We start from the raw sequence: 72,089 nt of genomic DNA, 5'->3' as shown, positions 1-72,089 counted from the left end.
CTTAATGATGTGTTCTGAGAAATGTGTCATTAGATGATTTCATCATTATGTGAACATCAGAGTGTACTTACATAAGCCTAGATGGTATATATATATATATATATATATATATATATATATATATATATATATATTTTTTTTTTTTTTAATATGGAAAACCAACTGTCCCAGAACCATTTCTGAATATCAATCATCTCCCCTACTTGACCTGCAATGTCAGTATCAAGTGCCATGTATCAGGTTTCTGCATATGCTCCACAATAATCTTATGGGACCATTAACATACATGCAATTTGCCATTGACTGAAATGTCATTATGTGGCACATAACTGCATTTTATTGAGGATTTTCACATCTATGCTTATGAGGGATGTTGGCCTGGGTTTTCATTTCTTATGTTATTTTAGTCTGACATTGGAATCAGGGTAATGCTGGCTCTGTAAAATGAATTTGGGAATATTCCCTCTTCCATTTTTGGGAAAAGTTTAAGAAGAATTGAGATTAGTTCTTTAAATATTTGGTGAAGCCTGTGAAGCCATCTGGTTCTGGGCTTTTGTTTGTTGGAAGATTTTTGATCATTGATTCAATCTCCTTGTTTGTTATTAGTTTATTCAGGCTTTCTAATTCTTCTTGATTCAGTCTTAGTGATTTGTACATTTCTAGGAATTAATTCATTAAGTCTAGGTTATCTAACTCCTTGGTTGGCATATAATTGTCCATAATAGTTCCTTATGACACTTTTTATTTCTGCATCATCAATCAATGTCTGCTTTTACATTTCTGATTTTATTTGAGTCTTCTCTTTTTCTTATTATTAGTTTAGCTTAGGGTTTGTTGATTATCTTTTCAAAAAAGAACTCTTGCCCAGTGTGGTGGCTCACACTCATAATCCCAGCATGTGGGGAGGCCAAGGCAGGAGGATCTCTTGAAGCCAGGTGTGCCAGATCAACCTGGGCAACATAGTAAGACCCCATCTCTACAAAAATTTAAAAAATTAGCTGAGTGCATGCCTGTACTTGGAAGGCTCAGATGGAAGGATCACTTGAGCCCAGGAGTTTGAGGTTGCAGTGAGTTATAATCACACCACTGCACTCCACCTTGGGCAACAGAGCAAGATTCTGTCTCTCAAAAAAAAAAAAAAAAAAAAACTTTTGGTTTTATTGAATTTTTTCTGTTGTTTTCTGTTCTCTATTCTATTCTTTATTATTTCCCACTTTCTGATAACTTTGAGTTTAGTTCGTTCTTATTTTTCTTTTTTCTTGAAGTATAAAACTAGGTTTTTAAACTTATACCTTTCTTCTTCTTTAATGTAGGCATTTAAATCTATACAATGAAAGAACTACCCTCTGAGTACTGCTTTCTCTGCATTCCATAAGTTTTGGTAAGTCATATTTTTATTTTTATTTGTCTCAAGATATTTTTAACATTCCCTTTTGATTTCCTCTTTTAGTCAATTATTGTTTAAGAGTATGTTGTTTAGCTTTCATGTGTTTGTGAATTTTTCTGTTTTTTTTTTCTGTTATTGATTTTTAATGTCTTTCCACTATAGTCTGAGAAGATATTTGGTATGATTTAGATTTTCTTAAAATTTTTAAGGTTTATTTTATGATTTAACATGTGATCTATCCTGGAGAATGTTCCCTAAGTGCTTAAGAAGAATATATATTCTGCTGCTCTTGGGTGGAAAGTTTCGTATATAATTGTTAAGTCCATTTGGTCTGCAGTGTTGTTCAATTCAGGTATTTCCTCATTGATTTTTGGTCTGGATGATCTTTCCATTATAGAGAGTGGGGTATTGAAGTCTCCAACAATTATTGTATTGGTGTCAATTTCTCTCTTCACATTTGTCAATATTTGGTTTATGTATTCAAGTGCTCTAATATTGGATGCACATATACATTTATAATTGTTATATATTCCTGTTGAATTTATTAACCTTTATCATTACATAATAACCTTCTTTGACTTTAGTGATAATTTTTGATTCAAAGTTTATTTTGTCTGAGATAAATGTAGCCACCCTGTACTCTTTTGTTTGTGGTTTGCATGAAATGTCTTTTTTCCACTTTACTTTCAGTCCATATTTGTCCTTATAACTAAAATGGGTCTCTTGAGGACAGGATATTCCTGGATGTTGTTGTTGTTGTTCTTTTAAATCCATTCAGCCACAGCCACTCTATGCCTTTTGATTGGTAAGTTTAATCCATTTACATTTAAAGTGATTATTGGTAGGTAAAGATTTACTATTGCCATTTTCACTTGTTTTCTGTTTTGCAGCCCTTTCCCGCTTCTCTTCCTTTTTTCTTTTCTTCTTTTGTTATTTGATGATTTTTTTATGGTGATTTGGTTTGATTTATTTCCCTTTATCTTTTGTGTATCTACTATAGGTATTTCCATTGTGGTTACCATGAAGCTTGTATAAATATTCTCACCTAGAGCCATTTTCATTCTTGGATAGCTGAGTAATTGTCTTTGTGGGAGAGTATGAAGGATGGGTACTCCTACTCTGCCATTTTACTTATGTCACTCCTCACATGTATTATCTTTTCTTTCTTACTTTTTAGAGACAGGGTAACACCTGTCCAGAGTGCAGTGGTATGATCATAGCTCACTGTCTTCTTGAACTCTTGGGCTCAAGTCCCGTCTCAGCCTCCCAGGTAGCTAGGGCTATACGCATGACCACCAACTCTGGATAATTTTTTAAATTTTTTGTTTTATAGAGATGTGATCTCACTATGTTGCCAGACTGGTCTTGAACTTCTGACCTCAAGTGATCCCTCTGCCTTAGCTTCCCAAAGTGCTACAATTATAGGCACAAGCCACTGAACCTGGCTTATTCCTTAAAACAGACAGATCTCCATTCTTTTAATGAGGAAGCTGAAGTTACTGCCCCTAAGTAAATGATAGAGTTAGTCTTAGTCTCAGGTTTCTGGAACTCTTGAGTTCTAGTTCTTTTTTTTTTTTTTTTTTTTTTTTTTTTTTTTTTTTTTTTTTTGAGACAGAGTCTCACTGTGTTGCCCAGGCTAGAGTGAGTGCCATGGCGTCAGCCTCGCTCACAGCAACCTCAATCTCCTGAGCTCAAGCAATCCTACTGCCTCAGCCTCCCAAGTAGCTGGGACTACAGGCATGCGCCACCATGCCTGGCTAATTTTTTGTATATATATTTTTAGTTGGCCAATTAATTTCTTTCTATTTTTAGTAGAGACAGAGTCTCACTCAGGCTGGTTTTGAACTTCTGACCTTGAGCAATCCTCCCACCTCGGCCTCCCAGAGTTCTAGGATTACAGGCGTGAGCCACCACGCCTGGCCTGAGTTCTAGCTCTTAATTGCAATGCTTTGTGGCATTTTTAATTCTATTTTAAAACTAACTAACCAAAATACATACATTAAAGAAAATAAGTAGAAAAATAAAAACTTGCTCTAGCATCAGCCATTTCTTACTATGGCTGAGCCTGTGAGGTTCCTTCAGTGGGGAGGGATCTGAAGAGCTTTATACCCCTCTTTCTCAGGGTGCTTTGGTCTACATGCATTTTAGATGTATTTTAAGAGAAGTCATATAACTGAAATGACCAGGGGCAATATCAATGACTTATTAGTTAACCTGAATCTCTGACTTAGAATCTACTGCTCATCTCTTGATGCAATGAAAGATAACACATTTTTCTATATTTCCATTTGTCTTCTTTTAATGATAACCACATCGAAATGTAGAATTGAATTTTGTTTCTTGTTTCCTTCTCCATGTGCAGCCATACACATTTCACTAATGATACTATGGAATCTATTTGAAATCTGTAGCTTCATCACATAAAGAAAATGTTTTCTGGAACCATAAGAATAGAAGTTATTGCTCCTTTCTTGCTTTCAGCCACCACTTCCACTCCATTCCCCACATAACAGCCAGAGTAATCTTCAAAGGTGAATCGGCTTGTGCCTCTCCTCAGCATTACACCCTACAATCTGCCATTGCACCAAAGTACAAGATCAGCTCTTCACTGTGCCAAGATGGCCCTGCATGACCTGCCTCTGACCATCCTTTCTAAACTCACCTTGCACCACCATCTCCCTGGATTACTATCCTCCAGCCACGATGCTCTTGGCATTCCCTTGACTGGGATTGCTTTTCTTCGAAGTCTTTGTTAATGCCTTCCATGCTTTAGTTCTTTTATTTCACCTACACAGAAAGGCTTTCATAATTATCATATCTAAAGAAGATCACTCTTTTCCAGTTTCATTAGTGGATTATTCCCTATCTCAGTTTTTATTTATTTTCAATCTAACATATATCAGAATCTAGCATATATCACAATGGTTATTTGTCTGTTTATTTGCTTTTGTCAGTACCACTCAAATAGAATGTAAAATTAATGAGGGGAAATTCTCTCTCATGCTCCTTGGTATCTCTACAGTGCCTAGAATAGAACTTGACACATGTAAGGAGACTTCAAAAAGTTCATAGAAAAATGGGATTGAAATATAAAAATAAAAATATATAAATTTTATTTCTTAACATAGTCTTCATCAAGTTCAAGACACTTTTTTAAGTGATGATATCAGCCATTTAGTTTATCCCTAAAGAACTGAGGGTCTTGGGAATTTAACCATGTCTTTTTTTTTTTTTTTTTTACATTATTAACTAAAGAAAAATGGAGGCTCTTCACAGATTTCTTTAAGATTAGGAAACAAAGAAGTCAAAGAAACCAAATCAGGACTGTAAGGTGGATGCCTATTGATTTCTTATTGAAGCTCTCACAAAAATTCCCTTGTTTGATGAGAGAAATGAGCAAGGGCATCATTGTGGTGAAGAAGGACTCTCTGAAGCTTTCCTGGGAATTTTTCTACTAAAGCTTTGGCTAACTTTCTCAAAAACCCTCATAATAAGCAGATGCTATCATTCTTTGATCCTCCAGAAAGTCAACAAACAAAATGACTTGAGCCAAAAAAACTGTTGCCATGACCTTTACTCTTGACTGGTCTACTTTTGCTTTGAGTGGACCCCTTCTCCCTCTTGGTAGCCATTGCTTTGATTGTGCTTTGTCTTCGGGATCATACTGGTAAGGCCGTGTGTTATCTCCTGTTACAATTCTTCAAAGAAATGCTTCAGGATCTTGATCTTACTTATTTAAAATTTCCATTGAAAGCTCTGCTCTTATCTTCACCTTATCTGGGCACAACAGTTTTGGCACCCATTGAGTGGAAAGTTTGCTCAATTTAATTTGTAGGCAGAATTGTGTAAGCTGACCCAGTTGAGATGTCTATGGTGTTGGCTATCATTTCTGCTGTTAATCATTGGTCCTCTTTAAGTAGGGTATGAACAAGATTATTTTTTTTCCTCACAAATTGATGTGGATGGTCTACTGCTACAGGCTTCATCTTCAACATATCTTTGTTTCCTCCCTTCTTAAAGTGAGTTAACCATTTTTAAACTGCTAATTTCTTTAAAGCATTGTTTCCATAAACTTTTTGCAAAGTATCAATGATTTCACCATCCTTCCACTCAGGCTTCACCATAAATGTGAAGTTTATTCTTGCTTCAATTTCAGCAGACTTCATGTTGCTCTGATAAGGGCTCTTTTCAAACTAATTGTCTTACCCTTCTTAGTGTCTCAAACTAGATTCTGTTAAGACATGTTATAACAAGTTAGTACAAGTTTATTTTGGTGCAAAAAAAATTAAAATCCATGCATAGTTTCCTCGTAATATAAATTTTCTATGAACTTTTTGAAGTCCTCTCATAAAAGGCAATAAATAAATGTGTTGAAAGCATGAATAAATGATATTCTCTTAATTTAATTCTTTAGATATATTTAAAACTTATTGGATTTTGTTAAAATATTATTCCCTTTGGAATTCACTGAATCTAGAATGTCAAATGTATCCATAGGAAATTTAGAAGTAGTTTAATAGTTACTATCATTAGTTTCCTGTATCACAGGCTATAGAATAGTGTTGGTCCAGTCACTGAACAAAATAAATATACTTTAGCATATATATTTATTATGAGTTAAAAATTAGAGAATGTAATGTAATAACTTCAGAAATTTCTGTTTGTTGGTTGGCAAAAAAATTTCCTGAGAGATTGAGAATATGTGCTAAGATTTGTGACATGTGATTTATCTTTATCTGTAGCAAAATCTAAATTAAAAAGTTATACTCAAGTCAAACCATATTAAATTTATAAAATAAATCATTATGATTTATATTTTCCATGTGAATGCTTACATTTCTGGTTTTTTTCTCCTCTCCTTGTGAAAAGAACAATGAAAAGAACTACAGAGCAAGTAGTAATGACCAATGCTTTCTAGTTTACCACTGCCAAAGAGAGATCTTCCTTAATTTCCTTAAATAATGCAACCTTAAAAAAATTAGCGTAAACTACAATAATACAATATTTCATCAACGTGAAAGTATGAAGAAATGGTTGTTCCTGAATCAGAACTGATGGACTCATTTTTTCTTTTGATTCAGTTTTGGGATCGTGCCACTTTTGAATTATTCCAAGGGGAAAGTATGTGCAATATCAGACACACCAGGCTGCCATTTGTTTCTCTCATCACCCCGTCCTGTCCCAGTCTAGGCGGTGCTGCTGGTTGCAATCTGAGTGCTGAACCCTGATCAACAATGCCCATTACTCATTCTCTCAATCAAACATCAACATGGGAAGTTTGTGACTTAGGCCAAAGATAAAAAGATCTGACCAGCTGTTCCTCTCAGGCTCAGTTCTGATCCCTGTGTGAAAAAAAAAAAGAATACCTTAGAATAATTGTGAGTCTGAATACGATGGTTGCCAAACAAAAAAATCTAGCCGTGTTTATTTTGGAAGAGCCATGTGCAATCAGTCTGGCTGTTAGCGAGGTATTCGTATGTGTGGCTCTGTCCAACGGGGGCAGCTAGGTTCATCCCTCTCATTTGAATGGCGACTTCTCTGCGTGGATTGTTTGTCTTCTCTACCCTGGAGCCTTCTGAAAAGAAGAATGTCTTTAACTTTAATAATAAATGATTGCCTCTCTGCGTGAAACTAAAAACCAAAAATCTGGTCAGAATAGCCACCCTTGAGGATTCAAGTTCTGACAGTACAGAGGGATAAACTGTCCTGAGGGTTAATGTCAATAGAACCTAGGAGTTTATTGAGGGATTAGCGAGGGGGGCGGCAGGATAGATCTTCTTCAAGCAGGGCAGGATACTCTTGGTCTCTGCATCATGTTTATTCCCACCTGACCCACCACTTTCCCACTGGCTCTTATCTGTTCTACTTATGTATCAATCTACTTAGATTGAAATTTTCTTGGCCCTGAAGTATGGATATGCTCTCCAATTTTTCCAAGTTGTTGAAATTTATAAATATTAACTAACAACGATTTGTGCTTTGGTCTAAAGAGTAAGACATGAAGTTTCTTCATTGTCCTGAAGAAAACTTCTCTGGCTGCTCCAAGCATTGCAATTCAATTTTATATGTCATGCAAGTGCTTTTCAATCTGTTATGTTCCTTTTTCGATAGGATGTTCTGAAAAATTAAAACTAGAGAGACTACCTCTAGCTTCTATTAAGTAATACTGTGTTTCAAGATTAAAATATTTAATATATTGGATCTTACTAAGGAATTCATTTAGTATTGGGTTCTAAATTCCTCAAAGTCTTTTGAATTCATTTGATACTTCTGATGTACAAAGAGAAACACATTTTACTACAGCAAATTCAGATAAGAAACTATAATTCCAAAGATCTCAATTCTGGTTACATCCTGAATTAGTCCAGGCAAATATTTACTCTAGTGTGTAACAAAACACATTTGCTTTAGACATCAATATTTATATTGATCTCTTTCAACGCACTTAGTATTAAGGGATTTCATATCATTGGGTATTCGTATTGCATTGTGCTTTTAAAGGTCACAAAAAGAGAATAATGTATCTTTTTCTTGGGAAGATGTTGAGCTAGCATTTCAGAGAGGAAATATTAAAATATTTTTATTAAAAACATTCCTTTGCTAAAACAAGGTAAACAGTTTATGTACCAGAGTACCCAGAAGCAGATAGCTCAGTGTGGCTATTCACTCTCAAATTGGAAATTCCCTTTCCGAATTTTATGTTCTATGTAAATGAGCGTAAATTACAAAGAGGCTCACCATCTTGTATACCATAATCACATTTTTCTTCTACTGAAGATAAAATGTATGTTTTGTATAATGATGAGCTACTCCTCATCATTTAGAGGCAAAGTCAAAAGTGTCCAAATAAATTTTTCTGAAGACAACAGATACAAACTAATTATATCTTATTCTTAAGGCTAAGAGGCAATGCTAAGACACTATTGTTGAGATTTTTTTAAAAGCAATGTCTTATGGTTTAATTGGTAGAATTTGTTTCTTAGTGGAACTGCAGTCCCCAACACCTGGGCCAAGGCCTCGTACCGGTCCGTGTCCTCCTAGGAAATGGGCCACACAACATAGCCTGAGCTCTGCACCACCCCACGACACCCCAGCCCCCCACCCCTGGTCCATGGAAAAATTGTCTTCTACGAAACTGGTCCCTGGAGCCAAAAAGGTTGGGGATCACTATAGTAGAGCATAAAATAATCATTCTTCTTAGGATCAATGGAGAAAATAGAAATATTTAGTAGCATTTCCTACTAAACTTTGCAGGGAGCAAAAGAAAGCAGGTTTAATAGAGAACTGGTCTTAAAGACAGTAACTTTTCAGCATGAAATATTGTATAAATACTACACAGTCTACATAACTGTTGATATAAACAATTTAAATTCATCAGATATAGAAGAAGGCAAGGGAAGTTGAACCAAAGGGAATAATGTATGAAAAGCGACAGAAGTGAGAAAGAATATAGTATGCTATGGGGAGAATGAAGGATGCTCTGTAGCCAAAACAGACAGTGGATAAATTTGGGAAGAAAGGCTTGGATAAGGCTGAAAAGTAGGTAAACTGGTCTCTGAAAACCCTGGAATTCCATTTAGAGGAGTTTGAATTTCACCTATAAGAACTTGTTCATGGCTAGTTTTGGATTTACCCTATTAAGGAAGAGGAGGGAGGGGACAGAGAGCATGAAAAGGAAGGGGACCAAAGGCAGAAGGTCCCAAGTCCTGTGCCATGTTGACATAGAGAAACTTTCCCTCTCAGCTACAGAAATGGTGCCCTGGCTGAGCTGGAGTAGAGATTATGGAGCTCTGAGGACCCAGCAGATCTTCACACTCCTGCCTGAAGCCTGATTGGACTGCATCACTCAATAAGTTATGTGTGATTCCATCTGCTATAGATAGGAAAGAAAGTGATAGAAGAATTCTGATGGCAACTGCATGATAGAAGCTATATAAAGTCCAGGGTCTGTACAGTCTTTCAAGTATATTTGAGCATACCCAGATGGCTGACTAGGAGCATCTCAAGCATGCCTCATTCACTGAGAAGAACCAAAATAGTGTGCAGACAATCTGCACTATCCAAGAGGGAACACAGAAGTTCAAAAGAAAAAATGACAGGAAACTGTAAAAACTAGGAGGGAGAAGGAAAACAGGCAGCCTGTGTGGCCAGAACTCCCCAATATGGGAGAGAGTAAGGGAGTGTAGTTCTGAAGTCCATTTTTCCACCGGGGAATTATAAAGTACAGGCCATGGGAGAGCACACTGATGTTCCCGGGTCCTGAATACAACTTAGGAAATGGCCAGGAGACTGAATGAAGTGGCTACAGCAAGACACCACTGTGTCTCTTTCTTCTTGATTCAATCTTGGTCGATTGTATATTTCTGGGAATTTACCCATTTCCCCTAGGTTTTCCAGTTTGTGAGCATATAGTTGTTCATAATAGTCTGTGATGATTGTTTGTATTTCTGTGGTGTCAGCTATAATGTCTCCTTTTAAATTTCTGACTTTATTTATTTGAGTATTCTTTCTTCCTTGTTAATCTAGCTAGTGGTTGATCTTTTTAAAGAACCAACTTTTAGTTTCATTGATCCTTTATGTTGCTTTTTGGTCTTTATTTCATTTAATCCTACTTAGATCTTTATTATTTATTTTTTTCTGCTAATTTGGGTTTTGTCTCTTGTTGCTTTTCTAAATCTTGGAGGTGTATTGTTAGATTTTTAATTTGTAATTTTTCTACTTTTTTTGATGACAAATTCTACCAAACTTGCAAAGAATAATACATCAATTCTCCTTAAATTAATCCAAAAAATTAAGAGGAGAAAAGTCTTCCTAACTCATTCTGTGAGGTATTACCCTGATACCAAAACCAAATGAGGATGGAAGAAGTAGGAAAAACTACAAGCCAATACCCCTAATGAACACAGATGCAAAAATCCTCAAGAAAATACTAGCCTACTGAACCCAACAGCACATCTAAAAGATAATACATCTTGATTAAGTAGGTTTTATACCAGAGATGCAAGGATGGTTCAAGATACACAAATCAATAAATGTCATGGCCAGATGTGGTAACTCACACCTGTAATCCTAGCCCTTTGGGAGGCCAAACTGGAGGGTTACTTGAGTCCAAGAGTTCAAGACCAGCATGAGCAACATAGTGAGACCCTATCTCTACAAAAATAAAAAAAATTGCCAGGCATCTAGTCCCAGCTACTCAAAAGTCTAAGCCACGAGAATCGCTTGAGCCCAGGTGTTTGAGATTGTAGTGAGGTATGATAACACCATTGCAGTCTAACCTGGACAAACAGAGTGAGACCCTGTCCCTCTCCTCCCCAAAATGTGATACATCCCATAAATAGAAAGAAGGACAAAAACTATATTATCATCTCAATAGATGCAGAAAAAGTATTGTAAAATTCAGTCCTCCTTCATAATAAAACCCTCAACAAACTAGGCATATAAGGAACATAATTTAAAATAATAAAAGCCAAAAGCCATATATGACAAATCCACAGCTAACATCATACTAAATGGGTCAAAGTTGAAAACATTTCCTCTAAGAACTGGAGCAAGACAAGGATGTCCACTTTCATCACTCCTATTCAACATGGGAGTACTGGAAGACCTCACCAGAGTAATCAGGCAATAGAAAGAAAGAAAATGTATATGAATGGAAAAAAGGAAGTGAAATTATCCCTTTTTTCTGATGACCTGACCTTATATCTAGAAAAATTGAAAAAGTCCGTGGAAAAAAACTCTTAGATTTGATAAACGAATTCAGTAAAGTTCCAAAAAGTGGGCAAAGGATATGTATAGACACTTTCAAAAGAAGACATGCATATGACAAATAGGTATATGAGAAAATGCTCAATGTTACTAATCATCAAAGAAATGCAAATTAAAACCACAATGAGATATCATCATACACTAGTCAGAATGGCTTTTATTTAAAAGACAAGAATAATAGATGTTGGCAAAGATGCAGAGAAAAGAGAACTCTTATACACTGTTGGTGGGAATGTAAATTAATACAACCTCTTTGGAAAATAGTATGGAGACATCTCAAAGAACTGAAAATAGAACTACCATTTGATCCAGCAAGCCTACTACTGGGTATCTACTCAAAGGAAAATAAATCAATATATCAAAAAGATACCTGCACTTGAATGTTTATCACAGTACTATTCACAATAGCAAAGAAATAGAATCAATCTAATTGTCCATTAATGGAGGAATGGATAAAGAAAATGTCGTATATTTACACAATGGAATACTATTTAGACATGAAAAAGAATGAAATCATGCCTTTTGCAGCAACATGGATGGAATTAGCTGTCATTATCTTAAGTGAAGCAAGCCAGGGATAGAAAGTCAAATATCACATGTTCTCATGGAAGTAGAGAATGGAATGATAGACAATGGAGACTCAGAAGGGGGTGAGGAGGTGATAAGAAATTAGTTAATGGACATAATGTATGTTATTCAGGTGTTGGAAACCCTAAAAGTCCTGACTTGCCCACTGCACAATCTATGCATGTAACAAAATTGCACATGTACCACATACATTTGTACAAATTAAAAAGTATTTGCTCATGAAATCATATGCCAAAGAAGTTTTAAGCTTTGTAGCAATTCCATGATTTTTTATTTCTTATTACAGAACTGAGTTTCAGTTAACTTTGTGAGATTAATGCATCTTGTGCATAACTGGTCACATATGGTTTAAAACGTTTACTTTGACTCCCTTTTTGGGAAGGCTCAACTGGTGATTAGGTCAAGCAGCTCAAAGAGTCACAAGAAAGGGTGAATACTGTGGGTATTAATTTTTATCCTATGTAAGCAGGATATGTTCTTCATTTAAGTGGTGTCTGAGGGTTAGCACCTGTGCTTTGCTTCTGTGCAGCATGTACAGAAGGTACTGTTTATGGCCAACAAGGAACAAGGATCATTTAGGGTAGCTGATTGTCCAGAGAGAAATTACACAAAATGAACAAGGCCAGATAAAGGTGCTAACTTTGCTAAGTGCTAATTATATTGGCCTATGTTGTCATAAGTGCCTTACATATATTACTTCGTTTAAACCTCACAAGACTCTATAGGGGCACTATTCTCTTCATTTCACAAGTGAAGTGCCTGGGGTCAATGAAAAATTTAGGCAAATGGCCACCTACATGCTTCTGAAAGGTCAAGATAAAACAAAATTCCACTTGTTAATTTTATAAGGAAATACCATCATTAAATTTTTCAAAATGAGACTTGAGCATCTCAATGTGAATCTCAGAAAAAAAAAATCATAAAGCATAATGTATTTTTCTCCATTTAAGATGCTATTAGTGCATTTTAAAAGAAGAATTTGCATTTGAAATAAAATAGTTTGAATTTATGGACCCTGATGATCAAATCTTACCATATTGATTTGGGGGTTTTCATCTTTGAATTCATGCTACCACTCTTAAATAACGTGACTATCTTAGACTGATACATTTCAGTGAGAGACACCAGTTGGGACAGGGCCTCAGGCTGCTCTCCTACAAATTTGCCATGAAGAAGAGCCAGAATTTAAGACCTGATTCAAATGGCCCAGCTGTCACTGGTGATGACGCACTCAGGAGTTAGGACTATCATGTTCCTATAGAATATGGCTAGTCAAGCTGTGGAAAAAATTGTCAGGGAGGAAAGCAAAAGTTATGTTATTTATGACAGTTAAGTATATTAATTAAAAATTTTAATTTTTTAGCAATTTTCATGTGTCTATCCCAGAACTTGTTTTATAAAAATGAAAATGTAGTAGAAAATACATGTCTCTATAATATATAAGCTATTTCAGTGAAATAATATAATCACTTCAAATCCCAGCTTATGCTTAGATATCAGATGTGAATAAGTAGGCAGATTTCTATTTTTTTCTTGAGGCAATAGAAACACCCAATGGTATTGACTGGCAGAAGATTTGAGTTAGTTATATTACCTGGTATGTTGCAAAATAAAATGCTAAATCCTAAGTAAAATAGGTTTAAATGTTATCACCTTAGATCTTTTAAGTTCTTAATTTTAACATATTACATTAATAGAAACTTCATATTCAGATACTCCTTTCCTACCTATTATTCACCCAAATATTTTCTTTTTTGGTTACTCTGTTCTTTCTCCCCACCCTTAGATGTGAATACTCATTTTTGGAGAAAAATCATACAAATTGCCCAATGCATCAACATTCCAATAATGGTACTGGGAGAAATACTATCAGTATGCTAGGAGATAATTTGTAGTTAATTATTGCTTGTTCTTTTTTCTGGCATTATTTATCTCAGTGTACACTTACCAGTTTTCCTTTTAAGCCAACTCCAGAAATCTCAAAGTCTTGGACGCAATTTAGAATTACCTCTTTGCTGATAGGGAATTCTGAAATTTATAGGCAAACATGCTAGAGTAAATCAATGAAGATGCAGAAGACTAATTTGAAAGTGAGGTTTTTGAAAAATGTATTTGCAGATAAATTCAGATGAGATTCCTGAAAAAAACTGCTATTGTCTAAAATTACATAACTTGATATAAATTATCTTGAAATTCAAATTTTTATTAACTTCTTATGAGAAAGCACAATGAAAACACCAATCATCATTCTTAAGGCCACATCTAAAGCTATTAAATATTTCACTTTGCAAATTCGACCTAACATTTATTTGAAATTATGTGCCATTGTGCACATTCTCCAATTACAAATAGTCATTTACAAAAAAAGCTCCTCTATGCATAAACAATAACAATATGATGAATTCCTAGATTGTTCTTGGCATAAAGAAGTTATTAAATACCTTATCTATGTTACTATTATATCAAATGACATGACATTTATTTACCAATCATCTATCCACAGGTACCAGCGAAAGAGATATTCTAACAATTAAATGGACTGGAACAAGATTATGGTTTAATCACACAATAATTATATGCTTAATAAGAAATACACAATGCTCCATTAACCACAAACTGCTGCACCATCCTATTGCAACAGAGTAGAAAACTGGCCCAGGCATCCCAACTCTGTAGTCTTTCTGATCAAGCAGTGACATATTTGAGCTCAGAGTTTAAGGGCATTTGTTTGCAGTGTTTTCCGAACTGCTTTGGTTCATGATTCCGCACTGCTATTGTGTGGATCAAACAATCCCCGGTCACAAAAATAGCCTAGGGAATGACTCCCCTGGCGCCCAGGTTTTGAGTGTGGTCAGTCATTCCACACGCCTTAGGGATGAGCTATCTTTGCCATGATGAGCGATTTCCTTTCAAGTTTTGTAATCCCCAAATACAAAATACTATTATCCATAAAAGTCAAAATAATTAAGGAAATATACATATTTGAAATCTTGCTTAAATAACATTAAAGTTAGATTTATCTTTCCTCACTGTCTTTTTTTAAAAAATATATTACTGACTTAGAACAGAATAAATTTTACAATATAGTTTTAGAATTGTAAGTATCTATTACACTCACTTCTTCTATGTGAGCTATAACCAGACATTTAAAATTTTTCTTTTGCCACACACTGGATATGCCAGTTTTATTCTCCTTTTGCATGCATGGTTCATTACATTATAAAAACAACAGGAGGGGGAGAAAAAATAAAAAGCCATTCTGTAAACCTTTTCCTCTTCCTTTTCTTCCAATCTCTCTCATTATGTCTCGGTAAGTGAAATCATGGGTTGCAAGCAATATGACTCATTTTATGTTAGAACTCTTGCAATACTCCTGCATATTCTCGACTTTTCATGAGCAGAAATACAGCGCATGGAGCGTGGCCAAATCAGTTCCAGTCTCCCGCTCTGCATGAACCTGGGGTCCAGACATCTCCCAGATCCCTGGCGCTGAGATCCAGCCCTCGGCTTCCTGCAGACCAAAGGGGCGCGCTTAGGCTGGGAAATGCCGCCCGGCGCGATTCCCGGGAGTGGGCAATGGGCAATCGCTTTACAGATAACGGAGCTGGAGAGCCTGCCCTCCCGGCCTCTTTTTTCCCCATCCTTTGCTCCCAAGATTTTACGTGTAGCCTGTAAGAGAGTCAAACCTGGGTCAGGCAAACAAACCTGTTCTTTCCAGCCCCCGTAACCCGATCGCTGGAGCGAAACAGACTCGCAGACCGCGGCCAGACAGCCAGCCTGCGCTGAAAGCAACTTGCCAGTGAGGCTGCTAGCAAGAGCCGCCGGGATGCAGATTTTAGTTGGTGGCTAAGCACTGCTACAGCACCCCATCCCACCAAGAAAATGCATGGAGCAGGGAGGGAGGATCGGGCGAAAGCCGCCTGTATTTCTGCACGTCGGCGCCCTTCAGAAAGCCCTGCAGCTTTGGGAGACGGGAGGGAGACATGGAAGGGCCAAAAGTCACCGTTCCAGGGAGAGGGAAAGGAGGGGGTGGGTGTCCCTTCTCCCACCTCCACCCCCCTCGCCCCAACAGCTGTCCAGCTCTTGGAATTCATTGGCTTCCCCCACCCCGCCTCCCAAATACCACCCCAATCCAGTTTAGCCCCCCGCCCCACCCTCGCTGACCTAATAAGGCCATGCAGTGCGCTGGGGGGACCTATATAAAAGGCGCGGGCTCGCGGGGACTCTGCGCCACGCTGGGGAAGAGAAGGCAGGAGCCGTCCAGCGCCGAGACAGACGACCATGGCCAAGGAGTGGGGCTATGCGGATGACAATGGTGAGTGCGGCCGCCCCCAGGACGGTGCCAGAGGAGCCCCTGGCATTGCACGGAAAGTAGGCACCTCTGGGGGCTGCAGCGGAAAATGTGGGCGCAGGGGTAGGATGAGAACTAACACTGACTGAGCAGTTTTAAAGTGCCAAGCGCTGCTGGTCCTTCGTACCTTCGTTTCGTTTAGTGCTCCCTAGCATGCAGTTATTCCCCTTGGAGGAACCTGAAGCGCAGAGAAGTTCTGTAACCTGCCTCAGTTGTTGCTTCTGACGGAGAAGTCAGACAACCCGGGGTCCAGGTTTGATTGGCGCTTAGAGAGTGGTCTGTGATACTGAGCAGGCACTTTACTTGAGCTTGGTGTTGGTATAAAGAATCCCTGCCTAACCCATGGGAAAAGGAATATGAGTGTGCTGTGAAAACCACAAAGTGATGCACAAATGTATGTGGTCAATGTTATTTTATTTCAACTGTATGATAGAAGGTGGCACTGGTAAAAAAAAAAATGTGATCGAGTCCATTTCAAAAGAAGCCTTTGAGTAAGGAGAGCTAATGCACTGAGTTAAATATAGTCTATAGGTAGGCTAGTAACACAGCTATGAACAGGTCTTAAAAACTGTCTCGTGTTGCTCAACCTGAAACCCACGACTTTTCTGTCTAGGCTCTGTGTATTTTGCTGGTTCCATCAATTAGAAAGAGGCCTTGGGTCGTGCCACCAAATAAATGAATTTCTCAACTTTATTAACTAGGTCCTGACCACTGGCATGAACTTTACCCATATGCCAAAGGGGACAAACAGTCACCCATTGAGCTGCATACTAAAGACATCCAGCACGACCCTTCTCTGCAGCCATGGACAGCATCTTATGACGGGGGCTCTGCCAAGACCATCCTGAACAATGGGAAAACCTGCAGAGTTGTGTTTGATGATACTTATGACAGGTCAAGTAAGTATGACACACAGGTAGAGACACATGGATGTTTTCAAACTCCATATTGGCAAAATGTGATTTACAGAATTAATGAGAAGAGGGAGAGCTTCAGCCTGAAAATGGAGATGGTGTTTGGGTTAGCTTTACTTGTGAAGAATTATATTTGTGCATTGAAGAGGAATGTCTCACCCTCCAAACTTGGTCACTTTGTTGCTGCAAAATGGCCCCATGCCCAAGCTAAAAGTTGGCAAGCTCCATACTGAAATAGAGCTTGATAGGATAGGGATGATAATAAATCCAAATGAGTATTCTTCAGACTCTGATGGCTCACAGCTGAGAGTTCTTAGGCTTCTTGACTGTGATCAGGAGAGCAAGGCTTCCACCCTGAAGTTTGTAAATTCCATTCTACAAAGCAAGACATATACCAAAAAACCAAAATAGGCACTTTATTCGCCTGGTGCCTGGGAGGAGGCCAATCCAAGGGAGAGAATAGGGCCATTGTATGAGTCCAGATGACTTGCCTTCAATGCTTTGGTGGGGTTCTGATTAATCCTTTTGGTGAATGTTTTTGAAGTATCTGAAAATATCTTCTTGAGTAGTATTTGTGTTTCTTTGTGAAACTGGAAAATCACATGTTAAAAAAAATCTCTTTATTTCACCTACACTAGTAAACAAATCAGTGAAAAATAAAAGAAGGCTAATTAAAAATAATATATCGCACTATCAACAAGGTAAGAAAGAATACTCCTTTAATATTTTGGCATTTGATGTACAACAATACAATTTCTTATAACCACTTTTCTAATAAAAAAATTAATATTATTCTCATTGATATACATAAATGAACATTCTTAATGATATAATAATATGTATTAATAGAGTCACAACCTACTAGGAGGTTCCAAGTGATAGAAATTTACATTTTCTTAAATGATGATTTCATGTTGTTATATTTTCCTTTTTTCCCCTTCTTCTTTCTTCAAGTTCCATTTTGAAGTCAGCACAATGAAATTAAACAGTGTCTATTAGGTTGAACCACATGGTAATACCATTTTTATGAATAAAATAGTTAGTATTGGCAATTCCATATGGTTCGTTATAATAAATTGGATTCATATGTCCAGATAATAACTGTTCTGAGTGGTTTGGACAGGAAATATGCAATGAACCAAACTTCTTCATTCCTATATGACCAAGCTCATACAGGCCTAGAATTATCACTTTAGGTGTACATTAAGGCTTCCCCTGTGCCACGTAGTATGGCCAATCCTTTCTAAAATAGCTAAGCTCTGATTTTTATTTTGATCTAGCTTATATTGCTAAATTTTGATTTTAGGGTTTTTACATAGTTTCCAATATCCTTTGTAAGACAGTTGAACATCTAAATCACTCTCCAAGAGGAATGAATTGAAACCAGATTAAGTGACAGGTTGAGATATTTATACAGCAAGCCCAAATAAATGGGAGCAAGGGTGGGGGAAGCAAAAATAAAAATTAAAAACCCCAGATTAATGCTACTGAGAATTACCTAGTTTAGCTTCCCATATTGATCGATTTTTTTTTTCCTGGGAAAGTTCTGAAGTTTCCATTTCACCTCATTTGAATAGATGTGATCTAAATTAGACATGGATGAAAGTTCTTGCTTGTTGTCTCAAAGAAAAGTGTAGTCGGAAGTAAGACATGGAGAAGGACTTCACATTTGCTCAGTGAGCAGGCACTGTGATGAAAAATTTAAGGTACTTAATCTCAGTTAATCCTCACAGCAGCTCCGAAAGTTTGGTATTATTATCACCTTCTTAGAGATGCGAAAACGGGTTCAGAGTAGTTTAGCAACTTGCCTGAGATCACACAACCAGTATGGGGTAACGCCAAGATTGGAACCTTAATCTGTCTGGCTCTCAGTCCTCCAGTGCTTTCCACTTTGCTACACCACTGACCTGTTCTCTGGGTGGATGCCTCCTTAGTGTCCAACTGTTGTTATAATTTTATTTTCCTAAATGTCAAACGTGACATTTCAAAAACAATACAAGCCAACAAAATATGAAAGAAAAGAAGATCATGTATTTTGATACATCCCAAAACTTCATTTTGTGTGGAGTCTAGTGGGTCATCAAGCCTTGGCTTTAGGAGCCCTCCTTTAAAATAGGGCTTTGTAGAAGAAGTGTGAGTTCACTGTCGACCTAACTTTTCCGAATCGCAGTGCTGAGAGGTGGTCCTCTCTCTGGACCCTACCGACTTCGCCAGTTTCATCTCCACTGGGGCTCCTCGGATGATCACGGCTCTGAGCACACCGTGGATGGAGTCAAGTACGCAGCGGAGGTAGGAAGAAGGGCTGTCGTCCCCTCTGGGTCTCACGCAGTGAAAACTGAAAAATTAAAAATAACAACTGCAGCAACAAAACATCATCCACTGCTTCAGGACTGTAGTCGTGAAAAGAGCTGTAGAAGCTTAAGCACGAACTGAAGCTGCTAAACATTCTAGGCTAGACAGTTATGAGGGTATAGGTGAGTTAGCATCATGCATGAAGGTTTCCAAGGTTATATTAAGAAATTGGATAGCTGCTTAATATAAAAAAAAGCCAGGGTCCTTAATGGAACTGGAAAGAAAAAAGATAGCTAACACGCATTAAATGCTTATGTGAATTAACCCATTTAATCCTCTCAGCAACCCTATGAAATAGGTTACAGATGAGGAAACAGAGACACAGAAAAGTCATATAAGAAAGTCACACAGCTGATGTGTGTGACTTATGCAGATTGGCTTCAAAGTTCATCATCTTATCCAGTACCCTATGCTGCCTCTTTTATAAGAATATAGTGCTTTAAAAATAGCATTTAGAAATTATGACCAATGCTCATGTTCCAATCTCTTAAAGGTGTGCATATATATTAATATATGCATATGTGTGTATAAGAGAGTGTGTGTGTATATGGATAGATACAAATACACACATACAATTTAATATGAACGAAGACTACTCTCTGTCTTAGTTAATTCTTTTAAAAAAAACCACATGATTTGTAGCTCAGATTAAAGGCATCAAATTACAAGGGAATAAAACAGACCTCTGACATGTTCTGTTTACAAAACCAAGCCTATAAATGGCGACAGTTGTTCTAGATGTGAGGATCAATTCATTTTTCCTGCCTCACTCGTGTTCGGGGGCAGGCTCTGGGTAACACAGGGGCTATGGTAGGAACCTGGAAGCATACTTTGGGCAGTTTCTTAAGTGAAAACATTAGTCAGCATAATTTTTGATTAATGTAAACTCAAAGGACTTCACTACGATCATTCCATTTCTCTACAGCCAATCTTGAGAGCCAGTGGCAGGATAAATTAAGTATTGAGAATGCCCTTTAGACAACTGCTGCCACAAATGGGGAAAATTTGGCATATTTCTTACAGATACAGGCAAGGTTTTCAATTTGACCTTTGCACATGGGATTATCTCACACTTTTGATCTTGAATAAACTATTTTTTTTAAACTGCTGCAAACTATTATATTCTCTTGCCATGCTGTGTAAGTCAGCATGGGAAATCTGATTACTTAACTGGTGCCCATGTTCTAAATTAAGATAAGGTTGCTGCCAGATTCTAGAGCCCTAGATGCTAAACGGAGATAGATACTTTTATATGCTTTTTTATTTGAACCATTAAAAATGTCACCAACGTATTGCACATTAATAGTTAACATTTTATCAACTTCTATGACAGTGTTTAGAAACCTGAGATTGTAAAATTATTGGGTTTATTGTGAATAATTTTTATACTTATTTTATTGTTCCAAGAATTTACCTCCTAACTTGTCTTCTGTGGTTTCAGCTTCATCTGGTTCACTGGAATCCGAAGTATAACACTTTTAAAGAGGCTCTGAAGCAGCCTGATGGAATCGCTGTGGTTGGCATATTTCTGAAGGTAAGGCAAAGACTGACCAAATGCTTTCTTTCAAAATTGAGTTCCTTATTAATGCTTGGGATAGTGCGAGTTTCATTCCCTCCTTTTGCAGCCCTCCCTCATTATTTTATCACATTTTATTACTCATTCAACTAATCAAGATGTTTCTGTTAAGATCAGCTTGAAATATTTCGCTTTCCTCTAAAAGTGTACTTTTTGCCCCACTCTAGTACCTCTAGCACTTCTAAACTTTCTCAAGATGTGGGATATGTATATGTGTGTGCACGGGCGTGTGTGTGTGTGTGTGTGTGTGTGTGTGTGTGTGTGTGTATGGGGGCGTTTGGTAAAAGAGCCTCCAAGGGAGCTTTTTATGGTGGTGGTGAAGGCAAGGGTGTTCATTTTCCTTTCTCGCTGCTCCATTTCAATTGCACTGGAAACTAGAAAAGCCAATGTTGGAAACCACTGTGATGCCAAGTCCCTGGCTGGACATCCCCTCGGCTTGAGGCGGCCACCACTCACATGATCCCAGGCTAAGATAGCACATGGAATGTGTGTGTTGTCGAGCCAGCCTTGGTTTAAAGAGGACTTAGTGTCATTAACACATGAATTTAGTAGTAACATAATCTAGATTTTAAGCCAGAGGTGAAAATCTGGCTTCTTTCTTTTTGAATGACCTACTTTGTTTTAGGCTCCGAATTCACTGGGTCATTTTCAGTGCCTGAACACAGCACAACAGGAGGCTGAGCGGCTCTGATAGGAAAGACAATGAGTTTAGTTTGGCATTCAGAGAGTCCATTCTGGTTTTTTTAAAAAAAAAAGTGGAATGACTACAGAGAAGGTCAAGGACATTGAACTAGATGAGCATGTAATTTTGTGGTTCTGTACTTCTGAGGCCTGGAGTCCAAATTTAGATCAGAAAATATATACTCTAAAATCTAGGAGGAAAATAAACTTATGTTTTTGCTTAGTACCAGATATTCTGGCAGATTTATAAACACTAGTTGCAGATGAATGGATCAAAATCAGTTTTTAAGACAATCCTAAATTATGGAGAAGGAAAAAATACCATATTTGGATTTCTGTTTTCTTACAGATAGGACGTGAGAAAGGCGAGTTCCAGATTTTCCTTGATGCATTGGACAAAATTAAGACAAAGGTAAAAAAAAAAAATTATTGGCCCTCCTAACACATAAAGCGGAGTATGTCTATTTTCTTTTCACATTCTCAAGTGTATTTTTTCACCTAAAATCTGCTGCTAAATTTGATGGATGTGCAAAACATACATTAAAAAAATATAGCAGCATTTGCTATATTTGTATGGCTTATAGTTTTTAGAGCAGTTTCACATATATCGCTTCAGTTAAGCGTCACAGTTAGCCAGTTAGATAATTACTTTCTCGGTTAGGTGGGTGAGAGTCAGAGAAGTTGAATGGTCACCCCTTCCTCCCACCAACACACCCACATGTACACACATACACACACACACACAGAACACACACCCTACATAGATGCATGCACACAATCACAGAGCTATTAAATGTCAGCCAGGGCTGGTCTTTTGAGTCCTGGTGTTGCCTTTATGGAAAGCACCTATGTTTTAAATCTTAACAGTAGACTCTTCTAATTAACAGACACATTTTAATTGTCTTTTGGAACTGTTCTAATCAAATGCTGTTAAGTTTTACCAATAAAGAAAGTATTACAAGTATAACATTAAATTAAAATGCAGCCTGATTTTTTTTTATCAAGAGCCAAAACATTTTCTTATATATGAAATGATTCTGTTACATTTCAGGTATCAGTTTTTCCTTTTTCTTGAGAAGTGATAGAATTATAGCTCTCCCAACAGTTAAAGCAATAATGAATGGGGACGGTGCAGGGCTCCCACCTGTAATCTAGCACTCTAGGAGGCTAAGGCGGGAGGATCACTTGAGCTCAGTAGTTCAAGACCAGCCTGAGCAAGAGCAAGACCTATCTCTACTAAAAATAGAAAAATTAGTTGGGCATCCTGGGGCATGTCTGTAGTCCCAGCTACAGGAGAGGCTGAGTCACAAGGATCGCTTGAGCCCAGGGGTTGTAGGTTGCAATGAGCTATGATGATGCTATAGCACTCTACCTAGGGTGACAGAGCGAGGCTCTGTCTCAAAACAAAAACAAAAACAACATAAGGAATGAAATATTACAGTGATTGTGCCAGATAAAGTCATAACATGCAAACCGGCTTTCCTCCTTTGTCTTTATTTCTGAAAGGCCTGTACTTTGTTTAAAAGTTCTATTCTATTGCATTTGAAATGCATTCTCACAAATAAAATGGTGAGAGCCTTAGGGTGAGCGTGTGCATGGCCCCCTCACCGTGCCTGCACCCCGCTTTTTCCCAGGGCAAGGATGCGCCCTTCACGCACTTCGACCCGTCCTGCCTGTTCCCCACCTGCCGGGACTACTGGACCTACCACGGCTCCTTCACCACGCCGCCCTGCGAGGAGTGCATCGTGTGGCTGCTGCTGAAGGAGCCCATCACCGTGAGCTCCGACCAGGTGAGTGGCAGCCACGGAACCCTGCGAACACACGACTTACATTGATTGCTGCCTGGCTACGTCAGCTGTAGATGCTAAATAGAAAATACACGGCTACCAAATGGATGCTTACCCAGCAACTCCTAGACTAGAGATTTCATAGTTTGCCCTGTGGTTGGTTACAATTAGCCTGTTCAACTTTCTAAACCTTGGCTTCCAAAGGGTACCGGCATAAATGGGAATCCTTTAAAAGTGGTTGTGATACTGAATACACGGCTGGGTTTATGTTCCACAAACATTTAAAGGTTTAGGTTAACATGAGTGAGTCTTTGTTAATTTGGACATCCCACAAGTGCCCAGCACAAGTAAGGAGATGGGATGGTAAATACAGGCCTGGGGAGGATGCTAATGGAAGGCGTTGACATCCTTGCGAACTGTATATTATTGCTCCAGTTTTACAGATAAAGAAATTGAGGCTCAGAAAGGTTAAATAATTTGCCTGTGATCTCAGAGCCAAGTGTAGAATCTGAATTCCAGTTCTGGTCGGTCTGTTTGCTTCCAGTACTTCTTGGCCTCTCTTCTCAGGCCTCCTTCTTATGGTTTGTCTGTCCTAGAAGTGTTTATTAAAAAGACTTCCAAGGAAAAGCTGTTTGGGAGAAAGTAAGTGGGAACAACATAGACAAGAACAATTAAAACAATTGAACAACACAGAGACTAGAGCATGAATTTCTACTGTAATAGTAAAATCCACTTACCAGGATGTCTCCCCTTGCTGAAGACAGCAACTTTCATATTTCTGCCAGTTGTGGACTCAAGTATACATAGGCATTTTTATCGAAAGATCAGATCTAACAATCTTGTCTATTAGTATAAATATTTTGAAAGAAGAATGGAATTTTCTCAAGGAGAAATGCTAAAAATATAATATAGAAAAGTAGTGTTATTAATGAGAATTTTCTTACTCTAAGAAAAAAGCTCCGTCTAGAACTCAAAATGTAGCATGTCTCATTTCTTTCTGCTCTTTTAAAATAATTTCATAAGCTTATAAATGAAAGCCTATTAAATTTATTTACACTGCTAATATTGTCATTCCCTTCTACATAAAGTGTATACTCCATCTTGACCCCGCAAATCAAAATAATTGTTTCAGAATTCAGGAGAAAAAAGTTTTGACCAGAGGGGGCATGGTGATCCTATATAAAATGAAGAAACGAGCTTTTACAAAGAAAGAAAAAAAAATATATTGCTGAGGAATGGGTAGCTAAATAATTCTGAACTGAAAGCTGTAGACAGGTTTTGTGATTGCTTGTTTTGTTTAAAAAGCCGGTGATTTCTCTTTGTTGCCTAGCGTGTCCACTTGGTCCAAAGGTCTTGCTAACAATCCCCCCCTGCCCTTTGCAGATGGCCAAACTGCGGAGCCTCCTTTCCAGCGCTGAGAACGAGCCCCCAGTGCCCCTTGTGAGAAACTGGCGCCCTCCGCAGCCCATCAAGGGGAGGGTGGTGAGAGCCTCCTTCAAATGAAGCCTCTGGATCACGCCCTCTTCAGGAAGGAAGCCTGCCATTGCAGAGCTTGGTCCCTTGCCTCCTTCTGGTGCTCCTTACTCCAAGTAGATTTCACTTTCTACGCTGAGCAATGAATGTGAGAGATGCAGTCACCAAGAAACCAAAGTTAACTTTTGACAAGGTCTAATATGAAAGTATACATTTCACATTTGACCTTCGTAATAATCTTCATCTTTCCTATAAAAGTAGAATATTTAGCAAGGTTTCAAAGAAGAAACAGAGATGGAAAAGTAAAGGTACAGAAAAATGGCTATTGGACACCATTTTCCTGTCATCTTAAATTTCATAGAACTTTAGATTTCCTATTTTCATATTATGAGTTGTCCATCTAAAGAAAATAACGAGCAATTCTGTATGTAGTAGAGCTTTATGAAGATCATATAACAATTAAACATAAGCCAAGAATTAAAATGGCTATGGACTCCAAGAATTGAGATGATAATGTGTTTTAATTCTTAAATAACACCAACAAAAAGTCCATCATTTATTAAAATTTGAGCTAGGATTACTTGGTTTTAGGTAAGATTACTTGTTTTGGAAAGGAAAGGAAAACACAATAAAATCAGCAGTTTTAAAAATTTTGATCCAATATTTGAATTTCTTCTCCACAAAGGTGGTTGACTTTATCCTAGTATTTTTCTTTACCTGAAAGAGGGCCATTTATTTTTAATTTCACTACTTTTCTCTTTGCATGACTATTAAAATAAGAACTGCCTCTTGATGTCTTTCTAATTTGAAGCAGGAATGAATGATTCCTAGAACTCAAAGAAATGAATGATGACACTTGAAATAAAAGCAGTTGTACTTCATCACCAAAACCAATAAAGATGTGAATGCAAAATGTTAGTATTGTGTTTTTTTTAAAATGGAGAAGCTTTATAAATGATAAAAATAGAGTGTAACTGAGAATGGCAAACTCTGTAAGTTTTGTGGTGATAAAGGATTCAAGTTCTGAGTTTGGATTCTACATTCCTCAAGGAGGAGCTAAGGCAATTAGTGAGAGCCTTCTGAGAAAATTGCAAACAAGAAGAGGAATGTGTGGCCATGTATCTTAGAGTGTGAAATAGTTTCTAGCAGCCTCAAAGTCGGTTTAGGATTCGGGGGGTTAGATTAGTGCAGTGGGGTCTACTTAGGTGCACAAAATCAAGTCAGACTGTAGCTTTTATGTCCTTATTTTTTTTAATGTGCCTTGGAATGATTCTGGGCTAACTACTGCAAAAGTCTGTATACTTACTTAGGCCTTTAAGGCATTTAATATTTTTAGACATAAAGTCTAATTTTGCAGTTAGTGGTTTTGATGCATCTTTAATTGCTTCGCTGGCTAATATGCTAACCTACTTTAGAAAATGACAGCAGTTAAGTTCATTATCCTAAGGAATGAATATGGTATTGGATCAGGAGAGTCCTGAGGTGCCGGAAGTCAAGTCATGTGACGGAGTCCTGTGAGGCTAAAGTTATTTAATAGATTACCACTTGGGTGAAGTAAAACCAGGTTGGTCAGTACGAACTGGATGTGTTAATTAAATCCCTTGAAATTAGGAGGTGTGGAGCTTTGATCATTAGTGGTAGAACACAAGCTGATTCTCTCAGGGTACTTAGTAATGCTTAGAGCATTGTAAAAAACATATCCAGTATTCGCTCTATGTGGGAGAGGAATATAGGACTTAATGCTGGCTACAAATTGTCCTTATTTCAGTAGAAGAAGGCTGGAACTGTTTGGATGGAAAATGCCTGCTCAAAGGAAGCCATCCCCTAAGCTCTATGAGGGCACATTTATGAGTCTTGCATACTGACATTCACCTTATTGCCTAATTCTGTGTCTGGCCCATAAGCACTCAACAAATATTTGGTGAATAAATGATATCATGAGCATAGATGAATCCAGGAAAAATACTCATCTTCTTGAACAACACATTACATGGTTAATATTTTCTTTCTTTTTTTTTTGGAGACAGAGTCTTACTCTTGTTGTGGTGTCAGCCTAGCTCACGGCAACCTCAAATTCCTGGGCTCAAGCGATCCTCCTGCCTCAGCTTCCCGAGTAGCTGGGACTACAGGCATGTGCCACCATGTCTGGCTGATTTTTTCTATATATTTTTAGTTGGCCAATTAATTTCTTCCTGTTTTTAGTAGAGACAGGGTCTCGCTCTTGCTCAGGCTGGTCTGGAACTCCTGAGCTCAAAGGATCCACCTGCCTCGAGTGCTAGGATTACAGGCGTGAGCCACCGTGCCTGGCCTTACATGGTTAATAGTAATACTGCTAATATTAATACTGCTCATCTTAGTTAGTTTAGATCTCCTTGGAAAATGATCTGTTTAGCTTCAGATGGGAGATTTCTAATGGAATACTCCCCCCACCATGTCTAAGTCATTGCCAGTGCTCATGATTATCACCCAACTTAAAATTTCCTCCCAACTTCTCTCTGTGCTCAAAGTCTTGTGTTATTATAACTGTCCATCAGAATACTGAGGACATACTGTGTCCTTATTCAGCCAAGGGATCATTTCCCTGATAATGTACAGGCCCTCAAATAATTGCACTTCAGGCATGCACAGTGTACAAAGTGGCATGGCCAGGAGCTGCTGTGTGAAAAGATGTTGGCATCTGCCAACTATTGTTTTTAGGGTATAATCATTTCAGTTATTTAAAAATTTTAAAATAGGGTAGAAACTAATTTGAATGAGTACTCCATATTATTCAGACGATCATATTCTTATAAGCCTATGAATGGAGCAGGATCAACAAGAATTTACTGATCATATGTTAGGTTTTGAGGGTGCCCATATATTACAATCCCTGCCCTTTGGATGGGCAGACAGGATATATTTATGAAAAGGCAAATAACTTCAGGAGTACTGATAGAAAATTCTTTAAAATATATAATCAGTAAATATTTATGTAGATGAATGGGAAGGATTCTACATAGAACATGCAAAACTTAAGCTTTCAATGTCTAAATGCAATCATTTATATAATTAAATGAATATGGTTGAAATCGATCAGCTATAAATAAGCTTGGGCATGTTAAAAATTAATATGCCAATTATTAAAGTAAGAATTGGCACAAATAAAATTCTAAAAGAAATACATACGGTATAAACCACATAAAAGACCACACATAAAGAAAATTAATTAGATTCTACTTTCTCTTCTAATGCCTTTTTATTTGATATTAAAGAACTCTGGATATGAGTAAAATATACTGTTAGCAGAGGAAGAATGAATGAGAAGAGATAAGAAAAAAAGAATAACTGTGAATGTCAGATTTTTAAAATTTCATTTTTTTTTTTTTTTGAGACAGAGTCTCGCTTTCTTGCCTAGGCTAGAGTGAGTGCCGTGGCGTCAGCCTAGCTCACAGCAACCTCAAACTCCTGGGCTCAAGCGATCCTCCTGCCTCAGCCTCCCGAGTAGCTGGGACTACAGGCATGCGCCACCATGCCCGGCTAATTTTTTCTATATATTAGTTTTCTATATATTAGTTGGCCAATTAATTTCTTTCTATTTATAGTAGAGACGGGGTCTCACTCTTGCTCAGAGTGGTTTCAAACTCCTGACCTCGAGCAATCCACCCGCCTTGGCCTCCCAGAGTGCTGGGATTACAGGCGTGAGCCACCCCGCCCGGCCTAAAATTTCATTTTTAATGTATGAAGTTTAATGATTTTTTAAAACTACCCCTGAGGTAGTACTATACTTAAGGTCTTAAAATGCAAATGAGAAGGCAAAATCATGTTTGCATGTTATTTTCATTGAGGTCACTAGATGGCAGCACACTATTAAAATTTCATGTAATTCACTAAATGGCAGCAAAATAATTACAAAAAATGACTACAGAATTAAAAGCCATGCTGTGTTTTACTCGTTAACTGCAGAGCAATCAGGCATTTTTGTTTAAAGTTTGAACTGACACACTATTTCCCTTTTCCAAATGTTTACAATTAGCCATTAATATCTACCTACAAATGAAAAGATAGTGAAGGATTCTTGCATATTTTTGAGAATCTTAATAGCAAAAAAATGAAGCCCAAGGGACAAAAGAATGGTAGTTATTGAACTAAAACCTAAATAAATGGGAAACAGTTATTTTAAAGCCCCCTTCAGTATTCAAGAGAACTGGGTTCAAGTCACATTTGTTGCATATGTTGTCTCAGGCAAGTTAATTTCTCTGTGCTTCCGTCTCCTCATCTGGAAATAGGAATGATAATATTAATAGTACCTGCCTACAGGGTTGTTTTAAGAATGAAGTAAGTTAATACATATAAACCACTTAAATAGTCATTCTGATATAACCCTCAATAGGCGTTAACTATTATCTTTTATAAAATTTTACTTCAACCAAGAAAAATTCTAATGGCTTGTTCAATACCTAAAATCATGTTTCTTTCTTTATGTATCTATTAGTAACATCATGAATCCACATCTCACCAATTCAGATAATACTAAAAGAGTTACCATAATGGGCTCACCTGTGCTTGTTATTGGGGGAAAATGGTATTTAAGAACAACAATGCCAACTCTTGTCCCATATATGTAGCAGGAAAAGCAAGGTATGGCCACATTAGAAACCAGCATTGATAGAAGAGGCAATTCAGAGAACCAGAGAATTTTTCTGAGGAAGCAGGAAGCTTCTGCTCCAGGAGCTCTGCACCTTACCTGAGAGGGGCATGATTAGCAAAACATCCAAAAAATAAACCAAAGAGGAGAGATGGGAAAAACATAATGTTTGTTTTGTTTAACATTGCCTTTCAACTGTTAGCAAGACAAAGTCCCTTGGAGTACTGCATGAAGTGGAAAATCTATCTTAATGGTAAATACAGCAATTCTCCTGCCGTGAAATTAATTTTGAACTTGTCTGGGCCTGCTGTAAAATCAGAATCCTAAATGAGATGCACGAGAGTCACACTTGGGAGAACAGCTTATACTTCTGGGGTGATTCCACTCCGATTGAACAGAAGGAGATAAACCAGTCTAGGCATAAAATCCAGGATTGAGGGACTGACCAGTGAGTTAATGAATTACTCTAGGTGTGAAGGTGTTTAGTAGGTGCAGCCACTTGCCAGCATCACCAGGTAGATAATCACAGGTAATCAGCAGGAGTAAGAGCGAGTCTAATGGTGTGGTCACAGGGGAACACGTGCACTGCGGCAGCATAAAACCCAGTGATTTAAAAGCTAATTTTAGTCCGGTTAGAGTCGACTTGGCGCAGTAAACAGGGCATCAGATCTCTCTTGTATTGAAATCATTCTCAGATAGATGAGCCTGGAATCCCAGGGAAAATACCGTGGCCATTAAATATCAAATATTCTCTGTCCCAACATGTCCATAAATTTCTATCACACTCATTTGAAATTTGGATGGTTCCAAATACATTTGTTCAAGGAAAGTCATTCCCTCAAGGGCACCAGGCTCCCATGAAAGTGTGATACAAATGGAAGTGTTTGAAAACACTAGTCTCACGGAATCCACACTTCTGCTTCTTAGCATGATCAGTTTAGAGCAGGACCTAAGGCAGTCTCAAGGGGCACCTGGATGCATCAGGACCCCAAAGAGGGGGCCACACAAGGGTAGGAAGACTGCACAGGCCAAGCAGAGCAGATTAAGGGCAGGGCCCAGTGCTGGTAAGAACTAAGAACTAAGAAGGCTGCACTTCAGTGAATACACAGTGGCTCAGGTTCTTGCACCGGGAAATAATATAGGAGTAACAAGAGCACTTTTAAATTCTGTCTGTAATGTAAGGTGCTGTGTGTGTGTGTGTGTGTGTGTGTGTGTGTGTGTGTGTGTGAGAGAGAGAGAGAGAGAGAGAGAAATAGAGAGAGACAGAGACAGAGAGACAGAGAGAGAAGGTAGAGGTTAAGTGAATAAAACCTGCAGTAAATAAAAGTTGATTTTCACTCACATTTCTCTCATTAATCCCTTATTGTCGGTGGAAGATTAATTTTAAAGTCTCTAAGGTTCACTTTCTTTCTTTCTTTCTTTCTTTCTTTCTTTCTTTCTTTCTTTCTTTCTTTCTTTCTTTCTTTTTTTTTTTTTTTTTTTAGACAGAGTCTCACTTTGTTGCTCAGGCTAGAGTGAGTGCCGTGGCGTCAGCCTGGCTCACAGCAACCTCAATCTCCGGGGCTCAGCGATCCTACTGCCTCAGCCTCCCGAGTAGCTGGGACTACAGGCATGCGCCACCATGCCCGGCTAATTTTTTGTATATATATTTTTAGTTGGTCAATTAATTTATTTCTATTTTTGGTAGAGACGGGGTCTCACTCAGGCTGGTTTCGAACTCCTGACCTTTTGCAATCCGCCCGCCTCGGCCTCCCAAAGTGCTAGGATTACAGGCGTGAGCCACCACGCCCGGCCACTTTCTTTATTTTTATAACGAGGATAATAGTATTTACCTAGGCTGCTGTAAAACTTAAATAAGAAACATTGTAAGCCTTATTTAAAATGGCTGTCTTAGGATTCGATCTGTTTGGTCTTATTTATGGCATGTGAGTGGGTGAGGAAGAGTGTGTGTGAGAAAGAACAGTAGTGGCTTCAGTAAGGACTTCATCTGTCTCGTGACACTACTGAGTCTCCAGCACCTTGACACAGTATCTGGAACCTAGTCAGAGTTCAAAAATATTTGATGAATGGATGGAGGAATGGATGGGTAGTTAGATAGATGGATGGAGGGATGGACAGATGAATGGTGCAATGCAACTCCTAAAATACCGAATGCCATTCTAGGTCCTTGAGCTGTTGGGACCTGCTTCCTCATCCTACGAAGGTCAGAGACGGGCATCTCAATGAATTCTTAGAGGAATGTACAGATATTTATTGCTTCAACCGGGGCTTAAAGAGAACGTGCATGGGAGAAGAGAAACAGCTTTACATATATCTGTACCTTATCATTTGCAAATTTAAATTTTAAAAACTAATTTCACTTGGTATAGAAGAAACATGTTTTAGGAGATATAAAAGAGGATCCTCTGCCCGCATATTTATCTCACTTCGCACCCGTGCTTCTCATATGCCAGTTGAAGAGGTAGATTGGCAATGAGCCTGTGGCATTGGCTCTGATGATACTAATTGGCATGACTCATGCTGGTGTTTAAACTTTCCCACTCTTTCTTTTTCGTAAGTTTGCCCTAATTTTCTCATTAGTGACTTTAGTTCTCCTTTTCATTCAGTTTTGTGTGAAGATACTTATAGCAATTCTACATATGTAGGAAAGATTCCCTTCCCTAACTCAAATGTTTGTTTCATAGTCAGAGATTAGCAAAGTATGATACTTTTGAAAATTCAATAAGCATTTCCACCTGACACGTTCTGCTCCACTCTAGCCAAATGGATGATAAATTTGGGTAAATTACCCTTCCTTCTCAAACAACACAGACACATATATCACACGTCTGTTCAGGTACTTAAAAGCACCACCTTGAGCTTAGTTTATAATATAGCTGAGAAGTCTTTGAAAAAAACTTTATCTCAGATAGTAGATTACTACGACTCGGGGTCAATTTTGGTGGCAGTGGGGTGGAGAGTGGGGGGTGGGATCATGTTTTGTGGCTCAACTTATAACTTGTTATGTAAATCTCTGGCAGCCTAGTATAAATACTTTCTTATTTAAAAGAGTATTTAAATGCTATTTTATCCAAGAAGATCTAATTTCTTCCTTTTAATTTGTTTTCTCTAACAAAGGGCCTGTTGTCAAGATTGAGAGGTGTATTAGGTCTCGTGTCCTTGGGAGCTTAATTGATATGAAACATTGATTAGGCCCCGAGAGGGGTAGAGAGTTTCAGAGGAATTATGAGATAACCACAAGGCAAAAAGAAGAAAGTTTACAACTAGAGGGTAGTGCTTTTAGCTGTACAAAAGCATGGACTATTTGATATATAATTTTAAAAGGATTCACAGATGACTAAGAAACTCCTTCTTTTTGAGAAGATTTCCTGCTTTTCAAAAGTGTTTATGCATCAGGTATAAAAGAGATCAAAGTAGGTCAGGGAACTACCTAAATGCATCAATGTGAAGGAAGAAAAATAGAAAGAAAAGGGCAACTTGCAAATGTTGCTCAAGAGAAGTTATACTAACCATGGCTGCGGCTACTCAAGGAAAAGGCTTATCGGGCATGAGCACAGTGCCCAACACACTGGGCATGAGATACGTGTTGAATGGTGATATCTCAGTGCCATGGGAAAGAAGGAGCAGATAGCAGAACCAAGCGTACAGGCAACCTGCAAAATATGGCTCTGGGTCACCTGGGCTTCTGGGCCAGCAATGGACTCTAGACTCTTTTGCATGGCGCAAGGCCCCTGGAGCACAGTTCTTGTGTGTGATCCCCCAATGCAGGATTTTTAAAAAGTAGATTATATATACACAGTATTGTATTATTGCATATGTATTACAAAATATAAACAAAGTAGAAAATTTTAGAGGGTGAAAAAAATTGGCCATTAATAGAAATTCTAGTATTTTCTTCCTGCCAGGGAGCAGTTCATCATGTGCACCCCTGAAGTGTGTGCAGGACCTTGGGGAGACAGCTGGTGCAGTCTCATGCTAATAAAACCAGGCCCTATATACAAACACAATGAGTGAGATGTGCAACGTTTGGGGGATGGTCACGCTTGAAGCTCTGCCTCCAGGTGGGGGGCATGGACAATATATGTAACCTTAACATTTGTACCCCCATAATATGCTGAAATTAAATAAATAAATAAATAAAATAAATAAAAATAAATAAATAAAACCAGGCTAAAGGGTCTCCTGCCAGCTGGTCCACTTAGCTCTGTCCTGTGGTTTCTCACCACGCTAGTCTACTGTTTCATTCATGGTCTCACCAAGTGGGGACCACCTGAGAGTACAGACAGAAAAGAATAATTCTATCGCATATCCTAGAAAAAGAGTGCAAATAAGCCTCTGCTGTGAATTGTGAGAAGTGTGGCATACAGTTTTGACTGACCAGTTTTGACCTTGGGTTGGGTGGTTGTTAGCTTGGTCAAAGATGACAAAAGAAAAAAAAGGAAAAGAAGAAGAAAGAAAATAATAGCATTCCATCATGTCATAGATAGGTCAAGGGACATTCGGTATGTTATTATTCCTTCTGTCCATTAAAATACTAAAATGGTATTCATTTATTCATTCAAATATGTATTATCTTCCAGCTACTGTGCTCAGATGGAAGAGAGAAAGAGGGACAGAGAGAGACAGTAAGAGAAGCACTGATATTTTTGTATAGAATAATTTTGAAAATTTTGTGTGAAGTGGTAAAAACACATAAAACTATAATATGAAGCAAAAAAGTGTAAAGAAAATGCCATGGAAGTTCAAAGTCAGGAGAAATTTTCTTACGTTATATACTACTTCTATTTCCCCAAATCTTAATTTTGAGCACTCCAAAATTTTTAAGACTTGTTTTCATGCACAACATAAATTTCCTTTCTTCTTTAAGAATTAACCTGGATAAGCACAAAATGAGAAAACTACAGAGTTATAAAATGCAACCATCTTTGTTTCCTGTAGTCTATCCATATGTATTATAAGATTATAAAAGTGCTAGTTTCCAGCTTGTATACTCTTAAGACAGTTTCCAGTTAGTGACACTGGTGAATCTGGACTCCTGCCTTTGAATAGGAGGAAAAACTTATATTTGTAACACTCATAGTTCCCCTTGCATGGAAAATGTTAAATTATTCTTGTTACTCAAAGGAAGTCAGAAATTCCCCATATGAGACTGTGATTTATAAGCAAAGAGAAGTTTAATCATGTAGTAAAGTTAATATTAACCCAGTCAAGCTATTATGATTGAGTAGGAAAGCCATCATCGGAAGTGTGTAGAAGCAAAGTAAACAGACAATAATCTTAAAGTGCAGAGGCAGGATTTTATTTAATTTTCTACCCAATTCAATAAACGAAAGACGAGTGAGGGATTATTAAAAGCAAAGCACTGTCCTAAGGCTGACACGTTGCTGGATACATATGTAATTCTTTTTCAGATCGTTTTGAAAAGCACTACCTTATGGATACTCTTAAGGCAGGATCCACAATCTTGGTTCTATTAATATTTTGGACGAAATAATTCTTTGTTGTGAGGGGGCTGTCCTCTGCATTGCAGGATGTTTAGAAGCATCCCTGGTCTCTATCCACTAGATGCTGATCTCTCCGTCCCCCAGTTGTAAAAACCCAAAGTGTCTCTAGACATCGCCAATATCCCCGTGGAGCAAAATTGCCTCCAGTTGAGCCAGTTAAGAAGAGGTAGGCCTTTATTTTTACTAGATTATTTCATGGTATCACATGCGGCAGCTGTCCTGGAAGATAAAATATTCCAGATATATACTTTGCATATTTTTAGTGTAATTGTTCCACTTAATATTTCATTCCAGCTCTGGCTAAAATTGAAACTGAGTAACAATGTTAGAATTCATTGACTGTTTTTTTTTTTTCACAGTAACATTTCATTTAATAATATAAATCAAACCATAATTATTTTTTTGGCGGGGGATTTACTTTCTGGGTTTTTTTTGTCCTTTTTATTTTATTTATTTATTTATTTATATTTCAGCATAATATGGGGGTACAAATGTTAAGGTTACATACATTGCCCTTGCCCCCCCTTCCGCTCTGGAGTCAGAGCTTCAAGTGTGTCCATCCCCTAGACAGTGCACATCTCACTTATTATGTATTACCCATCCCCTCCTCCCCCTCCCATCTGCCCGACACCTGATAAATGGTTTTTTTTTTTTTTTTTTTAACATTTTGGTTACATTTTATATCTTTGCCTTTCCCTAGCAAGGGTTAGAGTATGCCCTTCCCCTTCACAATGCTCACCACATCCTTCAGATGTGGGTCTACCCCCCAATCCCCAAATCCCTGGAGAACACCACCGCCCTTTGATTATCACTATGGTGCACAATCATCAAATTGGTGCATGAATTTGATGGCGAGTACATGTGGAGCCCATTTTTCTGATCTTGTGTCACTTCACTTTGGATAATGGGCTTAAGCTCAATCCAGGATAATACAAGCAGTGCTAGCTTGCTGTCGTTTCTTAGAATTGAGTAATATTCCATTGGAAACATATACCAAATTTTAATAATCCATTCATGAATTGACGGGCACTTGGGTTGTTTCCACAGCCTTGCAATAGTGAGTTGTGCTGCCATAAACGTTTGGGTGCAGATGTCTTTATAATAGAATGTCTTATGGTCATTTGGGTAGATGTTCTTAAAAACGAAATAGATTTTACTTATAGAAAAATTAACTGTTACTAGGTATCATGAAAGGAAGAAAGACACATTTAGGAACTACATTTTTAAAAGCCTGAAAAGCAGTTTACTGAGGGAAGTTGGACTCAACTGTTTATTAGATGTAAAGTTAGTGCTACATCCTGCTACCCTAGAGGTCAGAGGGGGTTGGGTAGGAAACCCTAAAAGTGACCGGTATGTTGATCTCATTTTCTGTTTTACAGAGCAGTTCTGCATACGTGATCCTAATACATGGCCTTTTCGTTACCATGAGGCGACTGCGATTATGAGCTCCTTGAAGGCACTTAGCTGGGCTGAGACTGGATAAAGAGCTCAAACTCTGGAGTAGGACTGTGTGGTTTCACACCTGGCTCCATCACTTCCGAGCTGAGTAAACAGGTAACCTGACCTACCCGTATGCTTCAGTGTCACTAACTGTAAAGTAGGGCTATGCAAAATATTCTAGAGCTGTGTTGGGGAATATTCAGTTTTCAATTAGAGCTAATTATTCTTACATAATAGGAACTCAAAAAAATGTTAATTAAATAAGTGCGAACTTTTTCATCTAAGTTAGAGAAACAGAAAAGTTAATCTATTATTTTACAAATGAAAGTATTATATGTAATGGCAATTATACTATTTATTCAATTAAAAAAATGTGCCAGAATCATATCTGGCATCTTCTAGATGTTCATTCTCATCATAACGTTCTGGAGTTATCATTTCCCCTCTACTTTACAAATAAAGTAAAATTCAGAGGTATTGCTTAATTTGTTCAAGGTGTTACAGCAAGTTAAGTGTTGGAGCTAGATTATGAGCTCAGGTCTATCTTATTACAAAGATGATTCCCATTTCACAATTCTGTGCCTTTTCTACAACAATAGCAATGATCCTAAAGAAGCAGCTAACAACATACCAGGCGTCATGCTAATTCATGTGATAATTCACACACATGAGTGAATCTAACACACTCAATAGCCCTGGTACTCATATTACATTTCACTTATGGAAACTGAGGCTTGAAGAGGTGAAATACATCACCCAATGTTATGTAGGAAATAAGTCCTAGAAGCCGAATCCAAACTATTACACAAAACCTGGGCTTTTGACCACAGTGTGATGCTGCTTCTCATACTCTTACTAAGGATATGGAGAGACTCAGAGACCAAGAGGGAAACTAGAGCCAGGATTAAAATGGCTTTATATGTCAGAACAAGGAGCTTGGATCTTTTTGTAAAGGTAGTTGTCAGATGAGTAAAAGCAAGGCTGGGGAACAACACGATGCTTACTGGAGACTTCTACCAGTTTCCTTATCTATAATAAGAACTTGGACCAGATAATCTCTATACTTCTTTTAATTCTAAAATGCCATATTATCGCAGTTTGTATTATACCCTTCCAGTGCATACTACACCTATGCATAAGCCACCTGTCAGTGGCTTCCCTGTGCAATTAGTATAAAAATCTATCTCTGGCATCATGGACTACAGGGCTCTGCAAGCTGCAGCCCCTGCCCGCCTCTGACTTTACTACTTGTCTTCTCTTCCTCAATTGCAATCCTCCAGTCACAAGCTTTTCTGTTCTAGAAACTTCCTTCTCCAGGACCTTTATACTTGCTGGTTCCTCTGCCTGAAAAGTCCTTCCCTGGATCTTTTTTTAGTAGTTCCTCAAATGTCACTTCCCTCAATAGGCCTTCTATAACCACTGCAGCTAAAGTATCATTTCCTCACTCGGTATTCTTTACCACATTCTTGTTTTATTTTTTTATACTAATTACCGCTGTTGGAAATTCACTTTTTTTGTTGTTTGTTTTGCCATTTAATGAATCCTACCCCCATCCATCTACACATAAGCTCCGTGAAAGCAGGGATCAGGCTGATCTGGTTCATCACAGGGTTGTATGCCGTGTGTTGGTTGATGCCTGGCACATAACAGCACTCGGTAAGATTTGTTGAATGAATGCATGACTCATCTTGTGCAGCTCGCACAGTACATAAAAAAATACTAAGTGCAAAATAGGAGATCAAAAAGCATGTAACAGTAATAATGATAACCAACATTTATCAAGCTCTAATTATTGACACTGTGCTAAATCCTTTAAACACGTTGCATCATTATAGTCCTCACCACAACTCTATGAGGTAGGCGTTGGTATTAACCTAGTTTTACAGAGGAGGAAACAATCTTAGCAAAATCGAGACATTTCCCCCAGGTCACAGGACTAGTAAACTGACTCTAATTTCAGCACGATGGCATTTGTTAACTGGCTGGTTTCTGTAAAGTGAAACTGCTGTTGCCCCCACTCGGATTATTAAAACTTCATAATTTCAAAGAGTATCATGTGAGCAGCTATTCCATTTGTCCTGGGACTCAGGCCAGGTAAGGGGTGCTAGGTTCCTAGGATACAGAGGTAAATAATGTAATATGGTTCCCAACCTCAGGGAGCTCAGTTTAATAAGAACATAATATGTAATTGTGGTTGAATAGATGCCTCCATGACTCAAACACTTCTTCCTCCCATTAAACACAACACAACAAACAAACAAAAAAATCTTCATGTTCCTGGAGGCTCATTTCTCTTAAATTGATCCCCCAAACCTTGCCCCGGTGTTTAACTTTGCATTTATTAAATTACATTTTGTTTAGCACTGTCTAGGAAGAACTCAACAGCCATCATTTGCTAAGTGCCTACCTGTGGCAGGTGATTTAAACTGAATTCTTTTAACAATGCTGAGGTGGGTGTCCTTATTCTTACCTTACAAATGAGCAGCCAACAGCAGCTTATTGGGGTGGTGAATCACAACCTGATGAGTACAATATAGTGTCTGATTAGAATGTCGTATAGATAGAGGGCTGTATGTACAAAAAGCTATGGAAGCCCCAAGAAGTAAGAGGCTCTTAGCCTCCATAGATATTTACTTTGATACTACGGTTGTAAAAAATATGAGACTATATGGCTTTTTCTTACCTTTTTAGTTAAGCATTTAATAAACTATGTATATTTTACTTTGTAAAATATATTAACAATATCTTTATTTTTGGTGGGAAGGAGATAGTTTTCCATTTTACTTTATATTTATATTAAAGGCTTTTATTATAATAATTGGAACACAGACTTTAAGTTTTTTAAATATCATACTTTCCTGATATATTACCTGTCATTTTTCCCCCTCTGGGGTAGAAAAAAATACCTTTCTTCAGGTACTGTCAGTTTCTTTATTTGGATTATTCTTAAACAAATCCTTTCCTCTAATAGGTGCATAATAAGAAAATTATTATTTATTATTTATTTTTTATGTTTTTATATTTTTTACTCTCTTATTTAGTATTTTTTCTATTTATTTAAAGCACGGTAAAAAAATTGGTACACTTTGGAAATTCAGTGGCACAAGGTACACTGCCATATAACTTGAGGGACATTATACAGTTAAAAAAATAGGAAATAAAAAGGAAAAATTTTTTCTGCTGTTTCAAACACTGCATTACATAATTATTTTTTATTTTAAAACTTCAGTGTTAGTCATAGTGTGATAGCCAGTGAATCATGACAGCCTGCTAAGAATGCCCTCAATACAATAAAGTTTACATTGAGACTAATCTATGAGAAGGCTCAAAGTCAACTTCAGGAATAAAAAACAGCCAGGAAAAAAAAAATGCTAAGACAACCACTGTAATACCAAAAAAGTTATCAAAAAAAAAAAAAAAAAAAAAAAGGATCTCTCCTGGTTATCCAAAGATGAACCACTTTCTGTCCTGTGGTGGGTATGTGACAATGTCCCTCACAGCAGTTCTTTAGGGGAGGACCTGCTCCCACTGAGAATTAGTTCACTTTCTAGAAGTGAGAGAGAAGGGAAAATCCCCATAACAAAAATCCATTTGGTGAACTGCAGTTTGGCGGTGTTTGAAGTTTTAGGGTTATTTAATAATCAAAATATGCTCTGAATTCATCCATGTGCTTAAAGCTACAATCCAGCTTCACGGGAAATGACAGACCAGGATTCCTGCTGACCAAATAGTCTGGCTTCCTTCACAGAACTTTTAGAGCCCATTTTACATTCATAGATTTTTCACTCCACTCAGCATTTATAAACATCATATCCTCAGGGCCAAGTGAAGAGTCTTACAGCACTGGGAGTCCCTCTCCTTCTGAATTAAGTAAACATTCTAAAATTACACAAAGAATCTAAATTGTTTTACTGGGCCCCTAAGAGAGTATGCAGCTACAGAGACACAAATAAAAGGTTCTTCTTAGCTATGAACTACGTCTGGTAATGGTCCTAGAAATCTAAAAGGTTCATTACTGCTCTTTTGCCTAAGAACTCCCTGAGACATTAATCAAAAGAGTCACATAGACAGAGGCATACAACTTTCTAGAGTCTTACAAGAACAAGTAAATCTAACATGAACCATATTTGTGTGGAATTGACTAAAATAAATAGAAGATAGTGGTTTTGAGATCAACATTGCAAACATTTACACTAATATTATAATTTATCCTCTTCATTATCCTACAATTTTTTTTTTTTTTTTGTTTTTTTTTTTTTTTTTTTTTTTTGAGACAGAGTCTCGCTTTGTTGCCCGGGCTAGAGTGAGTGCCGTGGCGTCAGCCTAGCTCACAGCAACCTCAAACTCCTGGGCTCGAGTGATCCTTCTGCCTCAGCCTCCCAGGTAGCTGGGACTACAGGCATGCGCCACCATGCCCGGCTAATTTTTTATATATATATATCAGTTGGCCAATTAATTTCTTTCTATTTATAGTAGAGACGGGGTCTCGCTCAGGCTGGTTTTGAACTCCTGACCTTGAGCAATCCGCCCGCCTCGGCCTCCCAAGAGCTAGGATTACAGGCGTGAGCCACAGCGCCCGGCCTATCCTACAATTTTTAAGTATAAGTAATGTGATATCAAGGCTGATAGAATCATGCAAAAACTATATCCTGCCTCCCCAATTTTAATACTATCCCCTTAAAAGATTGCAGAGACCACAGAACAGAAATCTCCCATAGACATTTTTGTGGCAAAGTTCCCTTGAATAAAGTGAATTCTGTCTTTACCTCAGAACAGCCTGACTTAACCCATTAGGCACAGTAAGCCCAGTGTTTCAGGTCCACAATACATTTAGGTGTCTAGGAAAATATTTTCTTTTAAAATTAGAACAAAAATAAAAGCTTTAGGTCAAAGAAAATGTTCAAATATATAATATTAAGATATTAATCTTTATATCAATGTAGATGTGTGCGTGTGTGTTTATGAAAAAAGTATCCACCGAGACAAAATGCTTTAGGACTCATAAAAATCATACTGCTGCCTGGCCTCAAAAATGTCCTTTCTATTAAATTATTTTGAATGACTTCCTAGGTATGCTAAGATTTCAAGTTTTGTCAGCCAGGGAAATCCTCACCTCTTTGGAAGACATACGTTGTTTTTTTTGTTTTTGTTTTTTTTTCTTACTAGAGTTTTCTGAGAAAAATGATTTTTTAAAAAAAGTTTTGCTTATTTTAAAACAATTACTCAACTAGAAAGTCTCCTCCCCCAAAGATAATTTTTTAAAGAGAAGGACGGTTGAAGGAGAAAACGAGCACTTCAGGCGAGGCCCTGCCAGCCCGCAAGGAAAGGCAGTCTCCCAGGCTCGCTGTAGTCCGGGTCACGGACCCGAGAGACAGCAGAGCCGGTTTCTCGCGTCATTCCACGGCCGTCCAGCAGAGGGCGCGTGGCGCCCAGCGCCCAGGGCTGCTCGCTCTCCGGCGCCGCAAGGACCTTATCCCTATTTGCCCCAAGGTCATAGCTCCTAACCGAGCTTGCCTGCCCCAGGGCCTGGACGCCGGAGAATGCGCCCTCGGAGCCGGAGACCCCGGCGCGGGTGGGGCCGATGGAGCGAGGCGGGAGGGCTGTGGGGCCAGGGATGCTATCGCAACGGGGACAGGGGATGAAAGGCACCGGGGCCCGGGGCCCGAGTCGTCCCCGCCGTCGCCAGCCTCGGCGCCCGGGAGGGGGATGGGGTGCGCGTAGACGCTCCGCAGCCCCAGTCGGACCGAGGAGCCCGGGAGCCGCCGCCGCCACAGCGCGCCGAGAGCTCGGAGCCTCGCTGCGCGCCCGGGAGCGCGGGCCGGGCCGCCGGCCTTGGGGAGCTGGGCGGCGGGGGCAGAGGAGCGCACCGGCCCCGCCGAGAGGGCGTTGTCCCCGCCCCCGGAGCCTCGCCCGCCCGGCCCGCCCCGACCGCGGGGAGATCACCTCCGCCCGTCACCTCCGCCCCTGGCCGCCCAGGTCCGCCCGGGGTCCCCTCCCCCGGCCGCCCCGGAGCACGAAGTTGGCGGGAGCCTATAAAAGCCGGCGACGGCGTGACCCGTGGCCACACCGTGCGGGCGCCCGAGCAGCCACCGCTAGACCGGCGCCAATCCCTGCCCCGCCGCGACCGCCTGCGCGACCATGTCCCATCACTGGGGATACGGCGAGCACAACGGTGAGTGCGGGCGGCGGGCGGCGCCGCCGGGTCCCGCGTCCCCGAGGCCGGCCGGGGCCCCGCAGCGCCCGCACCTGCCGTGGCCCGCGGCCGCGGGGAGCGCTGCAGGCTCAGGTGCGCCCGGCCGCCCGCGCCGCGCGGGGGACGCCCCCGTCGCCCAGCTCCGGGCCGCTGTCGAGGAATCCCCACGTCCGCCCAGGCGCGCAGGGCCCGGGAGAGGGGCGCGCAGCCCCGGCCGCGGGACCCCACGACAGTCCTTCCCGGGCCCCGAGCTGCGGACCGTGCTAACCGGACCTGGGAGGAGGCGGAGAGGGGGATTTTGTAACGAAAATGTTCGGTCGTTGATCGCAGAGAAACTAAGGGACCCCCTTTCCCAGACCCCGCCGGCTTCAGCACCACCTGTGGCTGAGGCTTTCAGCAGGAACTGTCCCGGGGCATTCTCTGGGGCTCCTTTCAATCCATTGCTCTGATTCCCGAGTTTTATCTTCATCTCCCGACCTGTAACTTTGAAGGGTCGGTCACCAGGAAGGGGGCTTTAGCATGGCCACGGATCTGGGTTCCCGGGTCCGCGGGGTGAAGAGAAAAATACGCGTGTGGCCCGCCTTTGGAGGATGCGTCGCTTCCCAGGTAGCGAGGACCCTGGCCGTCCAAGGAGGGGCGCCCGGGCCTGAGCAGTGACTCCGTCCTTCCATCCAGTGCGTGGCACCAGGGAGGAATCTGGACCTGCTGAAATTAAGACTTGAGTGAGCTTGCATATCCCGATCCCGAACACAAGCCCTGGAATTAGAGTCTGCCCGAATCCAATTGCTGAATTTCAGTAAAGCTATATACTATTTATACGGCCCTCACTAATAATCTAAGAGCTTTCCATGTATCGATTCTAATTCTCCCAAGGACATCTATGAGGAAGATACTGTTAACCCATATTACAAATGTGGAAACTGAGGCACGGATGAAGTGTTTTCCCAAAGGTTCAATGGTGTCGCTAAAATTGGAACCGAGCAGATCGGCTCCAGACTCACTGCCCTTTTCGAGGGGTCTAGGTGTACCCTTCCCCACATGGGGGGATTCACGGGTGTCTTCTCTCCCCGTCCCCAGGGCCTGAGCACTGGCATAAGGACTTTCCCATTGCCAAAGGAGAGCGTCAGTCCCCTGTCGACATCAATACCGGTGAAGCCAAGCACGACCCTTCCCTGAAGCCTCTGTCTGTTTCCTATGAAAAAGCGGCTTCTAGGAGGATCCTCAACAATGGTCACTCTTTCAACGTGGAGTTTGATGACTCCCAGGACAAAGCAGGTCAGTGTTTAAAAAATAACTTGTGACTTCAAGGCAGTAGCTGTTTTCTCAGCTTAATGGAACCAGTCAGGAGCAGTGGCAGGAAACCCCTACAGTGAGAGGCCTCTCTGATAATGTTCCTCAGGTCCCAGACTCTGAGAAGTAGGGTAATTACCTGGAAGTGTCCTGGGACTTTCTCCCCTGTAAAAGTCCTGACTTTTATGTAGGGCATTGAATGACTAGGGTATGCCTGTGAAAAGTCACAAAAGGCAAGGTCCCCTGGCAGTAAAGATCAGCAATGAGGAGATTTGTACGAATTGAATGTTTAAGATCCCATGTGAAATATTTGTCTTCCAGCGTTGATGCCTATCCATTAGAAATATATCTTACTGAGTATTATCTTCAAGGTAGCATTGAGAAGAGTGATGAAAACCTGACAATTTCAAATAATGAAATTCTTGGAAAATATTGTGTTTATGAATATTTCTCGGTATTGGCAGTATATGTTATATCTATCTGGGAATTGATTCCTCAAACGAAGATGTTTAAGACTTGGGGGACATATCTGGTCCATTACTGACAAAACCTATTACCATCATTTATTTGTAATAGAGCTGTTTACAGGATGCCCACTGAATGCTTCCTTTTTCTTATTTAAAACAGAAGAACAATCCCATTCAGACATAGTAGCTGCCTTCTTTGCTCACTGGTTGTTTAATTGCCAGTGCCCTATTTTCCTGAGTGCTTTCCTCTGAAGGTCACTGAAATGGTGCTGTAGACACATTCTCTCTGGTGGTGGTGTGGGAGAGCCAGGAGTGGTGGAGGGAAACATTCATTAACGTTGCCACGGTTTTGGAGTAATGACCTATGGTAGTAATATATTATATGATATGTAATTATAACAATCACAGTCAAGTTGACTATTCTTTAGCTGTACAGTATACTCAGTTCAGTTTTGAAAAAAATTCTTCTTCCCTCCTTCCCTGTTTTTAAAAGTTTTAGACACTTGGCTTTCTGAAACAGCGATTTTAGAAGACAAGTTGATGGGGGCTAATGTGGAGATCATCTGAGAAATGTTTTCGCCCTGCTGGTGCCTGTGTGCACCTCTTGTCAGTATACACGCACACACTCACACTCACACTCACACATTCTGGCATAGTATCATCATTTATTAGAATCAAGTAGAGGATGTACATTGAAGACAACTCAGTGATTCTGCTACATTGCCTTCCCAACCATTCCTCCCACTCAGAAGAAACAATGCTCAAATAATTAAATTAAACAACTTCTTTTTTTCAAGAAATTGAAATTTCAAGAATACTACATGTTTATAATATGACAAAGCCAAAGGTCTCGAGGTATTGTACATACAGAAACAATGCTATAAAATTTTATGCCCAGTCGTTTAAAAAGAAGTGAGCTACTTTAGTCTGTAGCTGTTAACTTTTTTTTTTTTAAGAGCTACAGTGGTATTATTGTTTTCAATGGATGTGATATCTACCAAAATATATGCCTCATTAGGTGCTACGTTGAAATTAGATGCTTAAAGTCTTTCTTGAAACAATGCATAAACAAATATCTAACAAATGGAAGCAGATGAGGTAATTCCCTGTATTCTTTAGAAAAATGATCATGAAATGAATTGTTCCAGTAATATATATTCCCAGTAAGTGGATTTCAGCGTATAGTCTGGTGGCTCTGAGCATAGTCTGGGGTCAGACAGACCTGGACTTGAGTTTCAGCACTGTCGCCAACTAGCGCAGTGACTTTAGGAGTAAGAGTAACTTAACCTCTCTATGTTCTAGTTGTTTTTAACTGTAAAATTGGAGTAACAGCAGTATCTTCTACAGAGGAAGGATTAAATGGGACAGTATATATAAAGCATCTATCCCAGTGCCTGACACATAGATATTCTTTATAAATGACCTCTGTTGTCATGACCATGTGCCACTTGACTGCCTTTATTAGGAAATTGCTGTAGTTCTTGTACCTGTGACAAGGTTTCTGAAGAAATTTTTTATTTAATGAGCTTTAAGATTAGTTTCCATCGCTTGATGATATTTTAAATTTATATTTTCATATATTCTGAAACATCCTATCTGTCATATTAAATATGTACTGATTTTATATATGAAGTTGATATACTGTTATATATTTTACCATGAATATGTTAGTTAAACTTTGATGGGTTTCTCCATGAGTAGTAACTTATTAGAGCTAGCCGCATTTTCCCAACTATTACTATTTCTTCTAGTGAGTATTGTGTACATTTTAAAAGAAGTTTAGATTGTGGAACAGAGTAAAATCACCGGGTTTAGATAGCTCCAACCCATGTCGTTAGAGACACACGTATTATCCACGTAAGTCAGATCAAAATCATTCCTAACACCAGTTAAATGCATGCTAAGCTAAGCATCATGAAGGCAGGATGGAAGCCTGGTCCCTTTCCTGCATCTCCAAGGCCCACACCGAGGGTCCCTGAAGTAGAAAGACATAGACATAGTAGACACTGACATTCACTTTGATGTAAGTGCAAAAAGGAAGTTTCCGAGGGACCGTGGAAACACGAAGGAGACTTAGTAGTCTGACTGTGTAGGTCAGGAAAGACTTTCCAGGGTAAATAAGGCTTATGTGGAAGCTTGAAGGACTTTGATGTCTTGGGACAAGCCTCCAGGCAAAGGGAAATAGGAAACTCCAGAAGACTTAGGAGAGCACAGTATGTGCTCTAGAAAGGCAAGAGGTACACATTTTAAAAACTAGGGTCAGAAGAAAGTCTTGCTCTCCTTTGCATTGAAAGATTCCTTTGTAATTTTGCCTACTTTACATTGTCAGTTATTTTGGTTAAATGAAGATGAAGAATATACCAAAATGTTGATAGTAAGAGAAAATACATCTACAGAATAAATTTTTAAAAAATCGTATTATGTGGAAAAACAACCTTTAGACTTAAAAAAAAGAAAGAATCGTAGACTCTCAAAGCTGGAACAAAAGGTAGAGATACTCTAGTCAAAGCCACTTAAAATAAACATGAAGAAACAGCTAAAGAGTTTTAAATAACTTACTAAGTCGTTTCCTTCTTAGTTTGCTGGATAGACTAAATGACAATCCCTTAAAGATAGAATCTGAATAAGAATCTTTGAATGATAATCATAATTAACATTTAGTTTGTACATATGATGTTTTAAAAAACTAGTATACTTTTCTATACACTTAAGTCTAAAAATAATGTATTTGTTTTGGTTACTTGTTTTTAAATCAATAGTTTACCATCCCTTTGGTTAGGAGTTATTTTTATAGTGTTAACATTTTTAGATATCCTTTACCTCTTATTTCCTGCATTTAAATGCAGTTCATGTATCTACACTCTCTCCCCCGCCCCACCCATCCCCATTTAATGAGATTTCAGCCTTCGGGAACTTCTCATCGATTCACGTTCTCAGTATGATGTCCTAATGTTACCTTATACCCAAACTTAATTTTTGGGTATCAGGAACTGAGCTGCTTAAGTTTATTGCTATGTTTAAGCTTGAGAGAATTCTTTTTAAATGGGGAGTTAATAGGCTTTAACTAGAAGCTTGGGTTAAAGTTCTCCTCAATCTTCTAAATTCCTTTAAAAATATACCATGTTAAATTCATCTTAAATTAATGAAAAATTGCTAAGCCTTTTAAATTTAAAAAATAATTAAAAAATAACTCTCCTTGCTTGAGATGATTTATTATCAGCTTTATCTGGGAGAAAAGAATGGCAGTCAAATTATTAACTCCTGCTAACTTATTCACTTTTATTAATGAGTTTAAAATTGTACTACTTTATTGCAAAGTTAGGGGTAAAATATTGGAAGCCAGTGCTAGAATTATTGGGCCAACTCATATACAATTCTCAAATCATTTCTGATTTTTCGAAATTGTAATTTTTAAGTATGTTATTTCAAGAAAAAAGAAAGAAGGAAGCAGAATGAGTTTACTTGTGCTCAATTTTAGCAGATCATTGTCTATGACATAATGGATCTTCATACATCAGTCCTGCTGGACTTTCAGGGACTTGCTTTTGAAGCTCTAAAATGTTTCCTCCCGCAGCAATCATAAGTTAAAAGGCAGCATAACAACAACAAACAACAAGGCTTGTCATGCACATGGGTAATGATAGCAGCAGAACCCTGAATGTCTGGAAAACTGACCAAAGCTTTCTAACTGCTATAATTGATCATGTTTACATCAAAGAGCTTTTCTTTTACTCCTGTATAATTGTTACATATCTTAAACTACAACTTCTGTTCTCTTGAGTTTGGACAATGTTTATTTTCATGAAAGAGACTGCCAAACATCTTATTGCTTTAAAAAAAAATGGAATAGAGATGTCTGAGAAAAAGACTTGACATGTAGCCCTAGGACTATTGGCAACTTCCAATAAACCAAATAGTAATGTAGGATTTTAAAATGTTCACGTTATTTTTAGAGAAGATGGTTCAGCTCCTGGAAATGCCAAGTTTTCTGTAGAATTATTCATTTGCTTCATTAGTAGGAAATCACTTAAATTTTAGGTTTTTTTTTTTTTTTTTTTTTTTTTTGAGACAGAGTCTCACTTTGTTGTCCAGGCTAGAGTGAGTGCCGTGGCGTCAGCCTAGCTCACAGCAACCTCAAACTCCTGGGCTCGAGTGATCCTTCTGCCTCAGCCTCCCGAGTAGCTGGGACTACAGGCATGTGCCACTATGCCCGGCTAATTTTTTATATATATATATCAGTTGGCCAATTAATTTCTTTCTGTTTATAGTAGAGACGGGGTCTCGCTCTTGCTCAGGCTGGTTTTGAACTCCTGACCTTGAGCAATCCGCCCGCCTTGGCCTCCCAAGAGCTAGGATTACAGGCGTGAGCCACAGCGCCCGGCCAAATTTTAGTTTTAAACTAAGGATTATTTGGAAGAGTTTGTTTGGATTTTGGATTTAAGAGATTATTAATGTTCATTAAGGTTTTTGGTTTATTATTCCAATGCATTTTAATTAAATAGTAATGGTAAGTGATTAGGAAGAAAAATATTCAAAGATATTAAATTTTTAGTTTTTAATGTGTATAGGTAGTCTGTTTTTTTTTCAATATTACTGAGTCTCTTATTTTTCATAAAAACTTGCATAGCTTTCCCAAATAACATGTATAGGAAGACAAATTATTCTATGATATTTTACTTGATACTTATTTTGTGATGTCTATAGTATATATAACTGATGACAGATCATGAAAATTAAAATTGACTGGAGCTCTTAGTGTTGAGATTTGAATTCAAATAATATTTGGGAGTCTTGAAAAAAATATTAGAATAGAAAACCTTATTTATGTATCTCTATCCTTCATGGCACATGTTTCTATAGTACAATAAATCATTGACTTTTTTGAGTCCCATTACCATGGCTGGATTTTATAGAAAAAAAAAAAAGTACAATGAGCAATTTCTGCTATTTTTAAAGATTATTTTTGCATTAGAAAACAGGATTCATTTTAAATAGGAAAAATTTAGGAAATGGCATGCAGTAATCAAAATAAGTAAATAAGTAGATCTAGAATACAGTATAAGCTCCTTATGTTAAACCAAAATGTGATCTTTTCTGTTCCTCAAATGAAAACATGTATGCTCCCTTATTTAGTGTTTATAGCGATTTTTTATTATAGCAATATTATTGAGGGACTTGTTTGACTAAACTCCATGGTAAGAATTTGCTGAGAACTAGTTAAATAAAGCCAGAAATACTGCTTTTTGTAGCAATTAAACTTTAAGGATTTAATAACTTTTTCTAATTACAGTGGGTTTCTAATCTTCATAGCAATAAGTTATATTTTAACAAGGGCTAAAATAGGTGTCTGGTAACAATAGATTAGCACTGAATGTGTTTAATCATTGAACTCAGAGCTTGCTTTCTCTCTCTCTCTTTTCCTCCCCTCCCCTCTCTCCCCTCTCTTCTCTTTTCTTTTCCTTTCCTTTGTTAGGAAGCCTTATTTAATAAAAGTTTTTATACACTCTTGCCTAATTCTAAATGTTCTCTGAAACAAGTAAGTTAAAATGGAATTTTAAGGTTTACAAGAGAGAGAATAAGAAATAGCAAAAGCTTTATTCTTTTAAAAATGTAAGATCCTGGTATGATTCTTCACAGGTGGAAAGCAGATACATTTAGAAAATCAGTTATCTCAGATACTTAATATGGTTTTATTTAATTAGTTTTGCCACCTGGTAGAATTAATATTGTTACAAATGGCCTTGGCTTTTTATTATCATCCCATCTGTTACTATGTTTAAAGAGTTAACATAAAGACCTTTTTTCAGTATCCATTTTTTCACAAACATATATTTCACTTTTAGACTATATTGTTATGAAAAAAAGGAAATTCTTTTATTTTTGAAAAAAAGTCTAGTATTGGGGGCTAAGACGAATTCTTTCCTTACTAAATTATCAGATAAAAGTAAACTTTTACAATAGTTATTTTTGTGTTTCAAGAGATGTGATTTTTATCAAAATACCTGTTTCTTAACGGATCTGTAATATAACACTATGTATAAGTTGTTCTTTCTGTTTTCATTCTTCTTTTTTTCTTCTGGCCTGTTGCAAGGAAGAGGTGGCAGCCAGAGGTTGCAATGAGAAGCCACAGGAAGGCCCCCCTGCCTAAGTATCTTCCAGCCAGTTTTATCTTTTACTTTGAATAGATGAATGGGTGGTGCTTTCATTTAAGCATATTTAGGTGAAGTTAAGTGAACAAACTTTGTTGTGCAGACCTCATCCCTTTGTTTTGCAAAGCTAAAGTAAGTCTGGGCTCACTATTTTATGAAATTATAAAGCAAAGCCAGCAAGATACATTTATAGCAAGAGATGTTTTAATCTCAATACTAGAGAAATGAAATTAAAATAGTAGCACTAAACTACTTTTAAAAACTTTCAAATCTTTTGGTTAAATCCCATTAATACTTATAAGTTAGGTAAAAAGTTTTTGGGAGGATGATTTGCCACTCTCTTAATCCTCCCTTAAGACACAACTCATTAAATATTTACAGATAGATTGTAGTCTAAGAAGGTGATTTCTACTATTGATTTTACTAAATAAAGTTATATTAATACCAGAATAATAGAATCATGGGATAGTTATTAAAGTTAGAATTTTAAGTTCTTGGAGATAATAGAGCACATTACACTGCATATGGAAAGCTATCAGTAAGTTTCTGGTAAAGTAATAGATAATTTAGTTGTATCCATTTTATGGATTAGGAATTAAGGCCAAAAAAGTTCAGTGAAAATTTTTAAGGGGCCAAAGCTAGCTAGCAGCAGTGACAATCCAAATTTTAAAGACTTTGGGAAGCCTATGTGAGGACAATTGGATTTTATAATGTTACGATCAATGGAATGCTTATTATTTCACAACTTCTGGTATGTAAGAACTGTTATCGAAGGGTAGAAGACAGGTCCCCACGTTTGCAAGCGCGTGCAGCAGACCACTGCATTGGCAAATAGCTTCATTGGCTCTTCCTAAATGATTCACAGAGGAATTATTATTTCTACTTAAAATTTCCTCCCTCTGGACATGAATGCTTGACTCCAAAACAAACTCAGAAAAGAGGTATCACTATGCACAGAAAACAAAGATGAGAAAAGCATCCATGCTTCGGCCAACACATGTGAGGAAAAACAAAACAAAACAAAACAAAACAAAAAAATTGAAATGATTTTGTTCAGCACTGTAGACTAAACCTGAGTCTGGGTTTAATTTTAATTTAATTTTCACAGAGTGAAAATGTGGCTAAAGATGTACATTTAGTACTATGAAATGGGACTAAATACGGTAATATTTAGTACTGCGTATTTCTTGTGTGTACGTGTGTATATGTGTATGCACATACATATGTATGTGTATATGTGTGCACATACATGTATATTACATATATATTTTTTAATTTTAGTGATCAAAGGAGGACCCCTCGATGGCACTTACAGATTGATTCAGTTTCACTTTCACTGGGGTTCACTTGATCAGCAAGGTTCTGAGCACACTGTGGACAAAAAGAAATATGCTGCAGAGGTAAGATGTACTTTCTTTCAGGTAAAAATGTTTGTAAATTGACATTTAGCATTAATTTCAAAAGCTTAATTTTGTAAATTCAACTCACATCAAGTGAACTACTTCTTTCGCAAAGGACCTTCACACTTGCTCTTGTAACCTTTAATTGCGACATTACAATTAAAGCTCAAAACTTTCTCTACTGTCTCCAAGGACACCAGTTGCAAAAAGTAAATGAATTTAAATTATTCATTTGTGCCTTCCCTCAGAACCATACGTCTTAGCAGTTGTTGATAAAAATCACTTGCCGTTATACCAAGTGCTATAAGATAATTAGAATTAAAATGAAAGTTTTCATTTAAAATTATCTACATTTCACCTTCTTTTGTAAATTTGGCTATGAGAAAAAGATCATTGCATAAGATCTATAAGCTTTTACTCTGTCAATCATTCATTGTGGGTTTGTCTCTTATGGCTTTAGCTTCACTTGGTTCACTGGAACACCAAGTACGGGGATTTTGGAAAAGCTGTGCAGCATCCTGACGGACTGGCTGTTGTGGGTGTTTTTATGAAGGTTAGTGGATGGCCCAGTTCTTTTGTCTTCCTGTTTTCAAGAAAGATTGACCAGACTGAACATTCATAACACACAGAACATTCTACAACGTCTGATCTCAGAAGCTAAGCAGAGTCGGGCCTGGTTAGTACTTGGATGGGAGAACATTCTACAAGAGAACGTAGGAAATGCCTTTGGCTCCAAAATATTTTCAGGCTTATTTCCTGAATAAGGAAATATCTGTATATCTCTATATCTGCTGATAGCAGCAGAAGAAAAACAAGAAAGACAATTTGAGAGGTATTTGTTAGGTACTATTTGGATGTAAATGTGAAGGACATGAAGAGGTCAACTTTGCATGACCTAGGTATTTGTTTTGTTCTAATTTAACCTGAAGCTACACAGAACTATTATATGATGCTAAAGTAAGATCAAATTCGAGGGGGGGGGGAGGAGAGTGACTTGGTCCTGGAGAATTTCAGGCAACAGTGGGACTCAACAGGTTGAGCTGCCCTCCAGACAGTTGTAAAGGGCAGTGAAGAAAGGTCTGGGCTGGAGATTTATGAGCCCTGAGTCATATGCTGAGGTGGAAGCTACAGGTGTCTATGAAATCATCCAAGGGCGGCATAAGGAGGGAGACGGGCGAGCAGCTCAGGATGCAGCCCTGAGAAACTATAACACGTAAGGCCTTTAAGGCAGGCGGAAAAGATGTGAATGACTAAAAAGGAATACAGGCGTCAAGGGAGTCATTAAGAGGTTGGAGGGCATAGGGAAAGCCAAAAGATGAAAGGATTTTTAAAAAGAAGAGAAGACAATAATGTAAAAGCTTGCAAGCAAGCTAAGGTAAGCACTTGAAGACCACTGTTGGTTTTGGAGATCACTGAGGACATTTGACCAAGAGGTTTCAGGAGGACTGTCTGGGCAGAGGAAGAGGCAGGTTGAAGATTCAGTGCAAGTAGGGAAGTCCATGGTACCAGTGTCACCTAGCTAAGACTGTTGTGTAGCATGCGTAAAGTGGTGGATTTTGGTTCACTAATCGGAGAAATTTTATAACAGAGTCGTCCAAATCAAAACCGTTACAGTACCAATGAGGTTACAGTATCTTGTCCCTTGTGTTTTTCTATAGATTGGCAGTGCTAAACCAGGCCTTCAGAAAGTCATTGATGCTCTGGATTCTATAAAAACAAAGGTAAAATGGAATTTTCTGCCACGTTAATAGAGTTCCTATTTTCAATACTCCATTGATTTTTGGATTTTCTTTTGGTCAAATTGAACAGTCTCAATGATATGTGGTGTTTGAATGAGTAAAAGGTAAAATATTGTGTATATATATTTAATTATCTTTTCTTTCTCCAAAAGTCGTTCCTAAAGCTAGTATCATTCTAAGTCATGTATCTATTTAATCTTGCCTCCCCATCATTTGAACATCCATACATAAGAGAGAATCTCATGACTGGTCATGATCATCTGGTCAAATTTTTCACTCATTCATACAACAAATATTTGTTGAGTATTTATTATGTGCCAGTCCCTTTGCTAACCCAGCAGGTACAATGGTGAATGAGATAAATGAGGCCCTGTTTCATGGAGATTTATATTATGTGACCTCTTTGAATCGATCCACCCTGTGTTTAAATGCTCTCTACAGTATAGCTTGACAGAGGTCATTGAACATCTACTTAAATACTACAGTCACTTCCAGTGGCAGCCCTGGCTCTATAAAGCTGATCCTCACATTGATGCCACACCTATCTTCTGAAATGCTCACCTTTCACTTCTAGCTTGATCCCTTTGAATTATATAGAATAAACCTGATCTCCATTCTACATAACCCTACTCTCTCTCTCTACTCTGGACTTTTACTTACCACTAGCTAATTATCTTTAGTTCCCTTTAACTATTCTTATATGACATAGTTTTCTCTCCTTGCAGCAACCTTTCACTCTTCCCATAAATCATTCCTGTTTGCTTGAAAAGTGTAGCGTCCAGAACTGAATGCAGTTCTTTGGTTCTGATCTAGTTACCAAATAGGATAGCCAGAAAAATCACCTCCTCATCAAGGATACTCTATTTCTGTTATTGCAGCCTAAAATTGCATCATTTTAGTGGCAGTAGTCTCATTTTAAATACTGCGTGTGATCAGTTAATGACTTAATGGAAAATATTATATAAGGGATTATTTTAGAGGACAAGATGAAAATAATCAGTTTTTCTTGCTCACACCTGCCACTTTATATTTCCAAATCAAATGTCTTCTATTAATTTCATTGTGTTTACCGGTGAATATAGAACCACTCTTTAAAAAATCTTTCCTGGCTATCAGAGGGGAATATACCTATTTGTGTCCCCCTCTCTCCCACCTGCCTCCTCTCCCATGATGTGATGGTTTTAACCTGTGTCCTTGCCTTGTCCCAGAATAAGCAGGCTGACTTCACTGACTTTGATCCTCGGGGCCTCCTTCCTGAAAGTCTGGACTACTGGACCTACCTGGGCTCACTGACGACCCCTCCTCTTCTGGAATGTGTCACCTGGATTGTGCTCAAGGAACCCATCACTGTGAGCAAGGAGCAGGTGGGTTTGCTAATGGGAGCCTATTCAGAGACGTGGGGTGTTTAGTCAAGGCGGAGGACCTTGGCCTTGGAGTCAGACAGACCTGGGATTGAATCCTCCTTCTGCCACTGCTTGCTGTGGAACTAGTGCCTGCGACAGTGCTTAGCAAACAAACAGCATTCAGCAAATATTTATTGTTATTCACCATAACCTTAGGCAGTTTGGTTAGTCTGTAAAACCGGGTAGTCATTGTGAAGATTCAGTAAGAAATGTGTCTGTCACCTAATAAATGGTTTCTTTGTCAGTTATGAGGAAACTGAAACTCAGAAAAATGAGATTTCATGGTCAAGGTTACATAGGTATCAGGGATAATTCCAGCCTACTGCTCACTCACAGTAGAGGTTTCTGCAGTTTTATTTATATCAGAATGCATTCCTGAATCCTGACACAAATTAGAATCATCCCTTGGAGAAAAAGTATCTGTTAAAACTCACTCCAAGCTGCTTTCAAGGCCTAGGGCAGATATTCTTACATTTCCAATACAGTGTACTTTGTGATGTTCAAGTGATTAATGCAGCTTCTAATTCACTGATGAGTATCCACCAAAGTGGATACAAATGAATGTTTCCTAGACTGCCTCTTAGCACACTGTTGAAATGTAGAAAATGGACATTCCTTAGGATTCACAAGAGTTTGGATCCTGCATAATTTATGGAGAGAGTCAACAGCCAACAGTCTTGAAAGGGATAACTGTCTGTGTAGTTACAGTGGGATTTAAACCTACAAAAATTCAGAATCATAGTTTAGAGCTGCAATGTGCACTAGATATTATGTCATCCAGCCGTCTCGATTTGCTAAGCTAGAATTGTGTTGATAAACAGTCTGAGAACATTGAAGTGCTTTCCACTTAGCTACTTCATGGCAGAATCAGGTCTGGGAGCAAGGATTCTATTCCTGTGTTCTGCTTCAGAATATTAACTCTTAAGTACTAAAGATATTCTATATCTTTCTTTAGAGGACATCTATATCTAACTAGAAATTTACTTGTAATATATCAAAGTGGACCCCCCCAAAAATTATATGCTTGACTGGTTTGTCAGTTCAATATTTTGACCTTGTGGTCATAATGTATTTGAGCAAGCTTCTTGAAATAGTAGCATAAGGAAAGATTATAATAATGACACTTCTTATTTGTAGATGTGGTGTTTGAGTTATAATTAAAAACATGAAAATTCTTTTTCTTCTTTCACTGGGCATAATCCAGCTTGAGATCATGGTCTAACATTCGAGCTGTGGCAACAAATGGATTTATTGTGCACACACACACCCATAGCCAGAAATACACATGTAGGTAAGGGCAATTGAACCTATTCCAGTAGTCCCTGTGCCATGAATTTTCCCTTTAAGGTAGTACCTGGTATTAAACTAAATATACTAATTGTATATATCGGCAAAATACCAATAGGACTGTTTTTCATATCCTACGACATGGAGTCCAGAGGAGTCATGCTCACCTCGGGAAGCCAGAACTTTGGTTTCTCCTTTGTTGTTCCCAACTTCCCTGTTCGTTGGTGACTTCATCCTCAAGGTGGTTGCAAGAGCATCTTGAGAATCACATCCAAGCATAACCACCTTTCGAGGAGGAAAGGAACCCATCTTCCATTGGTTCCATAGGAGCAGAGAAGCTTTTCCCTGAAGACCCCAAGCAAAGCATTCACATTTCACTGGCTAGACCTGTGATTCTTGCTTAGTCAAGGGAATGTGATCACCATGGTCAGTTAAGATAGACAAATGTACCCAGCTGAGGCTTAGAGGAGGAGAGCAGATGTCTGGTAGTGAGGAAGTATGGAGGGATGGGTGTGGGTTATGCAAATAGAGCTTCTAATTCTGCTACCTTTATTTTCTATACTGAGGTTTTTTTTTCTCTGTGATGCTAAAATAGAATCAAGTTGATTGATATGGGGATGTAATTTAATCAGTGGAGTAGAGAGTAGAAATTGGTTGTACTTGGTTTGATCTGATTGTACTTTATAAACGGACTCTCTTTCAGATTACTGGGATTCTGCTGTAATGTATCAACCCTGGGTGTTCTTAGAGCATCCCCTTGCATTGCAGTAATGATAGTTGGGCATGCTACAATAGTTGACCTACACGAAATTGACTTTGTGGCAGTGGTTGAGGGAATATTCTGGGACAAAAGACAGGAGATTAAAGGCTGTTGATTCGTGGGCTGCTATAGTCCTGCCATGCCACTCTTCCTCATTTAGATCAAGTCGTGTTCAGAGGAAGGGAGATACTACTTTTCAATAAACGTGATGAAGTAGGAGACTGTTTAAGGGCTGCCTGTGTTACAGCGGTGGCCCAGGAAACAAAGAAGTTTAAAAGGGAATAATAGCAACCAATGACACGAGTTTGAAATCCCAGCTTGGGCAAATGTATTCCTGTGTTTCTGTGTATTTACACAGAGGTGCCAGCTCATCGCTAAGCCCATGGAGCTTGCAGGCCCTAGACCACTTCACCTAATTGTACAGATGCTGTAGGTTGTCTTCCCTGGGGGCAGAAAACAAAACTTTAATTTGAGCTAGAATTGGTATCATTATTTTCCATCTTAGAAGTATGAGTTGATAGACTTTTGATGATTAATTTTGAAATCAAAAGCTCACTGAAAATTTCCTTCAGAAATGACACCAACATTTTCATGTATTCTCTGTAAATCGCTTTATTATAAAAGCATATGTACATAATCTATACATGATTAGATATTTATTATGAATCAAATTGAATTTTTGCCATTGATACACAGTGCTGTGAATATTGGGGAATGCATTTTAAGATATAACACAAGCACGTAAGTAAATACTATTGTGAAACTTTAATTTTCAATTTTTTGTTGTGTGTTTTAGATGATGAAATTCCGTAGTCTTAACTTCAACGGGGAGGGCGAGCCTGAGGAACTGATGGTGGACAACTGGCGTCCGGCCCAGCCACTAAAGAACAGACAAATCAAAGCTTCCTTCAAATAGGTTGATCCCACGGCCGGTGTTCCAATAATGAATTTTCAGGTGTTTCCTTTTAGCTAAGCACAAATCTACCTTGGTGATTTGGACTCTGGCTGCTTTGTGTCTGGTTTTCTAGACCCTTCATCTTTCACCTGACGTGCTTACTAATAAAATGTGAAGAGCAATTGTCATGTTTGGCAGAATTGCCGAGGCTGGTTGGTGCTTCGCTTATGGTAGTAGGTGGTAGTCTTTCTGTAACGGAGAATGTCACATAAGGAATAGGAATAAAGTACCTTGACTTCTTTCACAGTATGTAGGATGATATGCACTCACAATTGTTCACCAAAATGCTATTTTTAAAACATAGGACAGTAGAGTGGTTGAGTGCAAATTCGTACCATGAGATAATTTGAGCTAGTCAAGGCGAACCGGATAAAATAGTCATGATTCTGTGTAATGTGCATCAGATCAAATAAATGTTCATCACTCCCATATGTTATGATAAAGAAAAACTTTAAAAATTCTTATATATTTATAGCAAAATTATCTTCGAAATGAATTATGTTGTAATTTAGTGGCTTTTGAATTACAGAGATGTAAATGAAGTATTATCTGTAAAAATTGTTATAATTATAGTTGTGATACAGAGTATATTTCCATTCAAATAATATATCATAACTTAATAAATGTTGTATTTTAGATATATTCTCTAATAAAATTCAGAATTTTAGTCTGGGTTATTTTATTGTACTCTGGGCAGTGGGTTATACCTTCATGGAAGAGCAAATGTCTACTTTTTACAGTTCATGTTAATTCATTCTTAATAGTAAGCCATCCTAATTGGCTTAGTCATAACTGAAGAAATCTCCGTAAAAGGAAAACCCTGGAGATCGTTTACTGTTTGCCAAGTACTGTTCCAAGTGCTTTCGGAGCACTCATGTGACCCTCGTGACAACCCTATGAGGATTAATCCTGCAGGGGAAATGGTTACATTAAAAGGAGCAAGGTAGAGAGAGACGGGGAAAGGAGGAGGATACACACTGAACCAATGCAAGCTCCTTGGAAATAAAGTAAATTAAAAGTCCATTCCATTCAAAAAGGGAATTCCAGTGATAACCAGAAGTAAAATCATAATTTGAATCTTGGAAAGGTACATTATACCTATTCCAGAGAGGAAGAAGAAGAGTGAATAAATGCAATAAAAACATTTTACTATTGTGCCTGTTCTGGATGTAGTAGCTCTGTGCCTTGACCACGTAAAGTTTGGCTAATGAGTTACTCTGGGAAGCCAAGTGTAATGCGGAGCCTAGGGTCTACATTTCAGGGAATAAAAATCCATTGTAACTCTAGATAGAAAATTTTCTAAACTCATTTACCCTCTCACGTGCTTTCCTAAGGAATGATTCTGAGTTTTGTGTAGGATCCCAGCTCTTCCCACCCTCTCTGGTCCTGGGCATAAAGAAAGAGTGATACCGGCCGGGCGCTGTGGCTCACGCCTGTAATCCTAGCTCTTGGGAGGCCGAGGCGGGCGGATTGCTTAAGGTCAGGAGTTCGAAGCCAGCCTGAGCAAGAGCGAGACCCCCGTCTCTACTATAAATAGAAAGGAATTAATTGGCCAACTGATATATATATAAAAAAATTAGCCGGGCATGGTGGCGCATGCCTGTAGTCCCAGCTACCCGGGAGGCTGAGGCAGAAGGATCACTCGAGCCCAGGAGTTTGAGGTTGCTGTGAGCTAGGCTGACGCCACGGCACTCACTCTAGCCTGGGCAACAAAGTGAGACTCTGTCTCAAAAAAAAAAAAAAAAAAAGAAAGAGTGATACCCAGATGGAAGCTCTTACTACAGCTCACTGCATCCTCCCTGAGCCCCGCCCACCTCACCTCCAGACCTCCACTTAGTGGAGGCAAGCTGGGTGGAAACTAAAACCTGCCACTAAAGAACATCCCAATCTATTCTGGTTCAAGCGGGGTTTTTTTTTTGTTTTTTTTGTTTTTTTTTTAGGTTTCTTATTCCCCCATTCACACCAGCCCACACAGATGGTGCCTGGGTTACTGGGGAGAGGGCCATGGATCTGCACGATGTCCCCTAGGCCCTTGCTGGCCTCTGCCGTGGAGTGGCTGGCCCAGGCCCCATCTGTGCCTGCTGATGTGGGACCTGTTTCATGCGGTCTTTGGAGGTACCTGTCGCTGAAGGCTTATCCACGGCACTGCCTCTAGTTGCAAAGTCCTGTACGCTTCTATTATGACCCTTGGGAAGGGTTCAGTTCCCAGAAGGCAACAGGGTAAAAAGGAATTCAGTGTCACACAGTAAGAGTCACACAGGGACAGCCTACCTCCTCTGACCCAAGTACCAGTTTGTTTGCTGTTCCTCATTGCCCAGGTTTGACCCCCAAAGACTGGGGCGATGGGAGGGGGACACGGGTACACACTGGTACCTGACATCTTTGTTTAATTCCTCTTCCCTCCTCCTCTTTTACCCTGGGTCAGAAAAGGTTGGCTGTCCCTGCTTGCTTCTTCCTGTGTGGTGGTGGCTTCCCTTATACCACGTTTCCTTCTGGAAGCAACATTCGCCTGGCCCCCTCCCCAGGGTCGTATAGCAGACAAAAATGCACAGAAAGAAAATTGGTTTCACAACAGGGGAAGGGCCGTAAGAAAGTATTTCAAAATTAGTACTCACATTACACCTAGCAATACACTGCTGCCAATGACTTCAGTGAGATTTCTTTAGCCCACCTGGTAAAATCTAGCAGAATTTGACTTGTGTTTCTCTTTCTTCTCTATCTCCTCTCCGTCCCTAACTTCTACCTTCATTTTAAGTGCCATATAGTGTTTCAATGTGTTTAACAAAAGGTAGCAGCATTGCTTTTCATCTAGTGTTTAAAAATTTTCTTTTTTCTTAGTTACAGGATCTTACTCTGTCACCTAGACTGGAGTGCCGTGGTGCAATCATAACTCACTGTGTGCATGCCACCACACCTAGATAATTTAAAACTTTTTGTTTTAGAGACAGGGTCTTGCTATGTTGCCCAGGCTGGCCTCGAACTCCTGAGCTCAAGTGATCTTCCCACCTTGGCCTCCCCAAAAGCTGGGATTACAAGCCTGAGGCCACCATGCCCAGCCTAGTATTTTTAACGGTTTGTTTTAGGGAATGAAACAAAAGAGAACTCTGAAATCTCTGATACTGAAATGTTCATGTTCCACAAATAGAAAAGTACACAGTTTTTATTCTACATAAGAAACAGAGATGGGGCAGAGATGGTCCATCTGTGGGACTTGTAGGGAGAATGTCCCCATACTGGCTTAAGGCTGCAAGCAGCACACGCGATGGAATTGCATTCTGTAGAACAGGTACCCCCAGTATCAAGGATTTGTCTTGTAAGTAGAGATGCCTGGAAAGAGGTGTAGGAACGTGGCCTTCAGCTGCCAGGGTCCTGGAGGTCCCTGTGGAGAGAGTGAGCCCTGCACAGTCCTGGGCACCTTGAACACTCCAAGCCAGGGCTGCAGATGTGTGAAGATTTCCTCCACGCACCTTTGGTTTTTGGAAGGAGGATTTTCCCTGATGTTTTTAGAGAAGTATTGTTCTGGGTCCTTCTCTTTGAAGAATGATTCTGGCTGGTTTGGCAGAGGGTAAAGTGCCCTCCCAGAAGGGGTGTGCTCAGTCACTGGGCTGTTGTTTCTCCCCACCCTTCCCTCCATCAGAGTGCCTGCTTTCTAAAGATTTCAGGTCCGCATGCTTTGTGGTCTGAAGTCTGTTCTCAGAAAGTTCTGGCAGAAATAATGATGCCTTTCAGCCCTGATACCTATGCATGGGGCATGTATAAAATTTCAAAATGAGGTTTTGGGGTGTGTGTGTGTGTATACAATGTGTGTGTCTATAATGTGTAAAATACTTCATATATGACTCTCTCGGTGAGCCACCTGGTTCCTGTAGGAGCCAATATTGAAGTTGGATTTAGTGTTGCATCTTCCTGCATTCTTTCCTAGCCATAGACTGTCAAAACCAGACAATGCAATGTAGGCTGGAGTTGTCATAGAGAGAACAGAAGTGAAGTTTGGCATCACACGGCATGCATTCTTTCATGGCCCAAATCCCCATTCACCACCAGCCTCATCTCCCCGGGCTTCAGTCCCCTGCCCCTGGAGCCTCCCTTGGGCCTCATTTGCTTCTCGATTTCTAACACAGAGCAATGTAGCTCCACCTTTCCTGCCTTTTCCCTCCCCATACACACATACACACACTCACACATACACTCAGAGACACATGCACGTATGGATGCGTGCACACACGTGAGCACATATCTGTCTCCTGATACTGTGCTACAGTTAATCAGGCTAAAGGCAGCAAAGGAACTTTCCTCCAGTGTCAAGATCTCTCCATAAAGCTGGCAGGAGAGTTACAAATATTTATTTTTCTTGTCACCATTTTTGTACGGTGCTCAGATTCTCAACACAATCGAGTAAAGATTATTCCCATTTTACAAATGAAGACTTGGAGGCTCGAAGAGGCTAGGAAATATTCCCAAGACCCCACAGAAAAGGTGGTAAAAAGGGGGTGCAACCCCAAGTTTTAGTGTTCATGTCCTGTCTACCGTATCACATAAAGGATGATACTTGATGGCCCAGGGCCTGTTCTCTGTGTCAAACCCTCACCCCCATTCCTACAATTTTGATAAACTGCTGGCTTGGGGGCCAAACTACAAGGAGTAGGGCTCACCAGGCTGGACTGGCCAGGCTTGCAAGGGGAATTTGAGAATGTGAACTGGGCCAGGCTTTGCCCAGCATGGCACCTGGCTCAGAGTAGAGGTTCAACTACCAGGGGTCCTCAAACTATGGCCCGAGGCCTACCGAGGACATTTATCTGGCCCACTGGCTGCTTTTGCCACTGTTGCCTGTCCTGCTTAGCAGCCGACTCGTCCCCGGCCCACAGTGCGCATGTGTGGAATGTGCGCCCCACTCTCCAATGGCCCTCCAATGGTCTGAAGGACAGTGAACTGGCCCCCTGTTTGAAAAGTTTGAGAACCCCTGAACTAGACCTTCAGTAGATATTGCTGAATGAATAGATAAATGTATTTTAAAGTCAAATGTAATGAAAGATGGCTAGATGTAGTGGTTTAAGCCTATAATCCCAGCACTTTGTGAGGTTAAAGAGAAGTTCAAGGTTACAGTGAGCTATGATTGCACCATCATTGCACTCCAGTCTGGGTGACAGAGTGACTCTCTCTCTCTCTCCCCCACCCATATATATATTCATTTTATATACATAATGAAAAGAATTCTGAAAGTGGATGTTGGTGATCAACATCCACACTGTACAACAATGTGAATGTATTTAATAATGCCTAATTAAATTTAAAAAGGTGAATTTTATGTTATATGTATTTTACCATAAATTTTTAAAAGTCAAATGTAAATTACTTTAATATTATCAATTGTTTTATTATTCACTTCTTCCCTATCAGTTAAAAACAGGCATATTTTGCACAAAACAAATAGATACTTACAAAGCTAACTAAGGAAGGGGATAGGACTTAAGACGTTGGCGCCAGGATGACCTGGATTTAAGAGTGGCAAATATTGTGGTTGACCACAGTGGGTTCTGGAATTAGATTGTCTAGGTTTAATGCCTGGCTTTTGTCTCTTAGCTGCGAGAACTGGAGCCAACTATTTAATCTCTTTAAGCATTTTTCTTATCTGTAAAATGAGAATTATAATAATATAATATTAACACATAGGATTTTTGTGAGCAAGTCTAGGTAAAAGCTATCATGCTTCAGAAGCACTCAAAAAAACATCAACTATGACTAGTAAGTCTCTAAAAATAAAAAAGCCTTCAATATTAGTCTGACTCAAACCAGGCTGCTACTTGCAAACAGCTATGATTGACTTCCTATGTCATCTTTCCTCTCTTTCTCCTAGGTATCTGAACACCATCTATGCTGCGTTGTTGAATAATGACTCCAAGAATTCATGCCCGTCCTGATCATTCTATGAAATATTTCTTGGTAATGAGTAAATACTAGCTGGAAAAATAACTAGTATCTTTTCCATTTGTTTCAAAGCCTGGGAAGATTTTATGCAACCAGAAAATAAAATCCAATTGCTTCCCTATTGCATTGCCTTCTGCAAAATACATGTTAAGTTCAGTCTAGCCTAAAGCTGCCTCCTTACATATTTTAACTTTGGCCTAAAGGTTTTCCTGTACGTAGTGAACTATAACCAAACTGGAGGTGTAGACAGACTGTAACCTACTCTTGTACTAATCACTGAATTCCAGCCAATCCCAGGCGGCCAACTGTTCAAATCATGTTCAAATAAGGCAAATGCCAAGCTGTAGCCAATCTGCTTGTTTCTGTTCCTCACTTCCGTATTTTTGTACCTCAGTTTCCTTTTTCTGTTCATAAATCTTCAACCACATGGCAGCACAGAAGTTTCTGAATCTATTCTGGCTCTGGATTCATGAATCATTCTTTGTTCAGTTAAACTCTGTTAAATTTGATTTGTCTAAAGTTTTTATTTTAACAGGTGTATTTAAAAAAAAAATTATTGTTTAGGTAAACCACTTCCACTGAGTCCCCCAGTGGAAGCTGTAGAATGATTCTGCTGCTCCCAGGCAAGGCTGTTCTGGGTATGAACTACACACTGCCAGGATTGCCCCTGCCTACATACACACTTTTTTCTCTCATTTTTGCTTTAATTTCCCCCTTTTTTTTTTCAGATTGGCATTTTAATTTATTTTACCTATTGACCACTCTGGTGAAATGAACTGAGAGCATGTTCTCGGCTTATCTTAGTCTAATATGACATGAAAATATAAATAGCAGCCTTGAAGAAAAAGATATTTCATATACAGCATTGTTAGCAATCGAAGAATAATAGGTAAGATATCAGAAATAATTAAAATGACAATTTTTTGAACACAAGAAGGGAGTTAACAGAGTGGGAAGGCAGCCTTTAGAATGCAACCGAAAGACCTATAGTCCAACTTTGTGATCTTGAATGAGTTGCTTGAGGATTCAAACCTGTTCCTTCATGTATAAAATGGAGATAGTAATACATTTCAGAGAGTTGATGTGAGAAGTAAGTAAGATTATGTACAAAGGGCACCAGTGTTGTCTGGCTTATAGAAAGTGCTCAATAAATGGTTGCTCTTATAAATATACTCAAAATAAGATTTTTTTTTTCAATCAAACAAAACTAAGGTCATTATCTTCTTCCTTGAGGATCTCTTTGGCCTCTTTCAGGCTGACTCAGGTAAAATAAGATAGAGGCCAGTATGGGGCCACCGTGGGTCAGTTCCCCATGCAGTAATAGGGAAGGAATTTAACCACCCTAGGCTCTAGTTTTCTCATCCGTTCAATGGTGATCATAAAGATCCCAGCTTGTTAGGGTTGTTTTGAGGATTTCAAGACATAATTTAGGTAAAACTCTTAGCACTGTGCCTAGCTCATAGCAAGTGCTCAACAAATGTTTTCTGAGGTTATTAAAAATTCATTTTGGCATCGACCACGCCCAAATCTATTTCACGATGTAGCAGGTGGATTTTTTCTAGGCTTCTGGAAATTCATGACCAAATAAGTGACTATATGGCTGCCTCCAACAATCAGATTGAGATTTTCCACTTGATGACAAACTTTGGTCATGCAGCAAGCCTGTTGGAATGCTAGATTCTTCTAGATATAACTCAAGGAACATCCACCCTGCAATGGACACCATCCAGCAGATACATGGTCCATAACTATAGAATAATAGTCGCGGGAATGAGTGTGAAGACACAAGGGTCTGATGCCTTCCTTTAGCGATAGAGCTGTCAGGGGCCAACAGGCTCCATCATTTATTTTTTTAGCTGATCTTGCAGAGATGCAGAAGCACTTTTCTCGGGGGCACTCCCAAACATTTTCACAGCTTTTGCCACTGTGCCAATGAGCAAGCACTTTCAGTGCATTTGCTTAGTTTTCATTTGCAAACTTTCCAGGTAAATTTACTGAGTATGCACAAAATGATTGCCATAGCTATGAGTTTACAATATGTGCTTTTCAAAAAGTCACTATCCTTGAAATAATTAATTTTGTATTTTCATAGGGGACAATAAACTGAGTTTAAATGTACACTGGTAAGTCTGCTGTATCCAAATTTGCATACAAATCAGAAAACATTTATGTTGATGTTTACATTTGTGGGTGTTCTGATCTTACCTGATAGACTCGCAAGAAAGTTTAGTCTGAGAGAGTCTTTCCAAATATTTCTTCAAATCTGAGAGGTGTGTACATTTATTTATAAAATTCCTTGGGCATAATTCACTATTATTGCCTGCTGATGAAGTGGGAAATCAGAGACATTCCTTGTGGGCAAACTCCACAGGTGATGGTCCCCAAAAGTTCCCTGATTCTGTGTCCTCCCATCACTCCTGCTACCAGTGAGGGCAGTGACATCTGCCATTGTCATCAGGGCTAGGGAGCCACCCACCTCTCTGGTAGTGCTGCCAACCTTGCCAAGGCTTCCAACTGAGTCCTTAATGGTCTCATGGCCTTAGTGCATACCTCCTTCAACTCACGCAGGTTGTGATGCTCTTGAAAAAGGCAGGAGGTGGGATCATTTCCCCTCTCTCTGTATCATAATGTACTGGTTTGGAGCTGTCTGTGTGCCAAAATACTGACAGGCACAGTTCTTTCATGACACGTCCATGTGCACACACACACACACACACACGTCATTGTCTTTAGGTTGCTCCCACAACACAGAGGCCCATTTGCTCTTCATGGTGTGCAGCTTAGCATCCAGACTCCATCTTCCCCATTGGTGTTTTCCCTTTCATGGTGAATTTTGTTTTGTTTTTTTTTTTTTTTGAGACAGAGTCTCGCTTTGTTGTCCAGGCTAGAGTGAGTGCCATGGTGTCAGCCTAGCTCACAGCAACCTCAAACTCCTGGGCTCAAGCGATCCTACTGCCTCACCCTCCCGAGTAGCTGGGACTACAGGCATGTGCCACCATGCCCGGCTAATTTATATATATATATATATATATATATATCAGTTGGCCAATTAATTTCTTTGTATTTATAGTAGAGACGGAGTCTCACTCTTGCTCAGGCTGCTTTTGAACTCCTGACCTCAAGCAATCCGCCCGCCTCGGCCTTGAATTTTGGTTTTAATCAAGTGCCACCCTCAGTTTATGCATTTTTATAGATTGAATCTCAATAAGGTCAGTGTTCCTGTCTCTTTTGCAAAGGCAGGCAGATTTTTCAGCTGTCGTATAAACTGATTCATTTCTAATAGACCCATGGGGATATTGTCCAACTCTGCTCCTCCATAGCATATAAGTTTAACATTCTTATGGATTCATTGAATGAGAGGCGATTCCAAAATCTACTCTCTAGCAGCCATTGACCATCTGTCTCAGTTTGCTAGGGTGTCTGTAACAAGGTACCACAAGTGGCTTCCTTGTCTTGCAGTTCTGGAGCCTGCAGAGCCAAGATCAAAGTGCCAGGCAGATCTCTGAAGTGCTGGGGAAGAATCAGTGTCATACTTGTGTCTTAGCTTCTAGTCGTTCCTGGATTTGTGGCAGCATAACTCCGATTTTCACAGGGTATTCTCTCTGTGTGTCTGTGTCCAAATTTCCCCTTTTCATAAGGACACCAGTCATGTTGGATTCTGGGCCCACCTGACTCCAGTATGAGCTCATCTTACCTAATTACCTCTGCAATGACACTGTCTCCAAATTAAGTCACATTTGGTGGCACTGAGGATTAATAAGACTCCAATATTATTCCTTTTATTTTTTGTGGGAGAGGGACACAATTCAACCCATAACACTATGCAAAATATCTTTCATATTCTGGCACATCAGATTTGTCAAAGTGAAACCACATTCTTCAGTAATTTCAAAACATTGCCTATTTGGGCCTATATTTTAATAATTATTGCTTCCAATCCAAAGATTTTATGAAATTTATATGGCAAGTTTTAATTACTGCAATAGAAATTCAATATACATTTTAAAAGGAGGGAAAAAGGCACAATTTGGAGCCCCATGTGTTTATATCATATGTAAATTTATATCTTTCACAAAAGGCAGAAATTTTTATAGAATATTTGTGTAGGTGCCAAACTAGAAATAATAAACACTTATCAAACTACATTCATGTCCCTGAGGTCTTCAAATGTATTTTATTATAAACCTTCATTTTTTGGGAAGCAATGCATCTCTTGCCCACACCCTGTGTTTCACTAGCATGTTTGTTATCCTAGAGTTACAGTTGCAAGACAAGTTCACTTACGATGAGGTCAAAGCTATTTCTGCATACATTAGACTATGACTTATTGTTACTAATGTGTCAAATTTCTATAATCTTTAAGTAAAGCTTTAATAGTTTTGTTAGCTGATAAAAAGTACTTTTTGTATAAAGTAAGCATGAATTTGGTTTTGTGTCAACTCATTGAATTTATATGGAGGAATAATTTACTTTCAAACTTTTTTCTTATGTGTCTAATATTATGGCACATCTGGACTTCAAATACTATATTTATTAAGAAAAATTCTGAATCGACACTTTGTATCATTTCCTTCTCTCTTCAAAGACTGGGAAAAAAGTGTTAGACTTGTATTGAAAGGGCCGCAGGCAGAGAGTTAGCCAAACTCCATGCTGTTGATACAAATTAAATCAGATCATTAGGTTAGAGATCATAGGAAATAATGCATTGGTCCTGGTCACCTTGCCAGCTCCCCTTCCTACTCAAGTCATCTCTCTATAGTTTCAGGAAAGCATTGCTCTACTATTCTCTGAGTACTGTTCATCACTTATTTATTGGATTGTGGAGGAGACCCCACTCAAATTTGGATCAAGAAAGAAGTGGCTTGGAATAAAGATTTCTACCCCAAAGAGATAACAATGAGTAGGTGAGCCTCTCAGGCAGAATTCCTTGACAAACAAGACTAGAGACTACAAAGAGGATTGTCTAACAGAGAAAGGAAAACAAAACAGCACACAGAGCCTTCAAGACAAAGACTACAAAACTCACAGGAGAGGAGGAAGAAGCTGGTCCCCAGAGCTGGCTGGGTCTCTCCTACAGCTCTTTGCTTCTCTCTGTTTATGTAAATTCTTAGCCTTCCATTACCTGAAGTGGCCTTAAATATTCTTCCTTTCTTAAAATCCGAAGTGCCTACACATATATAATCAGAAATCACTTTATTTCTATGAATATTTACTGATCTCTCCTCATTAATTCTGGGCTCTATGCTGGACATTTCCAGCATTCCAGGAATGCACAGGAAAAGTTTTTATGAATTTAGAAAAATCTAAACAAGTGACCACTTAAGTGTGTCTCTTCTATTAACAGAGTAGCAAAACTGCACTTAGTTTCTATTGTTGTGTTCCTGGAAGACTTTGTGAATGAACTGCAAACTCATTTTGAGCTAGGGGAACAAGGATTTCTTCCCTCATGTGTCATACTCCCATGAAGGTCATGTGTCAAGCAGTCACAACTAAGAATTCCTACATAATGCCATCATTTTTCTTTAAAATAAACTTGAGCAAGAAATAACATGATATGTCATAGTCCATTGACAAAGTTTTTGCTAGCATGGATGATGGTATTATATTTAATTGCTGGAGTTGGAATTTGGTTACACCATGCATTGGCTCTTTAATTCGCCTATGTTATTTTAGGAAATTAACTTCCCCGATCCTCAATTTTACCATCGTGAAAAATGTAGATCATAACCTTAAAAGATGTTTTGCAAGAACTGAAAAAGATAATGCATTTTAAAGTATATCATAGTGCTGGCTGACCAATAATTATTCATTTCTTTCCTTTGCTCCTTCCCTCCCTTCCCTTCTTCCTTTCAATTCTTGTTATCAATAAAATTACATGCAATCTTAAAGTCTACTTTTAAGGTTTACATCAAGAACCACATCCCCAAACCTAAATGGCAACATATTTTATTATTCTGAGTGAGTCCTACTTCATGTGACATTCATTTCCTGTATCGCGTATACCAGCTGACCTTAAATATAAACCAAAGAGAAATCATTTTCTTGGTGTGTCATACAGAAGCCTTCATAGTAAGTATGATGAAACTGCTTTTAGCTCTACTGTTTCTGCCACAGGGTATTGTATGTGGTTGGGAAATAGCAACTATTTCTCCTCTGGAAATTGGACTCCAAAAGTATACAGTTTACAGTCAATTCTTCCTTGTGACAGACATGAATCTCTTCAGTGACACAATCTGTGCCACACTTCAGCATTCTTTGGATCCCTTCCAGCTGTCTAGCATTCCCAGACCTCTTAACTAGGAACTGACAGCGTCTGAACATTAGGCAACTGTCTAAATGACTATACTAATATCATTTTCTGTAAATTAAAGAAATAACATAAGTAAATACTTAGAAAAGGCTCTTTAGTTACAGATCAAAACATAGTGTATTTGGTTAAGAGCTTGTCAGAACATTTGCGGTTCACAGTGAGGATCTGCAGGCTTGGTCTCTGTGCACACCTGGGCAAGTTACGTCAGCCAGCTCAGCTACAAATCCATGTCATTGTTCACAGCAAATCTCCTGAGAAGAGCTGTCCTTACTGCTGTCTCCACTTCCTCATTCCCTTCTGTCCTTGGCTCACTTCAATCAGCATTTTGTCTCCTCTAGACCATTGAAATGGCACTAATTTAAGATCACAAAGGCTTAAACCCAAAGATCACAAAGATCTAAATGAAGCAAACTTTCCCTCTGTGTCCTCATCTTACTTGACGTGGTGGTTTAATACAGGTGACCACTCCTCCTTTTCTTGTTATTTGTTTAACACTTTCTTCTGCTGGCTTCAGTGATGAGTTTTCCTCCCAGTTTTCTGCCTATCCCCTAGTAATCTCCTCTGCTGGCTCCTTTTTCTCTACCAGACCACCTATTGGTGGAGTTCCCCATGAACCTACTCTTAGTTATTTCTCTTCTATCTACCTTCTAGGTGATCCAGGATTTCAGTTTTAAATGCTACCTGCATGTTGAAGACTCCCACATTTTTATCTCCACTCTAGACCTCTCCCCTGAACCACAGTCTCTAGCGTCCACCTGTCTATTCAACTCTGCCACTTCACTGTCTAAGAGGCATCTTAAACTTTAATATGACCCAAAAGGCCAATTGAGCTCATCTCTGCCATCTTCATCACCCTAAACTTTCTTTAGATAAGCAAATGGCATCATTTTCCATCTCATTGCTCAAACTGAAAACTTGAAAATCACATCTGATTCCTCTCTTTCCTTAAGACTCTTCATTCAACCCTTGTCCAAACCATCACTGTGTATTCCGTGGACTTCTGCAAATATCTCCTGCCTCTGCTCTGGCTACCCTGCCATTTATTTTCTACACAGGAGCCAGAGCTATCAATCTAAAGCATAAATCAAGTCATACATTCTCTTCCATAAAATTCTTGAATGGCTTCCCATGGAATCCACAAGTAAATTCAAACTCTTTACCCTGCCCTCAGGTCTTCTTCCATGGTCCGGCTTTTTAGTCATCCTCTTTAAACTCTTTGCTCTTCTCTCTTTCCCTGTTTTGCTGCATTCCAGTGCCTCAAAGGCTTTGCATTTGCTATTCCTTCTCCTTGGAATGCTTTTCCCTGAGATGTTCAAATGGCTACTCCCTCTTATTTGTGATTTCAGCTAAAATTATGCCATTTTATAAACACCTTACCTTACTATCCTAATTAAAATAGTCCCCTACTCAGTGTTCTATCTCCATCACTTTATTATATGTCATTCTATTTTATTTTCTGCAAAGCACCTACTGCTATTTGAAATTTTATTTATTTATTTATGTGTTTTGTTTTTGATGTTTCTCTGACCTCCAGTATGTAAATTCTTTGTTGTACCACCAGTACCCAGAACAGTGCCTGGCATGTAGCAGGGGTGTCGGCTGTTTTAGATTGCAAGAAACTTAAAAGAGACATAACAAGTAAATATACTACTTGGAATATGTTTCCAATAAGCCAATTGTAAAATGACATTTTTTGAGACAATGGAAGAATTTTGAATATGGATTGGGTATCAAGGAGTTATTGTTAATTTTGTGGGATATAATAA

General features: G+C 38.9%; 2 protein-coding genes across 2 annotated transcripts; both read left to right on the top strand.

Annotated features, from left to right (window-relative positions):
- Positions 1-15,948: 15,948 nt before the first annotated feature.
- Positions 15,949-25,790, top strand: CA3 (carbonic anhydrase 3). The gene is made up of 7 exons (XM_012774241.2): positions 15,949-16,058; positions 16,796-16,993; positions 19,179-19,297; positions 20,802-20,894; positions 21,967-22,029; positions 23,252-23,407; positions 24,788-25,790. The coding sequence occupies exons 1-7, from the start codon at positions 16,025-16,027 to the stop codon at positions 24,905-24,907; spliced, it is 783 nt and encodes a 260-aa protein (XP_012629695.1). The 5' UTR covers positions 15,949-16,024; the 3' UTR covers positions 24,908-25,790.
- A 16,642-nt stretch (positions 25,791-42,432) lies between these two features.
- On the top strand, positions 42,433-58,755 carry CA2 (carbonic anhydrase 2). Its single transcript, XM_012774242.2, has 7 exons — positions 42,433-42,617; positions 43,716-43,913; positions 51,826-51,944; positions 52,405-52,497; positions 53,603-53,665; positions 54,892-55,047; positions 57,930-58,755. The coding sequence occupies exons 1-7, from the start codon at positions 42,584-42,586 to the stop codon at positions 58,047-58,049; spliced, it is 783 nt and encodes a 260-aa protein (XP_012629696.1). The 5' UTR covers positions 42,433-42,583; the 3' UTR covers positions 58,050-58,755.
- Positions 58,756-72,089: the final 13,334 nt, after the last annotated feature.

The sequence above is a fragment of the Microcebus murinus genome, chromosome 7 (assembly GCF_040939455.1).
Source record: "Microcebus murinus isolate Inina chromosome 7, M.murinus_Inina_mat1.0, whole genome shotgun sequence".
Taxonomy (NCBI): domain Eukaryota; kingdom Metazoa; phylum Chordata; class Mammalia; order Primates; family Cheirogaleidae; genus Microcebus; species Microcebus murinus.
Note: the sequence above shows the minus strand (reverse complement) of the source record. Positions and strands in the feature narration are given on the sequence as shown.

Bases quoted from the DNA above. Each gene is read 5' to 3' on its own strand.
- CA3 (XM_012774241.2), top strand. From the start codon at position 16,025: ATGGCCAAGGAGTGGGGCTATGCGGATGACAATG. The intron at 16,994-19,178 runs GTAAGTATGACA...TCCGAATCGCAG, and splicing joins TGATACTTATGACAGGTCAA to TGCTGAGAGGTGGTCCTCTC. The intron at 23,408-24,787 runs GTGAGTGGCAGC...TGCCCTTTGCAG, and splicing joins TCACCGTGAGCTCCGACCAG to ATGGCCAAACTGCGGAGCCT.
- CA2 (XM_012774242.2), top strand. From the start codon at position 42,584: ATGTCCCATCACTGGGGATACGGCGAGCACAACG. The intron at 43,914-51,825 runs GTCAGTGTTTAA...TTTTAATTTTAG, and splicing joins TGACTCCCAGGACAAAGCAG to TGATCAAAGGAGGACCCCTC. The intron at 53,666-54,891 runs GTAAAATGGAAT...GCCTTGTCCCAG, and splicing joins TGGATTCTATAAAAACAAAG to AATAAGCAGGCTGACTTCAC.